The sequence below is a fragment of the Somniosus microcephalus genome, unplaced genomic scaffold (genome assembly GCF_052327205.1).
Source record: "Somniosus microcephalus isolate GS21.2 unplaced genomic scaffold, FLI_Smic_1.0 unresolved_chr5, whole genome shotgun sequence".
NCBI lineage: Eukaryota > Metazoa > Chordata > Chondrichthyes > Squaliformes > Somniosidae > Somniosus > Somniosus microcephalus.
In genome coordinates this window covers 47189199-47261287 of record NW_028225183.1, presented here as the reverse complement: position 1 = coordinate 47261287, position 72089 = coordinate 47189199, and the positions used below count along the sequence as shown (strand labels likewise).

Sequence of the window (72089 nt, the reverse complement as noted above, 5' to 3'; positions counted from 1 at the left end):
CCACTCACATATCAGTAACTGGCAAGTTCAGGACGAACATTCACTCACGTATCAAAATCTTATCGTTAAAGGTCAAAACCCCACTCATAACAGGTACAGATAGGTACAGGGCAAAACTCCACTCATATCAGAAACTGACAGGTACACGAGAAAACCAGTCACATACCTGAAACTGCCAGGTACAGGACAAAGCCCCACTCATATACCAGTTACTGATAGGTACAGGACAAAACTCTACTCACATATCAGAAATAGAGAGGTTCAGGACAAAACTCCACTCACTTAACAGCAACTGACAGGTACAGGTCAAATCCTCACTCACATACCAGAAACTGACAGGTACTGAAAAAAATCCCACTCACATATCAGAAACTGAAAGGTACAGGAGAAAACACCACTCATATAACAGAAACTGACATGTACATGACAAAACCCCATTCACGTACCAGAAACAGACAGGTTCAGGACAAAATACAACTCACATACCAGGAACTGATAGGTACAGGACAAAAAACCACTCAGGTACAAGAAACTGACGTTAACAGGTAAAACACCAATCACATACCAGAAACTGACAGGTACTGGACAAAAGCCCATTCACATACCAGAAACTGACAGTTACAGGACAAAGCTCCACTCATATACCAGGTAGAGGACAAAACCCCACTTAAGTACCAGAAACTGACACAAACTGGATAAAATACCTGCATATACCAGAAGCTGACAGGTACAGGGCAAAACCCCTCTCACATATCAGAAAATGAGGGGTACAGAGCAAAACCCCACTCACATATCAGATACTGAGAGGTACAGAACAAAACCCCACTCACATATCAGATACTGAGAGGTACAGGACAAAACCTCACTCACATATCAGATACTGAGAGGTACAGAGCAAAACCCCACTCACATATCAGATACTGAGAGGTACAGGACAAAACCCCTCTCACATATCAGATACTGAGAGGTACAGGGCAAAACCCCTCTCCCATATCAGATACTGAGAGGTACAGGACAAAACCCCACTCACATATCAGATACTGAGATGGACAGGCCAAAACCCCACTCTCATATCAGATACTGAGAGGTACAGGGCAAAACCCCTCTCACATATCAGATACTGAGATGTACAGGGCAAAACCCCACTCACATATCAGATACTGAGAGGTACAGGACAAAACCCCACTCTCATATCAGATACTGAGAGGTACAGGGCAAAACCCCACTCACATATCAGATACTGAGAGGTACAGGGCAAAACCCCTCTCACATATCAGATACTGAGAGGTACAGGGCAAAACCCCACTCACATATCAGATACTGAGAGGTACAGGACAAAACCCCACTCTCATATCAGATACTGAGGGGTACAGGACAAAACCCCAATCACATATCAGATACTGAGAGGTACAGGACAAAGACTCTCTCACATATCAGATACTGAGAGGTACAGGGGAAAACCCCACTCACATATCAGATACTGAGGGGTACAGGACAAAACCCCTCTCACATATCAGATACTGAGGGGTACAGGACAAAACCCCACTCACATATCAGATACTGAGATGTACAGGGCAAAACCCCACTCACATATCAGATACTGAGAGGTACAGGACAAAGCCCCTCTCACATATCAGATACTGAGAGGTACAGGACAAAACCCCTCTCACATACCAGATACTGAGAGGTACAGGACAAAACCCCACTCACATATCAGATACTGAGAGGTACAGGGCAAAACCCCACTCTCATATCAGATACTGAGATGTACAGGACAAAACCCCTCTCACATACCAGATAGTGAGAGGTACAGGACATAACCCCTCTCACATATCAGATACTGAGAGGTACAGGACAAAACCCCTCTCACATACCAGATACTGAGAGGCACAGGGCAAAACCCCACTCACATATCAGATACTGAGAGGTACAGGACAAAACCCCACTCACATATCAGATACTGAGAGGTACAGGACAAAACCCCTCTCACATATCAGATACTGAGAGGTACAGGGCAAAACCCCACTCACATATCAGATACTGAGAGGTACAGGACAAAACACCTCTCACATATCAGATACTGAGAGGTACAGGACAAAACCCCTCTCACATATCAGATACTGAGAGGTACAGGACAGAACCCCACTCACATACCAGATACTGAGATGTACAGGACAAAACCCCACTCACATATCAGATACTGAGAGGTACAGGGCAAAACCCCTCTCACATATCAGATACTGAGAGGAACAGGACAAAACAATACTGAAAAATCTGATACTGAGAGGTACAGGACAAAACCCCACTCACATATCAGATACTGAGAGGTACAGGGCAAAACCCCTCTCACATATCAGATACTGAGAGGCACAGGACAAAACCCCTCTCACATATCCGATACTGAGAGGTACAGAGCAAAACCCCACTCACATATCAGATACTGAGAGGTACAGAGCAAAACCCCACTCACATATCAGATACTGAGAGGTACAGGACAAAACCCCTCTCACATATCAGATACTGAGAGGTACAGGACAAAACCCCACTCACATATCAGATACTGAGATGTACAGGACAAAACCCCACTCTCATATCAGATACTGAGAGGTACAGGGCAAAACCCCTCTCACATATCAGATACTGAGAGGTACAGGGCAAAACCCCACTCACATATCAGATACTGAGAGGTACAGGACAAAACCCCACTCACATATCAGATACTGAGGGGTACAGGACAAAACCCCACTCACATATCAGATACTGAGAGGTACAGGACAAAGACTCTCTCACATATCAGATACTGAGAGCTACAGGACAAAACCCCTCTCACATATCAGATACTGAGAGGTACAGAGCAAAACCCCACTCACTTATCAGATACTGAGAGGTACAGGACAAAACCCCTCTCACATATCAGATACTGAGAGGTACAGGACAAAACCCCTCTCACATATCAGATACTGAGGGGTACAGGACAAAACCCCTCTCACATATCAGATACTGAGAGGTACAGGGCAAAACCCCACTCACATATCAGATACTGAGAGGTACAGGACAAAACCCCACTCACATATCAGATACTGAGAGGTACAGGACAAAACCCCTCTCACATATCAGATACTGAGAGGTACAGGGTAAAACCCCACTCACATATCAGATACTGAGAGGTACAGGGCAAAACCCCACTCACATATCAGATACTGAGAGGTACAGGACAAAACCCCTCTCACATATCAGATACTGAGAGGTACAGGACAAAACCCCTATCACATCAGATACTGAGACGTACAGGACAAAACCCCACTCACATATCAGATACTGAGAGGTACAGGACAAAACCCCACTCACATATCAGATACTGAGAGGTACAGGACAAAACCCCTCTCACATATCAGATACTGAGATGTACAGGACAAAACCCCACTCACATATCAGATACTGAGAGGTACAGGGCAAAACCCCACTCACATATCAGATACTGAGAGGTACAGGACAAAACACCTCTCACATATCAGATACTGGGAGGTACAGGACAAAACCCCTCTCACATATCAGATACTGAGAGGTACAGGACAGAACCCCACTCACATACCAGATACTGAGATGTACAGGACAAAACCCCACTCACATATCAGATACTGAGAGGTACAGGACATAAGCCCTCTCACATATCAGATACTGAGAGGTACAGGACAAAACCCCACTCACATATCAGATACTGAGAGGTACAGGACAAAACCCCACTCACATATCAGATACTGAGAGGTACAGGACATAAGCCCTCTCACATATCAGATACTGAGAGGTACAGGACAAATCCCCACTCACATATCAGATACTGAGAGGTACAGAGCAAAATCCCACTCACATATCAGATACTGAGAGGTACAGGGCAAAACCCCTCTCACATATCAGATACTGAGAGGTACAGGACAAAACCCCACTCAAAAATCAGATACTGAGAGGTACAGGGCAAAACCCCTCTCACATATCAGATACTGAGAAGTACAGGACAAAGCCCCTCTCACATATCAGATACTGAGAGGTACAGAGCAAAACCCCACTCACATATCAGATACTGAGAGGTACAGGGCAAAACCCCACTCTCATGCCAGAAACAGTTAGGTACAGGACAAAAAAGCCACTCACATACGAGTTACTGAAAGGTACAAGACAAAACTCCAGTCATATCTCAGAAACTAACAGATACACATGAAAAGCACACTCATACCAGGAACTGCCAGGTACAGGACAAAGCCCAACTCACATAACAGGAACGAATTGACACAGGACAGCACCACACTCAATTATCAGAAACTGACAGGTACAGGACTAAACCACACTCAATTATCAGAAACTGACAGGTACACCAGAAAACCCTACTCACATACCAGAAACTGACAGGTACAAAATAAAGCCCCACTCACATAACAGAAACTGACAGGTACAGGTCAAAACCTCACTTACATACCAGAAACTGACAGGTAAAGTACAAAACTCCACTCACGTACCAGAAACTGACAGGTACAGGACAAAATCCCACTCACACTCCAGGAAATGATAGATACAGGACAAAACCCCACTCAACTACCAGAAAATGAGATGTACAGAGCAAAACCCCACTCAATTAACAGAAACTGACCGGTACCGGACAATACCACACTCACTTACCAGAAACTGACAGGTACAGGAAAAAATACAACTCTTATGCCAGGACAAAACTCCACTCACATATCAGTAATTGAGAGGTACAGGACAAAATCCCACTCACGAAACAGAAACTGACAGTTGCACCATTGGGGCTCTGCTGCACAGGCTGGGAGGAAAAAGAGTGGAAGAGCTATAGTGATAGGGGACTCAATTGTAGGGGAATAAATAGGCGTTTTTGCGGCCGCAATCGAGACTCCAGGATGGTGTGTTGCCTCCCTGGTGCAAGGGTCAAGGACGACTCGGAGCGGCTGCAGAACATTTTGGAGGGGGAGGGTGAACAGCCAGTTGTCGTGGTGCACATAGGCACCAACGATATAGGTAAAAAACGGGATGAGGTCCTAAATGCAGACTATAGGGAGTTAGGAGGTAAATTAAAAAATAGGACCTCAAAGGTAGTAATCTCAGGATTGCTACCAGTGCCACGTGCTAGTCAGAGTAGAAATAGGAGGATAGTTCAAGTGAATACATGGCTAGAGGAATGGTGCCAGGGGGAGGGATTGAAATTCATTGGACATTAGAACCGGTTCTGGGAGAGGTGGGACAAGTGCAAATCGGACGGTTTCCACCTGGGCAGGGCCGGGACTGATGTCCATGGGGGAGTGTTTACTAGTGCTGTTGGGGAGGGTTTAAACTAAAGTGGCAGGGGGTTGGGAACCTGAGCAGGGAGACAGAGGAAAGGGAAACAAGGAAAAAAGCAAAAGACAGGAAGGAGAAAAACAAAATTAGAAGGCAAAGAACTCGACGGTTTAAATCAAACAAGGTCACAGTAAATAAGAATTCATATAGGTCTGAGAGCATTATTAAAACAAGCCTGAAGGCTTTGTGTCTTAATGCAAGGAGCATTCGGAACAAGGTGGATGAATTAGATGTGCAAATAGAGGTAAACGAATAGGATTTGATTGGGATTACAGAAACATGGCTCCAGGGTGGCCAAGGCTGGGAACTCAATATCCAGGGGTATTCAATATTTAGGAAGGATAGGCAAAAAAGAAAGGGTGGTGGGGTAGCATTGCTGGTTAAAGAGGGTATTAACACAATTGAAAGGAAGGATATTAACTCTGATGATGCGGAATCTGTATGGGTAGAACTGAGAAATATCAAGAGGCAGAAAACGTTAGTGGGAGTGGTATATTGACCTCCAAACATTAATACGAAGGTTGGGGATGGCATTAAAAGGGAAATTAGAGAAGCATGCAGTAAGGGCACAGTAGTCATCATGGGTGACTTTAATTTATATATAGATTGGGCTAACCAAATTAGTAAAAATACTGTGGAGGAGAAATTCCTCGAATTTTACGGGATCGTTTTCTGGAACAATATGTCGAGGAACCAACCAGAGATCAGGTCATCTTAGACTGGGTATTATGTAATGAGAGAGGGTTAATTAGCAATCTTGTTGTACGAGGCCCCTTGGGTCAGAGCGATCATAATGTGATAGAATTCTTCATTAGGAAGGAGAGTGAAGTAGTTGACTCGGAGACTAGGGTCCTGAATTTAAATAAAGGAAACTACGATGGCATGAGGTGCGAGTTGGGTAGGATTGATGGGGAATGTCACTCAAAGGGTTGACGGTGGATAGGCAATGGCGAACATTAAAAGACCGCACGGATGAACTACAGAAGTTGTTCATCCCAGTTTGGGATAAGAATAAAACAAAAAGGGTGGCTCAACCGTGGCTAACAAGGAAAATTAGGGATAGCATAAGATCCTAGGAGAGGGCTGGAAAAAGCGGTAACCCTGAGGATTGGGAGCAGTTTAGGATTCAACAAAGGAGGACAAAGGGATTAATTAAGAAGGGGAAAATAGAATATGAAAGTAAGCTTGTAGGGAACATAAAAACTGACTGTAAGAGCTTTTATAGATATTTGAAGTGAAAAAGATGAGTGAAATCAAGTGTAGGTCCCTTGCAATCAGAAGCAGGGGAAGTTATAATGGGGAACAAAGAAATGGCTGACCAATTAAATGCATATTTTGGTTCTGTCTTCACAAAGGAGGACACAAATAACCTCCCAGAGATGTTGGAGAACATAGGGTCTGATGAGAGGGAGGAACTGAAAGAAATCAGTATTTGTAGGGAAATGGTGTTAGTGAAATTGACGGGATTGAAGGCCGATAAATCCCCAGGTCCTGATAATCTACATCCTAGGGTACTTAAGGAGGTGCCCCTAGAAATAGTAGATGCATTGCTGATCATATTCCAAAATTCGCTGGAATCTGGAACAGTACCTATGGATTGGAGGGTAGCTAATGTTACCCCACTATTCAAAAAGGGTGGTAGAGAGATAGCAGGGAATTACAGACCAGGAAGCCTGACATCGGTCGTGGGGAAAATGCTAGAGTCCATTATGAAGGATGTAATAGCTGAGCACTTGGAAAACAGTGACAGGATCGGACAAAGTCAACATGGATTTACAAAAGATAAATCGTGCTTGACTAATCTACTGGAATTTTTTGAGGATGTAACTGGGAAAATAGATAAGGGAGAACCAGTAGATGTGGTGTATTTGGACTTTGAAAAGGCTTTTGATAAGGTCCCGCATAAGAGATTAGCATGCAAAGTTAAGGCACATGGGATTGGGGGCAAGGTATTGACTTGGATAGAGAACTGGTTGGTGGACAGAAAGCAGAGAGTAGGAATTAACATGTCTTTTTCCAGGTGGCAGGCAGTGACTAGTGGTGTACCGCAAGGATCGGCCCTTGGACCCCAGCTATTCACAATATACATTAATGATCTAGAAAAGGGAACTAGATGTAATATCTCCAAATTTGCAGATGACACAAAGCTGGGTGGGCGTGTGTGCTGCGAGGAGGATACCGAGAAATTCCAGGATGATTTGGACAGGTTGGGCGATTGGGCAGAAGCATGGCAGATGCAATATAATGTGGATAAATGCGAGGTTATCCACTTTGGTGTCAAAAACAGAAAGGCAGACTATTATCTGAATGGCAATAGATTGGGAGAAGGGGAAGTGCAACGAGACCTGGGTGTCCTTGTGCACCAGTCGCTGGAGGTAAGCATGCAGGTGCAGCAGGTGGTGAAGAAGGCAAATGGTATGTTGGCCTTCATAGTGAAAGGGTTTGAGTACAGGAGCAAAGATGTCCTACTGCAGATGTACAGGGCCTTGGTGAGGCCACACCTTGAGGACTGTGTGCAGTTTTGTTCGCCTTATCTGAGGAAGGATGTTCTTACCATGGAAGGAGTTCAGTGAAGATTCACAAGGCTGATCCCTGGGATGGCAGGAATGACGTATGAGGAGAGATTGGGTCGATTGGGCTTATACTCGCTGGAGTTTAGAAGAATGAGAGGGGATCTCATCGAAACTTGTAAAATTCTGACATGTCTGGACAAACTAGATGCAGGTAGAATGTTCCTGATGGTCGGAGAGTCCAGAACCAGGGGTCATAGTCTAAGGATAAGGGGTAAGCCATTTAGGACAGAGATGAGGAAGAATTTCTTCACCCAGAGAGTGGTGAACCTGTGGAATTGTCTACCACAGAAGGCGTTTCAGGCCAAGTCTTTAAATATATTCAAGAAGGAGTTACATATATTACTTAGAGCTAAACCTATCAAGGGATATGGGGAGAAGGCAGGTACGGGGTACTGAGTTTGGATGTTCAGCCATGCTCACATGGAATGGCGGAGCAGGCTCGAGGGGCTGAATGGCCTACTCCTGCTCCTATCTTCTATGTTTCTATGAAACACAACTCACATAAAAGAAACTGAAAGGTAGAGCCAAAATCCCACTTACAAAGCAGAAACTGACAGGTACAAGACTAAAGCCGACATACAGACAAGTAAATGATATGTACAAGACAAAAACCTTTTCATATACCAGATAATAAAAGGTACAGCACAAGCAGAATCACATACCAGTAACAGGCAAGTACAGGACAAAACCCCACTGACATATCAGAAACTTACAGTTACAGGTCAAAACCACATTCACATACCAGAAACTGACAGGTACAGGACAAAACACCACTCACAAATCAGAAAATTACAGTTACACGTCAAAATCGCACTCACATATGCAGGGCGGCATCTTTTACCTGGTTTACGGTAATTTACCTGACCAGCAGCCTTTGCCTGCACTGTGAACCAATTCCAAACAGTGGTTTCGAATCGCTAAACCCACCCTTCCAGTTCTGACTGGAGGAACTTGTAATTAATGATATATAAAAAAGGACAAAATGGTCTCGATGCGAGAAAATCAAACTTTATTAACTAAAGAATACAACACCACACGATCAAAGGATTAAAGAAACTACACCACACGATCAATGTAAATTTGCTTAACAGGGGAAGGCAGACGGCAAAAATGAGGGATAAATGGCTACAATGTAAGTCTTACAATCTTAGCAATTTCCCTTAAATTACCACCCCTCTAACTCCTTACTAGATTGCCTTGTTGAGGAGTCAGAAACGTGCTCACCTGTGGTCCAAAGAGTAAGAGCGAGAAGAGCTGACCTGCAGTCCAAGGAATAAGAGAGAGATATGCTTCTGAGAAGCTATCTTAATACCTGGGAGCTCCTGCTGTTTTGGCGCTGAAAAGGTCTGTGTGCAAATTCGCGCTGAAAAGTTCGAATACACAAGAGAAAGGCCATGATTGGCTGATTCAAACGGGCTATTTCCCAGTCGCCATACTGCTCCCATTGTCTGGAATGGCTGATTCAAATAAAGCTTGGAGTGGTTTGAATGTGTCTTCATTCTGGGGCCGAAATGTTCCCACCCACATCCGGAGTTTTCTGGGCTAAAACAAAGGGATCCTACTGTCCCATTGTCGAGTAATGGGTGATTGAAATCCATTCAGTTTAAACTGTTCTCTTCCTCAGTTTGAGTGTCTTTCTCAACAGTCTGTGCTGAGCCTTCGAACCATCTCCATTCACCCTGATGGGTTTTGAATGGGGTTGGATTACTATGTAAACAGAAACCGATTCTCTTGTGGTCACTCGAAACCGCAGCCTAAGTGAATAATCCTTTATGTCAACAAGGCAGTGGTTTCAGTAAACAAACATCGATTGTCAGCAGGGAAGGGAAACTCCCTTTTTGATTGACAGAATCTGACTGCCACTGCTTGATCCTCCCACTTTTGACAGACCTGCACGAGCTGCTTCCAAGCCTCTTTGTCCTTGGACATGCTTTTCTGACGGCCATTTTTAAACCCCTTTCCAATTTACCAAACTCAAGGGTACAAATTTTAATAAAATGTACTGTCTTAAATTGTGCAAATTTTTCCACAACATTCCTTGTTGTCCACGTGCCGCCCATCTCAAAGCAGCCTTTTGCGGTTCTGGGCACCTTTTAAAACATTGTCCAACCCAGAGGCAATTTAAAAGCACGCACAGTCTCCATCCACGATGTGGATTAATATCTCCAGTATCTTCGGGGCTGAGGGATTTTGCAAATCCTTATGCACATCAAAAATTGACAAGTACAGCACAAAACCCCACTCACATACCAGAAATTGACAACTGCAGCACAAAACCCCACTCACATACCAGAAGCTGACAAGTAGAGGACTAAACCACACTCTCATTACAGAAATTGAGAGTTAAAGGACAAAACCCCACTTACATATCAGAAATGGACTGGTACAGGAAAAAAACCCACACACATCTCAGAAGCTGGCAGGAACAGGAAAAAACCACATTCACATAACAGAAACTGACATGTAAAGGACAAAAGCCCAATCACATACCAGAAACTGACAGTTACAGGGTAAAGGCCCATTCACATACAAGAAACTGACAGGTACAGGACAAAGCTCCACTCATATACCAGGTACTGATAGGTTCAGGACAAAACCACACTCAGGTACCAGAAACTGACAGTAACTGGATACAATACCTCACACATATCAGAATCTGAAAGGTACAGGGCAAAACCACTCTCACATATCAGATATTGACAAGTACAGGACAAAGACCCACTCACATACCAGAAACTGAGAGTTAAAGGACAAAACCTCACTCTCACACCAGAAAATGACAGGTACAGGGCAAAGCCCCACTCTCATACCAGAAACTGTTACATACAGGACAAAAAACCAACTCACATACCAATTACTCAAAGGTAGAAGACAAAACTCCACTCTTATATCTGAAACTGACAGGTACACGCGAAAACCACACTCACATACCAGAAACAGCCAGGTACAGGACAATGCCCAACTCACATACCAGGAACTGATAGATACAGGACAAAGCCCCACTCAACTACCTGAAACTGAGAGGTAGAGGACTAAACCACACTCAATTATCAGAAACTGACAGGTACCAGACAACACCACATTCACATAGCAGAACCTGACAGGTACAGGACAAAACATCACTCACATAACAGAAACTGACAGGTAAAGGACAAAAGCCCACTTACGTACTGGAAACTGACAGGTATGGGACAAAACCCCATTCACGTTCCAGAAACAGACAGGTTCAGGACAAAACACAACTCACATAACAGAAAATGAAAGGTACAGGCAAAATCCCACTTACAAAGCAGAAACTAACAGGTACAGGGCAAAATCCCAGTCACGTACCAGAAGCTGACAGGTACAGGACAATACCCCACTCACATACCAGAAGCTTGACAGATACAGGAGAAAACGCCACACACATAACAGAAACTGATACGTATAGGACATAGCCCCACTAACTGATAGGTATAGGACAAAGCCCCAATCACGTACCAGAAACTGATGGGTACAGACAGACCCCTGCTGACCCATGAGAAACTGACAGGTACAGGACAAAATCACAATCACATACCAGAAACTTACAAGTACAGGACAAACCCACCACTCACACACCAGAAACTGGCAGGAACAGTAAAAAAACACACTTATATACCAGAAAATTACAGGTACAGGAAAAATCACAAATAACATAAGGGAAACTGTCAGGAATAGGTAAAAACCTCACTCACATTCCAGAAGCTGACAGGTACAAAACAAAACTCCACTCACATAACAGAAACTGACAGGAACAGGACAAAATCCCACACATTACAAGTCAAAAGCCCACTTACAGACAAGTAAATGACATGTACACGACAAAAACCTTTTCACATACCAGATACTGAAAGGTAGAGCACAAACACAATCACATATCAGTAACAGGCAAGTACAGGACAAAACCCCACTCACACATCAAAAACTTGCAGTTACAGGTCAAAACCGCACTCACATACCAGGAACTGATAGGTAAAGGACAAATTCACACTCACATACAAGAAACTGACATTAACAGGTAAAACTCCAATCACATAGCAGAAATTGAGAGGTACAGGACAAAACCCCATGCACGTACCAGAAACAGACAGGATCAGGACAATACACAACCCACATACCAGAAACTAACAGGTACAGGCAAAATTCCACTTACATACCAGAAACTGACAGAAACAAGTCAAAATTCCAGTCATATTCCAGAAACTGGCAGGAACAGGGCTATACCCCACTTACAGACAAGAAAATTACAGGTACAGGACAATATCCTATTCACATTCCAGAAATTGACATGTTCAGCACAAACCAACTCACAGATCAGTAACTGGCAAGTACAGGACAAAACCCCACTCACATATCAAAATCTTACAGTTACAGGTCAAAATCCCACTCATATACCAGGTACTGATCGGTACAGGAAAACAACCCACACTAATCTATCGGAAACTGACTGGTACTGAATAAAACCAGATAGCATACAAGAGATCGATGGGTACAGAATAGAACCAACATTCACAGACCAGAGACTGACTGGTAGAGTAAAACCTAAAATTCACGTATCAGAAGCTGCCAGTTACAGTGTATCACCCACACTCTCTCATCAGAGACTGACAGGTACAGAGTAAAACCTACATTCACCATCCAGAGACTGACAGGTGCAGGTTGAATTATAAACTGACACAGAGTATCGGAGTGTGACAGACTCAGAATGAATCCCACATACACGTGCAATACCAGAAAATGATAGACACAATTAATCCCACACAGACATGGATTATTAAAGACTGACTGGTTAGGAATGAATCTCACTCTCACACAAAGTCCAGAGACTGACAGAGAATTTACCTCACTGTCATATAAAGGACTAGACATTGAGAAAAACAGAATCAATCACACAATGACAGGAGTTTCAGAGACAGATATACAGAATGAGAGGTACAGAATTAATTTAACTCTCACACACTGTATCTGGGACTGAAATATACAGATTGAATCCCACAATTAGATACTCCACCAGAGAGTGACAGATACTGAATTAATCTAACTCTCGCATGCAGAATCATAAACTGACAAAGAGATAATTAATTTCACACTAACTCAGGGAATCAGAGACAGACAGATACAGAATGAATCCCGCACTTTCATGCAACACCTGAGACTGACAGATACTGATATACTGAATTAATCTAACTCTCACATACAGATTCAAAACGGTAACACTAACTTATTAAATGATCGAGACAAAAGGATACTCACACTGACAGAAAGTAGAACAGACTGACTGATAATCAATGAATCTCACTCTCTCACATAGTATCAGGGACAGACAGATAAAAAAATCTACCTCATTTTCACTTACAGTACCAGACACTGACAATACATAATCAATCACACACCAGCACAAATTTTCAGAGACGGACATACAGATTGATTCTCAGTCACACACATTACCCAGACTGACAGATACAGATTTAATCTGAATCTCAAATGTTATCCAGAGATTGACATTTCCTAAATCAATCTCTATCTCACATACAGTATCAGACTCACAGGTGCATAATACATCCCAATCAAAGATACCGTACCAGAAACAGCCTGTCTTTGGTATTGTATGTGATTGTTATATGCAATCTTTATCTCTTAGACTTTGATACACTTTGTCAGTGTTTGTTAAATTCTGGATTTGTCAGTTTCTGGTTCAGTATGTGACAATGAGGTGCATTCAGTATCTGTCAGTCTCACGTAATGAGTGAGAATGAGAATAATTTGTTACTTCAATCTCTGATACTGTGTATCGGTGTGTGATTGATTCTGTATTGTCAATGTCTGGTGCTGTATGTGGCAATTAGGTAGATTTTGTATCAGAGACAGGCAGTTGTAGAATGATTCCCAAATTCATATGCCGTGCCAGAACTGAATGATATTGAATATATCTCAGTCTCATATACAGTATCAGAGACTGACAGATACAGAATTAATCTGACACTAACAGAGTATCAGAGTCAAACAGATACAGTACCAGAAAATTATAGAGAAAAATGATCCCCACTCTGACACAGAGTATTAAATACTGACTGATACAGAATGAATCTCACTCTCAAACATATTACCATGGACTGAGAGATACAGAATATATCTCACTGTCACATAGAGTATCAGACACTGACTAACACAGAATCAATCCCACACTGACACAGATTATCAGAGACTGACAGCTATAGAATTTCATGCTCACATATGGTATCGGAGACTGACAGATACATTGCATGAATCACACACTCACATACTGTACCAGATAGTGACAGAGACAGAATAAATCCCCAACTGACAGATATAGAATAAATCTCAATCTCACATACAGCATATCAGATTGGCAGAGAGAGAGGATGAATCTCACACTGACAGCGTATCAGATGGCGACAGACCCAGAATTAATACACACTCGCTCACAGCATAAGAAAATGATAGCGACAAAATTAACCCCACATTAAAGACTGATTGGTACAGAATGAATCTCCCTCTCATATACAGCACCAGAGATTGTCAGATATATAACTACTCTAACTTGCAATTACAGAACAGAGGCTGACAGACAGAGATTGAATCTTACAGTAACACAGAGCATCAGAGGGCCGGCAGATACAGAATGACTACACGACCACATGCAGTATAATTGATTTACAGATAGATTCAGTCCCACACACAGATACAGTAGCAGATACCAGCAGAAATGGAATTAATCTCAGTGCCAGAGTCTGATAGATGCAGTAAGAATCGCACTTTCATAAACCGAGTAAGTAGCAGATTCATGCGGATTTCTTCGCTGATAGACAGTACCAGAGACAGACAGGTTCAGCTCTAATCCAACACTAATATGCAGTCCCAAAGACTGACAGATACAGAATGAATCTCACACTCACACTCAGTACCAGATACTGACATCTTAGACTTAGACTTGCACACCATCCCAGTGAATGACAGATATAGAATGAATCTCAGACTTGCACATCCCAGTGACAGACTGACACAGAATTAATGTCACACACTCGTACACTACCAGAGAATGACTGATTCCAAATGAATTCCAACACTGACACATGGTACCAGATTCTGACCGTAACAGATGGAATCCCGCACTGACACATGGTATCAGTGACGGACAGGAAACAAATGGGTCCCACACTCACATACTGTAACAGAGACTGAGATTGAGAATGATTCCCACATTTACATAAATCACCAGAGAATGAATAATACAGAACTATTCCAATACACACATTCACAGTACTAGAGACTGGCAGATACTGAACTAAAGTGGCGGAGACCACACCGCAAGGCGTGAATATAGTGCACTGGTTGAAGGAAGTACAATTAATTGCTGTCACGTCCGGAAGAAGCGCTTGGGACCACGGATAATGGTCTGGGATTTGGTTAATGGGAAGATGAAGCTTCCTCTGCTCTTGCAATGACCTTTCTGACTGCAGGGGGCGTGCTGGTGATAAAAACTCAATCTGATTGGATAAATAAAGAAGCCAATCAGAGACCTGCAGAACAATGGAAATTGACAGCATTCCTAAGCAGCCAATGACAATCATTGCCTTCACCCATCCTTCATTAGCATAGGGTTGTGGGGGCAGCCTATTTAAGCCGAGCGCGGAGCGGGATTGCGTCATATTTGTATTTGAAATCGACTTTGAGAATGGTTGACGAAAAGAAACCAGTTGCCAAGAAGGGCGCCAAGAAACCTGTCACTAAACCGGCAGCGAAGGGCGGCAAGAAGCGTAGAAAGTCGAGGAGGGAGAGTTACTCCATTTACATCTACAAAGTGATGAAGCAGGTTCACCCTGACACCGGCATCTCCTCCAAGGCCATGGGCGTCATGAACTCGTTTGTGAACGATATTTTCGAGCGTATCGCGGGTGAGGCTTCCCGCCTGGCCCATTACAACAAGCGGCACACCATCAGCTCCCGGGAGATCCAGACCGCCGTGCGCCTGCTGCTGCCCGGGGAGCTGGCCAAGCACGCCGTGTCGGAAGGGACAAAGGCGGTGACCAAATACACCAGCTCCAAGTAAAACTCCACGCTGTCCTGAAAGAAGAAACCCAAAACACAAAGGCTCTTTTAAGAGCCACCCACAATCTCTCTGAAAGATCTACACAAACGCATCTCACTTTGGAATCAATTTACTGTAATGTTTCTCCTTAACAAGTGTGTTTGAGAACGTTTGAAGTTCCAACTTTAGATTTGAGTTTGAATTTTCAGATAAGCAGTTTCACTGCCCAGATCGACCTTAGCGTCGTTGTTGTATTTCCCGTCCAGTAAAATACAAACACAGTCCCTGATCGCTTTCCCTTTGATCTCAGACCCGTTCACTTGCAGCGCCTTCCGACGAATTAAAAGCTTGTTTTCGAGATGAGACTCGGATTTCATTCCCCTCAATCTCTGCAAAAACATTTTCATTTTTTTCAATGCCAGTTGGGAGTCAATCCTTTAATTAACCCGAGAATTACTGTAATCTAACAACCCAGAATGGGGTTTCTTAGAGACCAGAACGCGGTCAGTTTGAACACTCTGTCCCTCTTCTCTTCACAGCAGGACTCCCAGATCTGGTTTCACTCCCGCAGCAGCGCCTGTGCAAAGGATCGATCGATAATCTGTGAATCCTCACTTTTACACAGATTGAGCTGGAATGTGTCCCGTTACAGAATCAATGGGGATTTAATCCCGCCATACAGTTTGAAATTGAACCCGAAATTAATCCCAATTGTAACAGCCTAGAATTTGCAAGGGAGAGATGGAATAAGACAAAAGGAATAAAAAACTGTCCGGAAATCTTTGGCGAATAGTTCATTTATTAACTTAATTCGCTGGTTTAGGAAAATATTGGCGGGCTTTTTGAAATTAAAAATCGTTGGCGGTCTGACTGTTGAGGACAGTTATTTCCGCACCCTTGCCATTGGCGGGAAAAACAGACTATGATTGGTCACCGGAAAGCACCAATGAAATTCCCCACAGAGCGACCAATCACAAGTTCGCTCTTTTCATTCCTTCAGAAGGTATAAGTAGGGCAGATGTGGGCTGAGTTTATCATTATTTCTTCCAACGAGTGAATTGTGGAAATGTCTGGAAGAGGAAAAACCGGCGGTAAAGCTCGGGCCAAGGCCAAATCCCGTTCATCCCGGGCCGGACTGCAGTTCCCTGTGGGCCGTGTTCACAGGCTCCTGCGAAAAGGCAACTACGCTGAGCGTGTGGGTGCCGGAGCCCCGGTCTACATGGCTGCTGTGCTCGAGTATCTGACCGCTGAAATTCTGGAGCTGGCCGGGAACGCGGCCCGCGACAACAAGAAGACCCGCATCATCCCCAGACATCTGCAGCTGGCCGTCCGCAACGACGAGGAGCTCAACAAGCTGCTGGGAAAGGTGACCATCGCTCAGGGCGGGGTGCTGCCTAATATCCAGGCGGTGCTGCTGCCCAAGAAAACCAGCACTGCCAGCTCCAAGAGCAAGTAAACTGGACAAGATTCAATCTAATAACCCAAAGGCTCTTTTCAGAGCCACCCACTTTATCTGTGAAAGGGTTGTTTACTGTTCAGCCATTCTCGGTTATGAACAGGACATGTAGAACTGTAAATCCACAAACATTACAGTGGGTTTGTTGTTACCGAATATTCAGATCAGCGATTCAATACAGAGGGGGGGCTGACTTCAGAGAAAAACAAAACACACGGAAACTTAACGTGAGACCGGCCCGATTTAAACACATTGGGAGAGCCGAATATGAACGCATGTTAAGAAACGATTATTAAGCCAGTGAGCGGTTGATGGGCGAACCGTTCCTTATTGGGCCAATAATTCCATATACATCCTGAGCACATTGATCCATACTAACTTTTCCCCTTTTAATTTGCAGACATAGAAACAGAAGATAGGAGCAGGAGTAGGCCATTCGGCCCTTCGAGCCTGCTCCGCCATTCAACGAGATCATCAACGAGAGCATCGAACCAGAATTACAGCTCTGGTTAATATAAAATATTCCAAATAGTAACTACCTCCCCGCAGTAAGAGTTGATTTTAAAAGTGAGCTTCAGACTTCAGGCACCTCGTTCTCTCGATGATCAATCCCGGTATGTGGAGTTGGATCAGTGCTCCCACTTATAGTTTCCTACTGGGCGGGTGCAGTCAGTTTACTGGGCAGATCGCTAACATTTAAACCTAGACCATATCCAGACATTCACTGCCCCCCCTTTATAAATCCCAATTACATTAAGACTGCAAGAGCAGCACGGTGTGCGCACAGTCCAATTTGCCTTGGGGCGATCGTAGCTCGATTCATTGTTGATTTGGTGGCTCTTAAAAGAGCCGTTGTTGTATTTGGTGCTAAAGTCTAGAGCCGGGCAGGGTGAGTTTAGGCGCGCTCCCCGCGGATGCGGCGGGCCAGCTGGATGTCTTTGGGCATGATGGTGACTCGCTTGGCGTGGATGGCGCACAGGTTGGTGTCCTCAAAGAGCCCCACCAGGTAAGCCTCGCTGGCCTCCTGCAGGGCCATGACGGCCGAGCTCTGGAAGCGCAGGTCGGTCTTGAAGTCCTGAGCGATCTCCCGCACCAGGCGCTGGAAGGGCAGTTTGCGGATCAGCAGTTCGGTGGATTTCTGGTAGCGGCGGATCTCCCTCAGAGCCACAGTGCCGGGTCTGTAGCGATGGGGTTTCTTCACTCCGCCCGTGGCTGGAGCGCTCTTCCGGGCCGCTTTGGTCGCCAACTGTTTGCGAGGAGCTTTCCCTCCGGTTGATTTGCGCGCTGTCTGCTTGGTCCTGGCCATTTTCTGAACCGATCTCAGCACAATCTGGAACACACGGACTGTTAATGCGGAGTCTGCTGTGTGTCCGCCTTGTTATACTCAGTGAGGGACCGCCCCGAGCATTAATTGGCTGGAGACCGGCGCCCACCCACTTCAAACCCAACTCTGACCAATCAATGAAACGCTGGAAACTCAGGCCCCGATTGGCTGAACTGTGATTAATCGCCCATTTCAAAAAGTCCGCCAAATTTAGTGCAGGAAATAACCGTTTTGAGACAAATCGATTTTATTCTGCACATATTGAGACGATCATTACCAGAATCATTGAAGGTTTTAAATGTTCCTTCCTGGGCTTGGTGCTTTAGGGCCCTTCCCATTGCCCGCACTCTGGGCTGTTGATGCTGACAGGAGCGGGGAAAGGGCCCCGCGCCAATCTCCCGCTCTTCCACTCGATTCCTCTCCCTCTCCTCTCCAGCCCATTCAGAATTTCCCTCCGCCCGTCCCATTGTGACGTTAGCCGCCGCTTTCAGGGGAGAGGATCAGAATTCAGTCGCTTCTCTCTGTCCCCGTGGAGCCTGTGAGAAGGCCTTGGCCAATAATCTGTCATTGGGTAACTGTGCAGTCAGCGATCTGATACTCGGCACATTTTAGATTGCTGAATGGAGACTTATTGGCGCCGGTTACAGATAAGAGGCTGACAAATTAAACCTGTTCGTAGAACAGCGCCAGGAATTACTGACGGTGAACGCAGAATAACCGAACAAAATGACGGAGATTTTAAAATCATTCCATTGAAACTAGACTTTAGATTAATTCGCTTCTTTCCAGCACTGGAATTGGCGGGCTTTTTCAAAATCAAAAAAAAGTTCAAACATGTCGACAGGCCGACAATGTCAACCAATGATGTGCTTACTTTCTAATCTGTGGCTCTGTGATTGGTTACGAAATGGGATTGTGGAGCGGACCCCCAATCAGAAGTAAGGTCGGGTTAGAGCGGTCTCAAACTGCGGTAATTTCAGGTCCCCGAATGACTGAACTGAAATTTCACAATTTCACAAACCCTGTCAGTATCAGGGCCGGACACCACCGTCTGGCTGCAAATTCACAAGTTGGACTCTTTTCAGTAACCCACTCAACGGCTCATGTCCGACCAGCCAACTAATTATTAAATTATAATCATTACAGTAAAACTGCACAATGGAGAAATGTGTAGACGCGATGTGGCTTTACACGGAGAGGGAATGTTCCGTCTGAGGAAATAACTCCATAAACCTGGTGCAACCGAAAGCGAAATTCAAAGATTACAGAACACATCACATATCTGTTAATAATCTTTCTGACCACAATCTATTTTTGAGAACAATCTACCCCAGCTCCCGTTCCCAGGTCACTGCTGTCTGTGAGGCTGTGGGTGGCTCTTAAAAGAGCCTTTGTGTTGAGTTTGGTTGAAAGGGTCGAGTTGTTCAGCCGCCGAATCCATAGAGAGTGCGGCCCTGCCGTTTCAGAGCGTACACCACATCCATGGCAGTGACCGTCTTGCGCTTGGCGTGCTCAGTGTAGGTGACCGCATCCCTGATCACATTCTCCAGGAAAACTTTCAGCACCCCACGGGTCTCCTCGTAGATCAGACCCGAGATTCGCTTGACACCGCCACGGCGAGCCAGGCGGCGGATGGCTGGTTTGGTGATGCCCTGGATGTTGTCACGGAGTACTTTACGGTGGCGCTTGGCTCCGCCTTTGCCGAGTCCTTTGCCTCCTTTGCCTCGTCCAGTCATGATGATTCTTCAGTCAAACTTCTGCTGAATGAGAAACAAACTGTTTGTGGCTGCTCTTATATACAGCCGACTCCGACCTGACTGAGAAAGCGCAGAGTAAGAGAGGCGGGGAGGGGAGGAGACAGAGTGAGAGATTAAACAGAGAGAGCGGGAGGGGAGGAGACATCCTGCTGTCAGCTCCCGGCCCCCCCAGCCTCTCTGTGTTTCTCTCTCCTCATTAACTCTCCGATTCCAATTAAACTCGGGCACTCCACATTCCCAGACTGGCCTCTTTCTGTCTCGAAGAACGGGATGTCTGCTGCCGAGAAAGTTTCATCAGAAGTAAAGGCAGCAATTTCGATTTACAGCCGTTTCATTGCTGCACTGATCGCGCTCTCTCACCCCATCGCCGACATGTTCTCTGTTTTTCGGCTGAAATTTGAAATCAAATAAAGCTTCACGTTTAATTCCCACTGCAAGGCTGAGCAGGGGGGCAGGGCGATCCTATGACAGGGAAATCTTTGAATTTTACACAAGATTGCCTCTGAAATCCGGCGATGAGGGCGGACACACAAACACAGTGACATTAGTCTAACCCGCCCGTCCCTTTAACACACTCTCGCTGACACAATGTTCACTCTGCTCATTCACAGCACAATCTGTTCCCAGATTTACAGTTCACAGGACAGGTTTTCCTCTCCGCTCGGCCTGTGCTGTCGATTCTCGGGGTTCGTTGGAGTTTCCCAGCTCAGTCAGTGTTAAACACTCTGAGGCCGGCGCTCCTCACAGTGTCTGTTCCCCAGATTCAGGGGCAGGAGCCAATCACAGCTGTGGCTGTGTTCACTACTATCTGGTTTGAAGGTACTATATTGTTTGCAGGCAGAAATATGTTTGATTTATATGAAAATAGAAATGATGATCTCACTGCCCCTCTAGCCTCTCTCTCTCCTCCTCCGAAACTGAGGAACTGAACAGAGCAACTCGTGTCTGATGCATTCCATTCTCAACACCCGGAGACAGCAATGAGAGAGAGAGAGAGATGGTGTCAGTCTTAATGTTCGTACTCTGATACAGGCGGCCCAGGCACTCTCTGTTAGAAAGGTTTAGGGGCAGGAACGTGTCACAGTTTGTCTGTGTGTATCCTAGCCTGCTTTTAGAATATAGTATTATTCACAGAAATAGTGAGACATTCTGTTTACCACACATGGCTTAAACTCGGATTCAATAGACCGAAAACTGAGAGGTTCAGCATCGATCCAGATATAACTGGCAGGGCTGGGGGATTTGCTGACTGGGGATTGATCTTGTGCACAAGTCACAGAGACAGACACATGGGGTGACAGACTCACCGGCCCGGGATCTTGTCTGGGTGTCCTTGTGCACCAGTCGCTGAAGGTAAGCATGCAGGTGCAGCAGGCGGTTAAGAAGGCAAATGGTATGTTGGCCTTCATAGCGAGTGGGTTTGAGTACAGGAACAAGGATATCTTGCTGCAGTTGTACAGGGCCTTGGTGAGACCACATCTTGAGTATTGTGTGCAGTTTTGGTCGCCTTATCTGAGGGAGGATGTACTTGCCATGGAAGGAGTTCAGCGAAGATTCACCAGACTGTTACCTGGGATGGCAGGAATGACGTAGGAGGAGAGATTGGATCAATTGGGCTTGTACTCGTTGGAGTTTAGAAGAATGAGAGGGGAGCTCATTGAAACTTATATAATTCTGACAGGACTGGACAGACTAGATGCAGGAAGGAAGTTCCCGATGGTCGGGCAGTCCAGAATCAGGTGTCAGAGTCTAAGGATAAGGGGTAGGCATTTTAGGACAGAAATGAGGAGAAATTTCTTCACCCAGAGAGTGGTGAACCTGTGGAATTCTCTACCACAGAAGGCAGTAGAGGCCAATACATTAAATATATGCAAGAAGGAGTTGTATATATGATATACCTATCAATTCCTCCAATAAAAGGCGAAGAGTTACGAAGGTGACTAAAGGTTTTTATTGACTAAATAACAGAGCCCACTCTCGTGGGTGATCCGATCCAAGCAGGAGGAACACCAGCCAGTCGCTCACCTTTATACCTGGCCTGGTGGGTGGAGCCAAGGCGGAGTCGGCAGTGGTCATCCCAGGTATAGCAGTGTGGCAAGAGGCGACCTCGTACCGTGATGCAATAGTGGTCAGTGATACAGTTATAACGAACAGTGGTGAACAGTGCTAACTACTAACAGTGATACGATAGTGAACGTGATTTACCACATTCACCCCTTGTTTAGAATTAAGTCCGGCGGGGTGAAGTGTACTACCAATTCTGGTAGGTCAGTCTGTCCGGAGGCTTCGTAAGCCTCTCCGATCGCCGCAGCGGTGGTGTTGCCTTATCCGGTGCTGGTGCCTTATCCGGTGTTGATGCTGGTGTTTGCGTGGTCGGCGAGGGCTCGTGGGGTTCCGGCATGTCGTCTACCTGGGCTGAGGTTGGGGGGGGGGTGGTGGCAGTGTTTCCGGATAGGCTGAGGGTGCGAGGTCTCGTAGGGAGACAGTGTCCTCCCGCCCGTCTGGGTACGCCACGTAGGCGTACTGGGGGTTGGCGTGCAGGAGGTTCACCCTCTCGACCAGGGGGTCCGTTTTATGGGCCCTCACGTGTTTCCGCAGCCAGACCGGCCCCGGGGCGGTCAGCCAGGTTGGTAGAGTGGTTCCCGTAGTCGACTTCCTGGGGAAAACGAACATTCGTTCATGGGGGGTGGTGTTAGTGGCCGTGCAAAGTAATGACCGGATGGAGTGCAGCACTGTCGGGAGGACTTCTTGCCAGCGGGAGGTTGGGAGGCCCTTAGACTTTAAGGCTAAGAGGACGGCCTTCCATACCGTCGCGTTCTCTCTTTCCACCTGACCGTTACCTCTGGGGTTGTAGCTGGTGGTCCTGCTTGCTGCAATACCTCTCTCTAGGAGGAATTGCCGGAGTTCCTCGCTCATGAAGGAGGAGCCCCGGTCGCTGTGTATATAGTTCGGGAACCCGAACAAGGCGAAGAGGGCATTCAGGCACTTAATGACCGTGCTACTGGTCATGTCGGGGCAGGGGAAGGCAAAGGGGAAACGGGAGTACTCATCAACGATGTTGAGGAAGTACACATTACGGTCAGGGGACGGGAGGGGCCCCTTAAAGTCGATGCTCAGGCGCTCGAAGGGGCGGGTGGCCTTGATCAGGCTTGCTCGGTCCGGCCTATAGAAGTGCGGTTTGCACTCCGCACAGGTCTGGCAGTTCCTGGTCATGGTCCTGACCTCCTCGATGGAGTAGGTCAGGTTGCGGGCCTTAATGAAATAGTAGAGTCTGGTGACTCCGGGGTGGCAGAGCTGGTCGTGGAGGGTCTGAAGCCTATCGATATGCGCGCTGGCGCATGTCATTCGTGAAAGGGCATCAGGGGATTCGTTCAGCTTGCCTGGCCGGTACAAGATCTCATAATCGTAGGTGGAGAGCTCGATTCTCCATCTCAAAATCTTGTCATTCTTGATTTTGCCCTTCAGCTTGTTATTAAACATGAAAGCCACCGAACGCTGGTCGGTGAGGAGGGTAAATCGTTTGCCTGCCAGGTAGTGCCTCCAGCGCCGTACTGCCTCCACGATCGCCTGGGCCTCTTTCTCGACCGACGAATGTCGGATCTCGGGGCCCTGTAGGGTCCTTGAGAAGAAGGCCACTGGCCTCCCCTCCTGGTTTAGGGTGGCGGCTAAGGCAAAGTCGGATGCGTCGCTCTCCACCTGGAAGGGGATGGACTCGTCCACTGCGTGAATCGTGGCCTTGGCTATGTCTCCCTTAATGAGGGAGAAGGCCGCGCATGCCTCCTCCGTGAGGGGGAAGGAAGTGGCTTTCAGGAGGGGTCTGGCTTTGTCCGCGTAATTGGGTACCCATTGGGCATAGTAGGCGAAAAGCCCCAGGGTTCTCCTAAGTGCTTTAGGGCAGTGGGGGAGGGGTAGCTCCATGAGGGGGCGCATTCTTTCTGGGTCGGGGCCGATGATTCCGTTCTCCACTACGCAGCCGAGGATGGCAAGGCGCGTGGTGTTAAACACGCATTTCTCCTTATTGTAGGTGAGGTTCAGCCGTTGGGCCGTACGGAGGAATTTCTCCAGATTCGCGTCATGTTCCTGCCGGTCGCGGCCGCAGATAGTGACGTTATCTAGGTAGGGGAATGTAGCCTGCAGTTCGTTCTGGTCAACCATCTGGTCCATCTCCCTTTGGAAGACCGAGACCCCATTAGTGACACCGAAGGGGACCCTAAGGAAGTGGTATAGGCGCCCATTCGCCTCGAAGGCGGTATACTGGCGGTCCTCAGGGTGGATAGGGAGTTGGTGGTAGGCCGACTTCAGGTCGATGGTCGAGAATACTTTATACTGTGCAATCTGATTGACCATGTCAGATTTGCGGGGGAGGGGGTATGCGTCCTGCTGGGTATATCTGTTTATGGTCTGGCTGTAGTCGATGACCAGGCGGTTTTTATCGCCGGTCTTTACTACGACCTGGGCACGCCAGGGGCTGCTGCTCCCCTCGATAATGCCCTCTTTCAGGAGGCGCCGCACCTCAGAGCTAATGAAGGCTCTGTCCCCGGCGCTATACCGCCTGCTCTTGGTAGCGACGGGTTTGCAGTCAGGGGTAAGGTTTGCAAACAGAGAGGGTGGCGGGACCTTGAGGGTGGAGAGGCTGCAGGTGTTACGCGGTGGGCGGTTTAACGTTTGCTGGTTGTTGACTGTGAGTGGGGGGAGGGGTCCACCGTATGCTAGGGTTACGCTTTGGAGGTGGGATTGGAATCCAGCCCTAGTAGGACGGCAGCGCAGAGATGGGGGAGGACGAGGAGTTTAAAGTTTTTATACTCCGTGCCCTTAACCGACAGGGTCACGACACAATAGCCGCTGATGTCCGTGGCGTGGGACCTCGATGCCATCGAGATTCGGCTGCGCGTTGGTAGGACAGAGAGGGAGTAGTGGCTCACCGTGTCTGGGTGGATGAAGCTCTCCGTGCTTCCGCTGTCAAACAGGCAGGTCGTGGCGTGGCCGTTCACTTTGATGTCCATCATTGACTTGGACAGATGGTGCGGGCGGGCTTGGTCCAGGGTGACGGAAGCTAGTGTGTAGCTGAACGAGTCGTTGTCATCTGCGGGCGAGGCGGTCGGGCGTGGTGAGTAAAATGGCGTCTCCCACGAGGTAGGGCAAAATGACGGAGAAGATGGCTGCCCCCGTAGCTCACATGAGGCACTATTGGGGTCGGTTGCCTTAATCAAAGATGGCCACCCCCATGACTCATGTGTGGGGATGCTGGCCTCAGTTGCCCTAAACAAAGATGGCCGCCCCCATAGTTCGCATGCGGCACTGCTGGCCTCTGAGGATCCACTCCTGCGGGCCTTGGAGAAGTGGCCTTTCTTCAGGCAGGTTTTGCATATGGAGTTCTTGGCTGGGCAGCGCGACCTCGGGTGCTTCTCCTGGCCACAAAAAAAACAGCCGGCGGCCCGATCGCGGATGCCCGATGTCGGGGCCGGTGCCGGGGGTGGCGGGGCCGGTCAGGTCCGGGACGCCGACGCAGAGGTAGGTCCCGGGGGCGGCGCTGGGAAGGGTGCTGTGGTAGGGGTCGGGCCCGAGTCCCAGGGTCGCGAGCAGTACCTGGTGAATGCTTCCTGATCTTGGTGGGCCACTTCCAGGGAGATAGCGAGGGCTTCAGCTTTTTCCATGCTGAGGTCTTTAGCTTCCAGCAGTCTTTGCCGTGAGTACTCGGACCGTAGGCCTTTCAGGAATGCGTCGCGGATATTATCTTCAGTATTTTCGGCTGCCGACACCGATTTAAAGTCAGAGTTCCTGGCGAGTGCATATAGCGCCTGTGAGAATTCGGCTACTGATTCTCCTGGCTGTTGCGGCCGTGATCTTAGGAGGTGCCTAGCGTACATGTAGTTTACCGGGGTCCAGTACTTCTGTTTCAGCAGGTTGATGGCGGTCTCGTAGGTAGTCATGTCCTCGATGAGAGTGTATACTCTCGGGCTCAGTTGTGCCTGCAGGACACTTAGTTTGGATGCCTGAGGGACGCTGGATTCTCTCAGGTATGATTCGAAGCAGACCAGCCAGTGTTTAAAGTCTGCGGCTGAGTTTGCTGCTCGTGGGTTCAGGTCCAGGTACGGCAGTCTGAGGGCTCGCAGCCAAGCTGGCTGGTGTGGCTGTGCTCCTGGGAGCTGCGCTGGTGGCTCCTCCGCCGGTTGTGACTCGTTGTCGGACATCATTAAATTTAGTCAATAAAATTGATATACCTATCAATTCCTCCAATAAAAGGCGAAGAGTTACGAAGGTGACTAAAGGTTTTTATTGACTAAATAACAGAGCCCACTCTTGTGGGTGATCCGATCCAAGCAGGAGGAATACCAGCCAGTCGCCCACCTTTATACCTGGCCTGGTGGGTGGAGCCAAGGCGGAGTCGGCAGTGGTCATCCCAGGTATAGCAGTGTGGCAAGAGGCAACCTCGTACCGTGATACAATAGTGGTCAGTGATACAGTTATAACGAACAGTGGTGAACAGTGCTAACTACTAACAGTGATACGATAGTGAACGTGGTTTACCACAATATATTTCTTAAGGATCAAGGGGTATGGGGAGAAAGCAGGGACTGGGTACTGAACTTCGATGATCAGCCATAATCGCATTGAAGGGCGGAGCAGGCTTGAGGGACCGAATGGCCTACTCTTGCTCCTACCTTCTATGTTTCTATGTCTGGCATCTGTTGCCTACACACCAAACAGAGACAGGCAGAGACTGATTAAACTCCCCACTTGTAGTGTATGTGCTTTAAGTCAGAACTACTTTTTACACCTCCTGTATAATGTAGTACCGGCAGTAATCACACTGGTATATAAGCTGTGCGCATGCCTCTGTACCCCAGTCTAGAAATGACCCTCCTCCAGTAAAGTCCTATTTTTTTTTTATGTACAGCATCTGTGTAATTATTTATCCACTGAACCACGGATGTAACAGTGGTGACGAGTGTTCATGCGAATCTACCTGCAACATAAAAAAAAATAGTTGAGTCCAGGAACATGGGCGTCGACCGCAAGCAACCACCCAGCAGTCAGGCAGAGATCCAACTTCGCTGGGGAGGCTGTGGTTCCCCAGCCACAACGAGCAGTAAGAGACCAACGACAGGTGCAGAGCAGACCCTTCCCGAGCAGCGGCGGCTGGAGCCGACCGATGGCAGAGAGAGAGAGCCGGGCAGCGTCGACGGGGTACGAAAGAGGGTGAAGAGAGCAGGGCGCAGCCGGGGATTGATCGAGGAAAAATACTGCAAACCGGAGAGAGAGAGAGAGGGTAAGAAACAGCCGGGTTCTAGACTGAGCAGCGTCGACAAATATCAAGAGAAGAATGCGCAGAGCAGAGCCAGGGATCACGGGCTGATCAGGGTCTGCGGGGCGAAGCAAGGGGAGACACGGAGAAGCATGGAGAGCGCGGGATGTGCCATTGAGCTGTAGAGAAGCAGGGAGAGCGCAGGAGGAGCCACTGAGAAGAAGGAAGAGCGCGGGAGACGCCATTTTGTGAAGCCGCAGCGGAGAAGACGGGCGAGCGCGGGAATGAAGGAAAGCACGGGAGACGCCATTTTTGCCAGCGGAGAAGAAGGGGAAGCACGGGAGGCACCATTGGGGATAGTTAACGCACAGCCAAGGATGCCGAAGAGTGGCAGTATCTCTACATTCGATAATGAAGTCGAAGATTGGGAGACATATGTGGAACGTATTGAGGTGTACTGCAGGGCGAATGAAGTGCCAGGTGCTAATAAAGCATTGTTCTGTTAAATTCCATGCGTACAAAAACTTATGGGTTACTGCGAAATCTAATAACCCCAGAAAAGCCGGTAAACAAGAATTTTGAAAGCATAGTAGAAATCCTACAGGACCACTTAAACCCCACACCGCTGCTGATAGCAGAACAATTTAAGTTGCATAAAAGGAACCAACACAAAGGCGAAAGCAATGCTGAGTACCTAACGGAACTGCGCAAGCTATTGAAATACTGCCAGTTTGGAGCGGGACTAGCAGACACGTTAAGGGACAAGTTTTTGTGTGGGCTACAAAGTGAAGGAACCCAGAAATGGCTTCTATCAGAAAAGGACCTTACGCTGGACAAAGCTTTCAATATGGCAGTATCACACGAAGCAGCCACAAGGGGCACTGCAGAGGTACAACGGAGACCGCAAGAATATGGCACCAATTAAATGACCTATGGAACAGGGAAGTGCTATCGCTGTGGCAGAACAACACATGACCAGAAAGATTGTTGGTTCAAGGACCAAGTGTGCAGACAGTGTGGGAAAGCAGGACACATAGCAAGAGTCTGCAGGTCTGGGAAGAAACCCAACAGTAAGAAATCTCCACAGGAGAAGTACAAAAAGTTACACCAGGTGATGGACAGTGGTTCAGATGAACAGAAAAGTGACACAGACTCCGGAAGCAAGGAGCTGGTTTGTCTGAAACTACATAATGTAACTGAAATGGAGGATCACCAGACTATCTGGGTTACACTCAAGATAGATGGAGTCCAAGTGGAAATGGAATTGGACACAGGGTCAGCTCTAACAGTCATAAATCAAAGAGACTACAAGCAGCTATTTTCACACATACCCTTGAAAGCTACAGAGATTGTCTTGAAGACATATACGGGGCAAAAAGTCTACCCCAAAGGAAAAATAAGGGTGAAAGTGACATATAAATGTCAGGAAATATTTGAAATGGTTATATATGTATTGCCAAATGGAGGACCACCACTGCTAGGACGTGAATGGATCCGGAAGCTACATTTAGATTGGCATTCCATACATGCACTGAAGGTGGAGGCCAAAAAGGATGACGATGTCACATCTGGACAACTGTCAAAAATGCTAACCGACGCAAAAGAAGTTTTCCAGGAGCGACTAGGAACACTAAAAGGAATAACAGCAACAATTAAAAAAGAGGATAATGCAAGTCCAAAGTTTCTGAAGGCCAGACCAGTGCCTTATGCGATCAGACCAGCGGTTGAAGCAGAGCTGGAAGTGTTGAAACGTTCAGCAGTACTGTCCAAAGTGGACTGGAGCGAGTGGGCTACACCCATCGTTCCTGTAATGAAGAGGTCGTTGAGTAATGTGCCTGGGGGACCAAAGAATGTCCGCATCTGTGGGGATTTTAAGGTGACAGTGAACCCAGTCCTTCACACGGTGCAATATCTGCTTCCACGAATTGAGGATATTTTCGCCTCGCTATCTGGTGGTAAACGCTTCACCAAAATTGATCTAGCCCAGGTGTACTTGCAAATGGAGGTAGAAGAAGCTGCGAAACATTACCTTATGATCAACACCCATAAAGGTCTCTATCAATACAACCGGCTGGTGTTTGGAGTAGCCTCGGCTCCGGCTATCTGGCAAAGGGCGAAGGATCAGGTCCTGCAAGGGATTCCAGGGACCCAGTGTTATTTGGACGACATCTTGGTCACGGGCGAAAATGACGGTGATCACCTTGCTAACTTGGAGAAGGTGCTCGCCAGATTAAAGGAATATGGGCTACGAGCTAATCGCCACAAGTGCGAGTTTTTCCAGAAACAGATCTCGTATTGTGCCCACGTCATCGATGAAGAGGGGTTACATAAGTCCCCTGACCAGATTGAGGCAGTAGTCAAGGCTCCAGCACTGGAAAATGTGTCACAACTGAAGTCGTTCCTCGGGCTGGTAAACTATTACCACAAGTTCTTACCAAATTTGTCTGCAGTATTACACCCACTGAACATCCTACTGCAAACAGGGGTACCATGGAAGTGGAATGACGAACGTAGACGAGCTTTCTAGAAGTGTAAAGGATTGATCACATCAAAAGAGGTGCTGGCCCATTTCAACCCAGCACTACCAATTCGTTCAGCATGTGATGCATCCCCCTACGGCATTGGAGCGGTGCTGTCGCACAAATTCCCAGATGGGTTGGAAAGGCCAGTAGCATTTGCGTCTCGGTCACTAACCTCAGCCGAGCGCAACTACGCCCAGATTGACAGGGAGGCCCTCAGCCTAATATGGGGAGTAAAAAAATTCAACCATTATCTGCATCGGCAGAAGTTCACCTAGCTGACTGACCACCAAACACTTGTCTCCATCTTTAATCCTAAGAAGGGCGTGCCAGTAATGACTTCACAGCGGTTACAAAGATGGTCCCTGTTTCTAGGGGCGAATCAATATGAAATAGAATATAAAGGCACGAAACAGCATGGGAACGCTGATGGGCTATCGCGCCTGCCACTGCCTATGGTGGAGGAAGCACCAGCAGTGGACCCGATCGAGATATTTTATTCGTCGATAATTGAATGATTGCCAGCAAGAAATGCGGATATAGAGAAGGTGACCAGCAATGATCCGACGCTGTCACGGGTATATGAATTGACGGTGAGGGGATGGCCAACACTTGGTGACTCACTATTGCCAGCATTCTCATCCAGAAGAGAACAGCTGTCAGTATGCCAGGGGACAGTGATTTTTGGATCCAGAGAGGTGATTCCACCCAAGTTAAGGGAGAGGGTGCTAAAGGAGCTACATGAAGGTCATCTGGGGGGAGTGAAAATGAAAAGCCTTGCTAGGGCTTATGTGCAGTGGCCAGGAATCGATCAGCAAATCGAAGACCTAACTAAGAGCTGCTTAGGATGCCAAAAGGTCCAAAATGCACCACCACATGCCCCTCTACACCCATGGGAGTGGCCCTCCTCTCCATGGCAACGGGTGCACATTGATTTCGCTGGTCCATTCATGGACTCAATGTTCTTAATAGCAGTGGATGCTCATTCAAAGTGGCCTGAGGTGATAAAGATGTCTTCAACCACTACAGAGAAAACGATTGCAGTCCTACGGACCATATTTGCCAGAAACGGTTTGCCAGAGCAGATCTGCTCTCATAATGGACCACAGTTTGTGTCCGACGAGTTCCAAAAATTCATGAAAAGGAATGGGGTAAGGCATTACACATCCGCCCCGTATCATCCAGTCACCAATGGATTGGCTGAGAGGTTCGTACAAACCTTTAAGAAGGTGATAAAGGCCATGTGCGATGAGGAAATTCCACTACAGCATAAGATGGACAATTTCTTATCAGCCTACCGAAACGCGATGCATGCAGTTGCCAACCAGACCCCAGCCATGATGTTCTTTAATCGAAGGTTGTGATCTCGTCTGGACTTGCTCAGACCAAATGTGCGAAGAAATGTTGACGACAAACAAATCCAGCACATCAACGAGAAGCCGACAATAAGCTTCAATCTAGGGCAGCCAGTCTTGGCCCATGACTATCGAACAGAGAAGTGGCAACCCGGAATGATATGTACAAGGTAGCGGCCATTAATGTACACAGTGGATGTCGGGGAGAACATTGTGAGAAGTCACGTCGATCAGATCTTAGCGTCCCAGGAAGGCGTCAACCCCATGTCTCGAGTACCTGGGGATGAACCCGACATACTTCAGACCCAGTAGCAGTGGAACCCGATGAACTACCCGTTGAAAGGGGTCAGAATCACCTCTGCACCAAGAACAAGAACCTCCGGAAAGGCACTATCCTGAAAGGGTCAGGAAGCCGCACCAAAGACTGAATCTATAAATGGACTTTTGTTATTGAATGTACATGTAAAAATGTAATTGTTATTTGAATATTAAGGGGGTATTATTAATATAAAAAGGGAGGAATTGTCGTGTATGTGCTTTAAGTCAGAACTACTATTACAGCTCCTGTATACTGTAGTACCGGCAGTAACCACACTGGTATATAAGCTGTGCGCATGCCTCTGTACCCCAGTCTAGAGATGACCCTCCTCCAGTAAAGACCTGTGATTTGTTTATGTACAGCATCCGTGTAATTATTTATCCACTGAACCACGGATCGAACACCACTCACCAGCAGTTCAGTGTCTGAGATTGACAGAGCCTGTTCCTCTCCATTGTTCCATACAGTATTGGGGGAACAAATCGCGCTAAGGGACAGGATTCGCGTCGCTCTCACACTCACCCGCTGCAACTGACGTGTCCAGAGTCACTTCCTACTCTCCTAATATCTCCTTATCCGTCTCGGTGTCAATGTTTCTTTGATAACGCTCCTGTGAAGCTGATTGGGACGATATATTGCGTTAAAGGCGCTATATAGATTTAAGTTGTTGTTGTTGTTGCTTTATTTAATTTCAGGTTCAGGAAGACAGGTCTGAGCATGCGTGATAAACACTTGCCTGCTCCTCCCCCTCTCCACACAGTGTTTAAAGTGACAGGAAGTGTCCTGCGAGCTCCCCTCCCCCAGCTCTGCCAGCAGGGGGCGTTTCCTCTGTGCTCGGCTGATGATCGCTGAACACATCAGGGAGCGGAGATATCACGGGCCCGAGTAAGGGAGCAAACAGCAGCCTCCTCACAGCAGCACATCGCATTGGGACTGTGTCCACAGATGGGCTTTGAGTCGGGGTAAGTTTAGCGGCAACCGGGGGCTCTTTGTAAGAGACAGATTGGAGCGGGAACCAGTTCCGGAACATGGAGAGAGTAGGGGGAAGGGTGAGGCCCTTCTCGGGCTCTGTGTACAGTGTAAGGTAACAGAGAAAGTACATCACCTCGCTCTTTCAAATCATTGCTGCTTTCTTCCCCCAAATCAGGAGTGAACGTTCCTGAATCATTTGCAATCTCACCGTGTCTGTTGTTCTAGGACAGGGAACAGTGGAAACACAGCCTGACTGTGAGGATGTGAGGAGTTTCACAAAGTGCATCTATTGCAGGCACCAGGTGAGAAGTGTGAAAGAATACATTTCAATGATCGGTTATTTTGTTTCGGTGCGTTGTGTTCTCCAGAAAGGTGTTGCTGGTGATCGAAAGATACATTGTCGCTCCGGCAAATACATATGGATACACTCTGTCAAATTCATATGGATACGGGTCCTGTGGCAGTCTTTTATCTACACAGGCCCTCAACTCGGTTTCAATAGACTGAAAACAATTATTTGTACAGACCAGGTACCTCTGGCTATCTTGCAGGAAGTGATCCAGAATTTTATATATAGTCCCTTGGGACTGGGAGATATAAACCTGGACTGTGCCAATCGGATGGTCCCATTCATGGTCCAGAGCTGGGTTTGGGTTGTGTCTGGATGCTGATAATTATTATAGAACCGTCCTACACACCTGGCGTGGAGAATCTGCGTGCCGCTGTACTGCAGTGAGGTCAGACAATGTTTGTATCGCGATTTCCCCTCTGAAGATACATTACTTCATTATAAACAAACACATTAATATAACTTTATTTTTATATTCTAGCGACACCAATCCATATATTATAACTTATATTGTTCTTGTATTAATCTCATAGCAAACTACTACAATGAGCCAAAATAAGTGTGATCTTTGCTCCATCTGGAACACAAGGGACAGTCAGAAAGCTCCTTCTCACACACAGAACGCAGACACAGAACTGCCCTCAATCCTATTATCACAGGCAGCAGAAGCAATCAGTCCCACAGTGATCCGAATTCCCACAGATACATTATGAATCTCACAGTCACTTGCAGCAGTAGAATAAGATGTTGTTTCAAAGTCCAAACATATCGCTCTGACAGGCAGATATATTTTCACTCCTTTACTCACACACACGAACAGATAGACACTGATACGGTGTCAATCCACACTGCTGGCTGTACACAGACTATCAAACCCAACAGCCAACATACAAGACCAGACAATCAGAGGTAATGGACTGAACCAAACCTCCTCCTGAGACAGTCACAGATAAAGTCAAACTAGCATTGGCCTACATAAGGTGGAGAAGGAATGGAGTCCAAAACTCACACAGAGCAAGAATAGTCCAGTACACGAGACTGCCAATTACATAACGAATCTCCCACTTACTCACATTACCAGTGTAACAGATACATAATCAACCCCACACTCGCAAACAGTAGCAGAAACTTACCAGATACAGAAATAATCTCACATTCACAAACAGTACCAGAGACCGAGAGACACAGAGATTAATAGATTGAGAAGAATCACATTCACTTACCGTACCTGAGACTGACATGATAGGTACAGGGTAAAATCAACACTGACACATCTGTAACTGAGATGTGAGTATGGACTTTACTCTGTATTTGTAGAGACTGACAGATATGGAAAAGCCCACACTCACATCACAGAGACTGACAGGTAAAGCCTAATACCCAACCAGCATACCAGAAACTGACAGTTACAGAAGCAAACCCATACTCACATACCAGAAACAGTCAGACAACGAGCAAAGCCCTAATAACAGCCCAGAGATTGACAGAAACATTTTATAACCCACACTTGCATCCCAGAGCAGACATGCATAAAGTAAAACACACACTCACATACCAGAAACTGGTAGGTACTGATTAAAATCCTCACTCACATAACAGAAACTGGTAGGTACAGACTGCAACCAACCTGCACATACAAGAAACAAACAGATACAGAATTAATTCCAAAGTCACATACCAGACACTGTCAGTTAAAAAGAAAGAAACAAACTCTCATTCCATTGACTGACAGATACAGATTGAAACTCGCATGCACATAATAGAAGCTGACAGGTACTTAATGAAGCAGACAGATAAAGACTCAAGTACCAGAAACTTACAGGTTCAGAGTAACCCCTCTCTTCCATAGCAGACATTGAGAGGTAGAAGGGAAAACAAATACTCTATTATCAGGAATTGACTGGTACAGAGTGATATACCTATCAATTCGTCCAATAAAAAGCGACGAGTTAGGAACGTAACTAAAGGTTTTTATTGACTAAATAACAGAGCCCACCCTCGTGGGTGATCGGGTCCAACAAGGAGGAATACCAGCCAGTCGACTACCTTTGTACCTGGGCAGGTAGGTGGAGCCATGGGCGGAGTCGGAGGTGGTCAGCCCAGGTATAACAGCGTGACAAGAGGCGACCTCGTATCGTGATACAACAGTGATAACGGTGATAACAATACAACAGTGATAACTATAGTGTAACGATAAAAGTGGTTTACCACATTCACCCCTTGTTTAGATTTGAGTCCGGCGGGGTGAAGTGTACTACCAGTTCTGGTATGTCAGTCTGTCCAGAGGCCTCGTAAGCCTCTCCGATCGTCGCAGCGGCGGTGCTGCATTATCCGGTGTTAGTGCTGGTGTCTGCGTGGTCGGCGAAGGCTCGTGGGGTTCCGGCATGCCGTCTACCTGGGCTGGAATTGGGGGGGTGGTGGGGGGGGGTAAAGGTGGTGTCTCCGGAGTGCCCGAGGGTGCGAGGTCTCGTAAGGAGACAGTGTCCTCCCGCCCGTCTGGGTAAGCCACGTAGGCGTACTGGGGGTTGGCGTGCAGGAGGTTCACCCTCTCGACCAGGGGGTCTGTTTTATGGGCCCTCACGTGCTTTCACAGCAAGACGGGCCCTGGAGAGGTCAGCCAGGTTGGTAGAGTGGTTCCCGTAGTCGACTTCCTGGGGAAAACAAACATTCGTTCATGGGGGGTGGCGTTAACGGCAGTGCAAAGTAGTGACCGGATGGAGTGCAGCGCTGTCGGGAGGACTTCCTGCCAGCGGGAGGTTGGGAGGCCCTTAGACTTTAAGGCTAAGAGGACGGCCTTCCATACCGTCGCGTTCTCTCTTTCCACCTGGCCGTTCCCTCGGGGGTTGTAGCTGGTGGTCCTACTTGCTGCAATACCTCTCGCTAGTAGGAACTGACGGAGTTCCTCGCTCATGAAAGAGGAGCCCCGGTCACTATGTATATAGTTTGGGAACCCGAACAAGGCGAAGAGGTCGTTCAGGCAGTTAATGACCGTGGTACTGGTCATGTCTGGGCAGGGGAAGGCAAAGGGGAAACGGGAGTACTCATCAACAATGTTGAGGAAGTACACATTACGGTCAGAGGACGGGAGGGGCCCCTTAAAGTCGATGCTCAGGCGCTCGAAGGGGCGGGTGGCCTTGATCAGGCTTGCTCTGTCCGGCCTAAAGAAGTGCGGTTTGCACTCGGCACAGGTCTGGCAGTTCCTGGTTATGGTCCTGACCTCCTCGATGGAGTAGGGCAGGTTGCGGGCCTTAATGAAGTGGTAAAGTCTGGTGACCCCGGGGTGGCAGAGGTCGTTGTGGAGGGTCTGAAGTCTATCACTTTGCGCGCTGGCGCATGTAATTCGTGACAGAGCATCGGGGGGTTCGTTCAGCTTACCTGGCCGGTACAAGATATCATAATCGTAGGTGGAGAGCTCGATTCTCCACCTCAAGATCTTGTCATTCTTGATTTTGCCCCTCAGCTTGTTATTAAACATAAAAGCGACCGAACGTTGGTCGGTAAGGAGGGTAAATCGTTTGCCTGCCAGGTAGTGCCTCCAGCGTCGTACCGCCTCCACAATCGCCTGGGCCTCCTTCTCGACCGACGAGTGTCGGATCTCACGGCCCTGTAGGGTCCTTGAGAAGAAGGCCACCGGTCTCCCCTCCTGGTTAAGGGTGGCGGCTAGGGCGAAGTTGGATGCATCGCTCTCGACTTGGAAGGGGATGGACTCATCCACTGCGTGCATAGTGGCCTTGGCAATGTCTCCCTTAATGAGGGAGAAGGCTGCGCATGCTTCCTCCGTAAGGGGGAAGGATGTGGACTTCATGAGGGGTCTGGCTTTGTCCGCATAATTGGGCACCCATTGGGCATAGTAGGCGAAGAGCCCCAGGGTTCTCTTAAGTGCCTTAGGGCAGTGGGGGAGGGGTAGCTCCATGAGGGGGCGCATTCTTTCGGGGTCGGGGCCGATGAGTCCGTTCTCTACTACACAGCCAAGGATGGCAAGGCGCGAGGTATTAAACACACATTTCTCCTTATTGTAGGTGAGGTTCAGCCGTTGGGCTGTACGGAGGAATTTCTCCAGATTCACGTCGTGGTCCTGCCGGTCGCGGCCGCAGATGGTGACGTTATCTCGGTAGGGGAATGTGGCCTGCAGTCCGTTCTGGTCAACCATCCGGTCCATCTCCCTTTGGAAAACCGAGACCCCGTTGGTGACACCGAAGGGGACCCTAAGGAAGTGGTATAGGCGCCCATTCGCCTCGAAGGCAGTGTACTGGCGGTCCTCGGGGTGGATAGGGAGTTGGTGGTAGGCCGACTTAAGGTCGATGGTCGAGAATACGCGGTATTGTGCAATCTGATTGACCATGTCAGATATGCGGGGAAGGGGGTATGCGTCCAGCTGGGTGTATCTGTTTATGGTCTGGCTGTAGTCGATGACCAGGCGATTTTTATCGCCGGTCTTAACGACCACGACCTGGGCACGCCAGGGGCTGTTGCTCCCCTCGATGATGCCCTCCTTCAGGAGACGCTGCACCTCAGAGCTAATGAAAGCTCTGTCCCCAGCGCTGTACCGCCTGCTCTTGGTAGCGACGGGTTTGCAGTCGGGGGTGAGGTTAGCGAACAGGGAAGGTGGCGGCACCTTGAGGGTGGATAGGCTGCAGGTGTTACGCGGTGGGCGGTTTAACCTTCGCTGGTTGTCGACTGTGAGTGGGGGGAGGGGTCCACCGTATGCTAGGGTTACACTTTGGAGGTGGGATTGGAAGTCCAGCCCTAGTAGGACGGCAGCGCAGAGCTGGGGGAGGACGAGGAGTTTAAAGTTTTTATACTCTGTACCCTTAACCGACAAGGTCACAGCACAGTAGCCGCTAATGTCCGTGGCATGGGACCTCGATGCCATCGAGATTCGGTTGCGCGTTGGCAGGACAGGGAGGGAGTAGTGGCTCACCGTGTCTGGGTGGATGAAGCTCTCCATGCTTCCGCTGTCGAACAGGCAGGTCGTGGCGTGGCCATTTACTTTGATGTCCATCATCGACTTGGACAGGTGGTGTGGGCGGGCTTGATCCAGAGTGACGGAGGCTAGTGTGTAGGTAAGCGAGTCGTTGTCGTCTGCGGGCGAGGCGGTCGTCGGGTCCGGGGGCCCGGTGGCAGTCGGGCGTGGTGGGTAAAATGGCGTCTCCCACGAGGTAGGACAAAATGGCGGAGAAGATGGCTGCCCCCATAACTCACATGAGGCACTATTGGGGTCGGTTGCCTTGATCAAAGATGGCCGCCCCCATGACTCACGTGTGGGGATACTGGCCTCAGTTGCCGTGAAAGAAGATGGCCGCCCCCACAGTTCGCATGAGGCACTGCTGGCCTCTGAAGATCCGCTCCTGCAGGCCTTAGAGAAGTGGCCTTTCTTCCTGCAGGTTGAGCAGGTAGAGTTCCTGGCTGGGCAGCGCGACCTCGGGTGCTTCTCCTGGCTGCAAAAGAAGCAGCCGGCGGCCCGATCGCGGGTGCCCGATGTCGGAGCTGGTACCGGGGGTGGCGGGCCCGGTCGGGTCCGGGACGCCGACGCTGAGGTAGGTCCCGGGGGCGGCGCTGCGAAGGGTATTGCGGTAGGGGTCGGGCCCGAGTCCCAGGGTCGCGAGCAGTACCTGGAAAACGCCTCCTGGTCCTGATGGGCCACCTCCAGGGAGAGAGCGAGGGCTTCAGCTTTGTCCAGGTCGAGGTCTTTAGCTTCAAGCAGTCTTTGCCGTGAGTAGTCGGACCGTAGGCCTTTTACAAAGGCATCGCGGATATTATCTTCCGTATTTTCAACAGCCGTCACCGCTTTAAAGTCACAGTTCCTGCCGAGTGCTCTTAGCGCCCGTAAAAATTCAGCTACAGACTCTCCTGGCTGTTGCGGGCGGGATCTTAGGAGGTGCCTGGTGTACATGTAAATTACCGGGCTGCGGTACTGCTGTTTCAGTAGGTTGATAGCGGCCTCGTATGTAGTCGTATCCTGGATGAGTGCGTATACTCTCGGGCTCGCTTGGGCGTTCAGAAGTCTTAGTTTGGATCTCTGCGGGGCGCCGGATTCTTCCAGGTAGGATTCGAAGCAGTCCAGCCAGTGTTTGAAGTTGAGGGCTGAGTTTGCTGCCTGTGGGTTTAGATCCAGGTACGGTGGTTTGAGGGCTTGCAGCCAAGCCGGCTGGTGTGGCTGGTGTAGCCCGGTGTCTGAAAGCTGCTGTGGCTGTGCTTCTGGGAGGGCTCCTGGCTGGTCAGTAGTAGACATCTTTAAAATTTAGTCAATAAAAATGATATACCTATCAATTCGTCCAATAAAAAGCGACGAGTTAGGAACGTAACTAAAGGTTTTTATTGACTAAATAACAGAGCCCACCCTCGTGGGTGATCGGGTCCAACAAGGAGGAATACCAGCCAGTCGACTACCTTTATACCTGGGCAGGTAGGTGGAGCCATGGGCGGAGTCGGAGGTGGTCAGCCCAGGTATAACAGCGCGACAAGAGGCGACCTCGTATCGTGATACAACAGTGATAACGGTGATAACAATACAACAGTGATAACTATAGTGTAACGATAAAAGTGGTTTACCACACAGAGTAAAATCCATACTCGCATCCACAGCTGAAGGATTAAGCCAACACTCACATACCAGATACTAACAGATTCAGAATAAAACCCACTCTTTCATACCAGATCATAGAATCATAGAAATTTACGGCACAGAAGGAGGCCTTTCGGCCTTAAAATAGCTATCCCGCCAAATCCCACTTTCTAGCTCTAGCTCATTATTCTTGCAGGTTACAGAACTTCAAGTACATACCCAAGTACTTTTTAAAATGATGAGGTTCCCTTCCTCCACCAACCTTTCAGGCAGTGTGTTCCAGACCCCGACCAACCACAGGGTGAAAACAATTCTCCACAAGTCCCCTCAGGCTCCTCTGTTCCATAGAATACAACCCCAGACTATCCAATCTATCCTCATATATAAAATTCTCCAGTCCTGGCAACATGCTCGTTAATCTCCTCTGTACCCTCTCTAGTGCAATCACATCCTTCCTGTAACCTGGTGACCAGAACTGTGCACAGTACTCTAACTGTGGCCGAATTAGTATTTTATGCACTTCCAGCAGAACCTTCCTGCTCTTATATTCTAAGCCTCAACTAATAAAGGGAACTTTTCTTTTTGCCATCTTAACCACCTTATCTACCTGTCCTGTTACCTTCAGGGATCTGTGGACATGCACTCAAAGGTCCCTCAGTCCCTCTGCACTTCCGAGCATCCTACCATTTATTGTACATTCCCTCGCATTGTTAGCCCTCCCCAAATGCATTATCTCACATTTCTCAGAATTGAATTCAAATTGCCACATTTCTGCCCAGCTGAAAGTCTACTGATATCTTCTTGCAATCTACAGCTATCTTCCTCACTGTCAACCATACGGCCATTTTTGTATCATCTGTAAACTTCTTAATCAGGTCCCCTACATTTAACTGTAAATTATTGATTAATAACAAATAATAACATGAGCTGAAGACATCCCACACATACATATCAGAAATTGACAGGTACACAATAAAACACACACATCCATAACAGAAACTGAAAGATACATAGTTAAGTCCATACTCACTTAGCGGTAATTGAGAGGTACAATGTAATATCCTTTCTTCCATACCAGAAACTGACAGGTACAATGGAAAACCCAATCTCTGAGCAGAAACTGACAGGTATAGAGTAAGACCCACTCTCATATATCAGAACAAGACAGGTATAGAATATAACCAGACTTCCATAACAGAAACTGACAGATACAGTGCAAGGCGTATACTCACATACCAGAGACCGATGGATACAGAGTAAAACTCACATATCAGAGCCTGATAGATACTGGGTGAATATCACACATCAGAGACTGATAGATACAGACTCAAAACCCGCATTCATAATCGAGAAACTGACAGATTATGAGTAAACCTTCTCTTCCATAGCTGACATTGACAGGAAGATAGGAAACCCCACTCTGATAAATCAGAAACTGACTGATATGGAATAAATTCACAAATTTGATGGTTTTGAGTAAAAGCCAAGTTCACATACAAGAGACCGAGAGATGCAGAGGAAAACCCACACTCACACACCATAGAGTGAAATAAAGATAGTTAAACTCAAACTCTAATTTCAGAATTTGAGAGTTACAGTGTGATAACCACACTATGATGTCACAAACTTACAGGCAGAGTGAAACAGACACTCACACATTAGACACTGAAAGGTACAAAGCAACATCCACATTCACATACAAGATATTGATGGGTGCAGAGTAAAAGCCACTCTCACATATCAGAAACTGACACAAAGAGTAAAACCCAAACTCACATACCAGAGGCAGACAGATGCAAAATTAAACTTACATTCACATGCCAGAGAGTGAATGATAAAGAGTAAACCCCACACTCTCATATCAGAAATCAAGAGGTACAGAATAAAGCCTGGACTCACATACTAGACACTGACAGGTACAGAGAAACACCCACACTCACATATCAGTACCTGAGCGTTACAGCAGAAAAGCCACACTCACGTAACAGAAACTGACAAGTAGAGTAAAACCCACAGTATTATATCAGACACTGGCTGACTTAGATTAAATGAACTGTCACATAACAGAGAATCAGAAATCGAGGGTGTAACCCACGCACACATACCAGAGCTTGAGAAGTACAGAGTAAAGCCTCTCTTCCATGCAAGAAAATAACAGGTACAAAATAAAAAACACACTTCCATACCAGAGGTGGACATGTAGACTGAAACAGACACTCTCACATCAAGACACTGACAGATACGAAGAAAAATGTTCACTCACTTACCAGAAAACAACAGGTACAGATTAAATCACACACTCACATTCCAGATACAGACAGGTACAGAGTTAAACCCACACTCACATAGCAGTAAATGACAGTGGCAGAGTAAAGCCACAAACAAATGTGCTGTACCTTTCTCTGATTCATTAAAAGGACAATATCCCGAATGGATAATTCGACGAAATTAATGGTGTGGTTTCCTCTTAAAAGAGCCGTTGCTTTGCTTAATGCTTTCTCAGGGCGTTGTGAAATTTATTTGCAATGGCCACCGGCATTGTCCCTTCTGACACGCCGTGCTGGCCAGCTCCCCGGGCAGCACCAGACTCACAGCGGTCTAGATGTGTGGACACAATCCGCACACTCCAAACTATTAGAGTTTGGTGCCATCTCCTAGCCGCCAGCTAGGAGTGCAACAAGATAACCATTCATCAGTAACTATTTTGAATTGGAGAGAAATAACCTGAACACCTTGTTTATGTTCAGATTGAAATGATTGCAAAGTCTTTTATTCGTCCTGACTAAAGCTCCAAAGATCCATTGCGTGCAATCTGTAAATACAGAGGATTACATTTTAAAATTAGAGCGATGGTTGGAGAGTGGTGATTGTAGCTGCTCTTTCGAGCGAGTTGATTGGGGTTCTAATTCGCGGCATCGCAACCAGGCTCCTGTTGATACATAAGAACATAAGAAATAGGAGCAGGAGTAGGCCAATCGGCCCCTCGAGCCTGCTCCGCCATTCAATAAGATCGTGGCTGATCTGATCCTAACTGCCAATCCACTATCACAGAACCATCTCCTGAATCTAACAGAATTAGACACACGAAATAAGAGCAGGATCAGGCTACACGGCCCCTGGGCCTGCTCCGCTACCCACAGGGCCATGACCGATCTGAACCTAGACTCATGTCCAAATTCCTGTTTGCTCCCCGTAACCCTTAATTCCCTTTACTTCTAGGAAACTGTCTATTTCTGTTTTAAATTTATGTAATGATGTAGCTTCTACAGCTTTTTGGGGCAGCATATTTCATGGACCTACCACCCTCTGAGTGAAGTAGTTCCTCCTCATCTCAGTTTTGAAAGAGCAGCCCCTTATTCTAAGACTATGCCCCCTAGTTCTAGTTTCACCCATCATCGGGAACATCTTCCCCGCATCCACCCGATCTAACCCCTTCCCAATCTTATATGTTTCAATAAGATCGCCTCTTATTCTTCTGAACTCCAATGTGTAGAGTCCCAATCTACTCAACCTCTCCTCATATGTCCATCCCCTCATCCCCGGGATTAACCGAGTGAACCTTCTTTGTACTGACTCGAGAGCAAGTATGTCCTTTCTTAAGTATGGACACCAAAACTGTACGCAGTATTCCAGGTGCGGTCTCACCAATACCTTGTACAACTGAAGCAATACCTCCCTATTTTTATATTCTATCCCCCTAGCAATGAAAGCCAACATTCCATTGACCTTCTTAATCACTTGCTGCACCTGCAGACTAACCTTTTGCGTTTCGTGCACCAGGACCCCCAGATCCCTTTGTACTTCAGTACTTTCCAGTTTCTAGCCATTAAGATAATAACTTGCTCTGCGATTTTTCCTGCCAAAGTGCATAACCTCACACTTTCCAGTATTGTATTCCATCTGCCAAATCTCTGCCCACTTACTTAGCCTGTCGATGTCCCCTTGCAGGTTTTTTATGTCCTCCTCACCCACTACTTTCCCTCCCATCTTAGTATCACCTGCAAACTTTGATATGTTTGATACAGTTTAGGTCTCCCTATCGCAGTTTAATGCCTTTCAGCAATGTGGATTATTATTTTTTAACCAATAAAAGATTTTAAAATAATAAATGGGGTGAGGGCTCAATCCTAGCGATATTACAATTCACAGTGGACATTTTTAATTGGAGGGAAAGTGCCTCAGCGTAGTGCTGATGTTCTGATTTAAATGATTGCTGTGTCTCTCACTTGGCACACTTAGGGGCCAAAGAAGTCTGTAAATATATTAATTAAGATGTGAGCGATGGTGGTATAGTGGTGAACATAGATGCCTTCTAAGCAGTTGACCTGGGTTCGATTCCCTGCCATCGCAGCCGAGATACTTTTAATACCCCTCGCAGGTCAGAACTGACTTATGGAACGTTGCAGTAGGATTTTAAGAGAAAAAGAAATATCCATTGCAACTGACAAAATACTTTGATCTTCCATGGAATTCCATGCGTCTCCCATAGAAATAAAAAGGAATTTTAAAACAACATTAAAAATGGGGATGAAAAAAGAGAGAAGATTTCAGGTCACAAACAGTGCTAAAGATACTGCAGGGGAAGGTCATGTATCAGAGATTGACAGATACAGAACAAAACAAACACTTGCACGACAGAAACTGGCAGATACAGAGTAAAGCCCATACGCAATTACGAGTAATTGACAGGTACAGGGTGAAAAGCTCTCTTCCATACCAGAAACTGACAGGTACAATGAAAAGCCACCCACAATTTAGCAGAAACTGGCAGGTAAAGAGTAAGACTCACACTCACATTTCAGAGATTGTTTCCCCTCACAGGAGAATCTCGAACTTTGGGGCAAAGGCTCCGGAAAAATGGCTGGCCTTTTAAGACTCAGATAAGGAGGAATTTCTTCACTCAGCGGGTTGCGAATATTTGGAATTCGCTGCCCCAAAGAGCTGTGGATGCCCAGTCGTTGATTATGTTTAAGGCTGATATAGATTCTTGTACTGCGGAGGAATTAAGAGAGATCGGGAAAGGACAGGAAATCCGAGTTGAGTTCGAAGGTCAGCCATGATCTTATTGAATATCAGAGCAGGCTCGGGGGGCATAATGGCCAGCCCCTGCTCGAAATTCAAATGAACTTAGAAAGTAAAACGAATACTCACGTATCATAAATATGTCTGGTACAGATAAAACTATACTAATATACCAGAAAATGACGGGTATAGAGTAGAACCCACATTCACAAACCAAAGACTGAGAGACACAGAGTAAACATACACTCAGACACCAGGGATTGACAGTTAGAGAGAACCCCAGATGTAATTAGCAGAAATTGATTCAGTTGATATGCTAAGTGCCCAAAAATCTTGAATATACCCACCGACTGAGCATCCGCAGACCTCTGGGTTAGATATGAGAAGATTTATAACCCTCCGAGGGAATAAATTTCTGCTCATCCCAGACCTATAAAATTGAACCAACACTACCATACACTTATACTCCAACCACTTGCAATAAGGGCAAATATAAAATTTAATTCCCAATTGATTGCTGTTTACTTTCTGTGATTCATGTAGAAGGACACACAAATCCCTCTGAATACGAACTTTTACTCGGCTTTCACCTTCAAAAAAAATTACATATTTTCAATCCTATAAAGTAAAACACACACACGCACACACACATGCATGTTAATCTGAATGTCAGATTAATACAGAATAAAACCCACACTCAGCTACCAGAGACAGAACAACACACAATGAAACCCGCACTCACACACCAGAGACTGTCAGGGACAGAGAGAAAGCCACACACACATCGAATAAATTGAAAGGTACAGAATAAAGCCCACAGTTACATACCAGAGACATACAGATAGAGAGTAAATATCACACTCACCTCCCAGAGATTGACTGATACAGTGTGAAATCCACACTTAAATCCCAGATACAGAGTAAAACCCACACTCAATTCCCAGAGATTATTTATTGTGGGGGCTGCATGACCCATTCAGATTAACATGTATGTGCAGTTGTTGCCATTAGAACATCGTAGGATCTGCTGTACAGGACCTACTGCTTAAAGGGAACACTTGCTATAGAATAAAACCAACACTCACATATCAGAGACTAACAGATGCAGAGTAAAACCACACTCACTTACCAGAGACTAACAGATGCAGAGTAAAACACACACTCACATACCAGAGACTAACAGATACAGAGTAAAATCCACACTCACTTACCAGAGACTAACAGATACAGAGTTAAACCTACAATCACATACCCGAGACTAACAAATACAGAGTAAAACCCACACTCACATACCGGAGACTAACAGATACAGTGTAAAACCCAGACTAACATACGAGAGACAGACTGATGCAGAACAAAATCAACACTCCCATAAAAGAGAGAGAGAGGTGCAGAATAAAACACACATTCACATACCAGAGACTGAGAGATGTCGATTCAAACCCACACTCACTCCCCAGAAAATTACAGATGCAGAGTCAAACCCACACTCAGAACCCAGAAACTGACAAATGCAGAGTTAAACCCACACTCATACCACAAACTGACAGATAGAAACTAAACTCCACACTCCCAACCCAGAAATTGATAGGTACCAAATAAGCACACACCCATATAAGATAAACTGACAGTTATAGCATAAAACCCACACACACGTTCCAGAGATTGCCAGATGTATAAGAAAACCCCATTCAAATACAACAAACTGACAGGTACAGAACAATGTTCCCTCTATTATTTTGGGTGTGCAGCCCCTTTAACTGGGTGTGCGGCCCATTCAAGTTTTGGCACATGCATGGTTTCTTCCACTGAAGAGCCGGTGAGCAGCCTGCGTGGGTTCCCCAGACATCCAGATTAGCCAGAACATTTGTATAGAGACTAACATAATCATAGCAAAACCCACACTCACATCCCAGAAACAGACAGATGCTGAATAAAATACACACTCACTTACAATAATCTAACAGATACAGCGTAAAACCCACACTCACATTCCAGAAACAGACAGATGCTGAATAAAATACACACTCACTTACAATAATCTAACAGATACAGCGTAAAACCCACACTCACATCCCAGAAACAGACAGATGCTGAATAAAATACACACTCACATACATTAATCTAACAGATACAGCGTAAAACCCACACTCACATTCAAGAAACAGACAGATACTGAGTAAAATACACACTCACATACAATTAATCTAACAGATACAGCATAAAACCCACACTCACATTCCAGAGACTGACAAAAACAAGTGGAACCCACACTCACATCCCAGAAACAGACAGATACTGAGTAAAATACACACTCACATACAATTAATCTAACAGATACAGCATAAAACCCACACTCACATTCCAGTGGCTGACAAAAACAAGTGGAACCCACACTCACATCCCAGAAACAGACAGATACTGAGGAAAATACACAATCACATTACAGAAACTGACAGATTCTGAGTGAAACATGCACTTACATCCCAGAGACAGACAGATACAGAGTAAAACCCACACTCACATCCCAGAGACGGACAGATAGAGAAGAAAACATACACTCACAAACCTGAGACTGACAGATGCAGGGTAAAATCCATACTCACATCCCAGAAACTAGCAGATACTGAATAAAAACCACACTAACATACAGAAAATGTCAGGAACAGAGGGAAACCCACAATTACATATCAGAAACCGGCAAGTACAGAATAAAATCACAATGACATACCAGAAACTGACAGGTACAGAGTAATTCCCACATTCACATGCCAGAAACTGACAGATATAGAGTGAAACAGACACTTAGATCCCAGATGCTGTCAGGGTGTGTAATAAAACCCAAATCAGAAACTGAAGAAAAAAACAATGCTCACATACCAGAGACTGACAGGAGCATGCCATAAGGCCATCGAGTTTGCTGCACCATTCACTAAGATCATTGCTGAACTGCCTAGTTTCCAGGCGGTGCTTCTGCCAAAGAAATTCAGGGCTGGGCCCAGCAAGAGCAAGTAAAGGGGAAAAGATTTAATCTAATAACATAAAGGCTCGTTTCAGAGCCACCCATTGTATCTGTGAAAGGGTTGCTTACTCTCTGCAGAAACTGACCTGTTGATCACAATTATCCCAGCTGTGTTTTAATATTAAATCCCTACAGTTGTTAAGCTGGAAATGTCCTGATTAGAAGTGACCTTCAGGCAATTTCGGTCATAGAACGGTCAATGTCTTTTCAACATTTATAAATCTAGATCGACATACACAGCAGTGAGTTTGCTGTTCAGATTATTGAATATATATATCTATATATATAGGCAATATATTAATGAACGATCCTCGTAAGACAGGCTGTCAGTGACCATTTTATTGAGAGCAGATTAGAAATAAATAAAGAACAGAGTATAAATAAGGGTGGGTTGTAATTCATGACAGCATTCAAGAATGTGAGATTGTGGTGAGCGCTAAATCTGATTGGATGTGTAATGAGGCCAATCGGAGAGTTAAAGAACAAAGGATATTGACCATACTGCCAATAAACCAATCAGAATCGTTGCCTCCACTCATCCCTCATTAGCATAGCTCTGTGGGACGGACCGTGCGGCTGCCTATATCAGGCGAGCTGATAGCAGCGTTTCCTTATATCTTTGCTACTTGAAAGAGAAAATGGTTGACGAGAAGAAATCAGCTGCCAAGAAAGGCGCCAAAAAAATCGTGAAGAAAGCGGCACCGAAGGGCGGCAAGAAGCGCAGAAAGTCGAGGAGGGAGAGTTACTCCATCTACATTTACAAAGTGATGAAGCAGGTTCACCCCGACACCGGCATCTCCTCCAAAGCCATGAGCATCATGAACTCGTTTGTGAACGATATTTTCGAGCGCATCGCGGGTGAGGCTTCCCGCCTGACCCATTACAACAAGCGGCACACCATCAGCTCCCGGGAGATCCAGACCGCCGTGCGCCTGCTGCTGCCCGGGGAGCTGGCCAAGCACGCCGTGTCGGAAGGGACAAAGGCGGTGACCAAATACACCAGCTCCAAGTAAAACTGCACGCTGTCCTGAAAGAACAAGCCCAAAACACAACGGCTCTTTTAAGAGCCACCCACAACCTCTCTGAAAGACCTACACATCGCATCTCCCTTTAGAATCAATTTACTGTAATTATTTCCTGAACAAGTGTGTTTGAGAACGTTTGAAGTTCCAGCTGTCAATTTAGTTTTGAATTTTCAGATAAGCAGTTTCACTGACCGGATCGACCCTAGTGTCGCCGTTGTATTTCCCGCCCAGTAAACTACAAACACAGTCCCTGATCGCTTTCCCTTTGATCTCAGACCCGTTCACTTGCAGCTCCTTCCGACGAATTAAAAGCTTGTTTTTGAGATGAGACTCGGATTTCATTCACCTCAATCTCTGTAAAAATATTTTCATTTTTTTAAATGCCAATTGGCAGTCAATCGTTTTATTAACCCGAGACTTCCTGCAGTGTAATAACCCAGAATGGGGTTTCTTAGAGACCAGAATGTGGGCAGTTTGAACACTCTGTCCCTCTTCTCTTCTCACAGCAGGACTCCCAGATCTGGTTTCACTCCCGCAGCAGCGCCTGTGCAAAGGATCGATCGATAATCTGTGAATCCTCACTTTTACACAGATTGAGCTGGAATGTGTCCCGTTACAGAATCAATGCAAATTGAGGCCCGCCCGATACATTTGAAATTGAACCCGAAATTAATCCTAATTGTAACAGCCTAGAATTTGCAAGGGAGAGATGGAATAAGACAAAAGGAATAAAAAACTGTCCGGAAATCTTTGGCTAAAAGTGAATTTATTCAATTAATTCGCAGATTTTGGAAAATATTGGCGGGCTTTTTGAAATTAAAAAATGGTTGGCGGTCTGACTGTTGAGGCAGTTATTTCCACACACTTTTCATTGGCGGGAAAAACAGACTGTGATTGGTCACCGGAAAACACCAATGAAATTCACCACAGAGCGACCAATCACAAGTAGGCTGTCTTCATTCCTCCAGAAGGTATAAGAGGGGCAGATGTGGGCGGAGACTTTCATTCTTTCTCTGAACGAGTGAATTGTGGAAATGTATGGAAGAGGAAAAACCGGCGGTAAAGCTCGGGCCAAGGCTAAGTCTCGCTCATCCAGGGCCGGATTGCAGTTCCCTGTGGGCCGGGTTCACAGGCTCCTGCGAAAAGGCAACTACGCTGAGCGTGTGGGTGCCGGAGCCCCGGTCTAAATGGCTGCTGTGCTCGAGTATCTGACCGCTGAAATCCTGGAGCTGGCCGGCAACGCGGCCCGCGACAACAAGAAGACCCGCATCATCCCCAGACACCTGCAGCTGGCCATCCGCAACGACGAGGAGCTCAACAAGCTGCTGGGAAAGGTGACCATCGCTCAGGGCGGGGTGCTGCCTAATATCCAGGCGGTACTGTTGCCCAAGAAAACCAGCACTGCCAACTCCAAAAGCAAGTAAACTGGACAAGATTCAATCTAATAACCCAAAGGCTCTTTTCAGAGCCATCGACTTCATCTGTGAAAGGGTTGCTTACTATTTAACCATTTTCAGTAAACTGTCGAACATGTAGAAATCTAGATCCGCAAACACTTGCTGTTAGCCAATATTCAGATCAGTGATTCAATATGGAGAAGGTCTGGCTTCAGCGAAAAACAATACACACGGAACCGTAACGTGAGACCGTCACTCAGTGAACACGTTGTTGGGAGAGCCGAATATGAACCGATGTTTAGAACCGAGTATAAAGTGAGAGCGGGGTTGTTGGGCTTACCGTTCCTTATTGGGACAATAATCCCATAGGGATAAATATATATATACATCCGGAACCATACAAACATTTCCCCTTTTAATTGGCAGACAGGATCAAACAAGATTTACAGCTCTGGTTAATTTTTAAATATTCCAAATAGTAATTGAAGTTCCCACCTGTCCGCTGGTTTTAAAGGTTAGATTCAGACTTGAGGCACCTCGTTCTCTCTCGGATCTATCTGGTATGTCGAGTTGGATCAATTTACTATCAGAACCCCCGCTTATATTTTCCGACTCACACTGGGCGAGTTCATTAGTCTACCGGGCAGCTCACTCACATTTCAACCTAGAACATAAACGCACCGTCAGATATACAATGCCGAAGTTTATACATGCCGAGTTAAGGTAACAGTACAAGACCTGCACGGTGTGTGCACAGTCCAGTTTCTCTTGCGCTGATCGCAACTCTTTTCTTTGTTGATTTGGTGGCTCTTAAAAGAGCCGTTGTTGTATTTGGTGCTAAAGTCTAGAGCCGGGCAGGGTGAGTTTAGGCGCGCTCCCCGCGGATGCGGCGGGCCAGCTGGATGTCTTTGGGCATGATGGTGACTCGCTTGGCGTGGATGGCGCACAGGTTGGTGTCCTCAAAGAGCCCCACCAGGTAAGCCTCGCTGGCCTCCTGCAGGGCCATGACGGCCGAGCTCTGGAAGCGCAGGTCGGTCTTGAAGTCCTGAGCGATCTCCCGCACCAGGCGCTGGAAGGGCAGTTTGCGGATCAGCAGTTCGGTGGATTTCTGGTAGCGGCGGATCTCCCTCAGAGCCACAGTGCCGGGTCTGTAGCGATGGGGTTTCTTCACTCCGCCCGTGGCTGGAGCGCTCTTCCGGGCCGCTTTGGTCGCCAGCTGTTTGCGAGGAGCTTTCCCTCCGGTCGATTTGCGCGCTGTCTGCTTGGTCCTGGCCATTTTCTGAACCGATCTCAACACAATCTGCAACACACGGAGTGTTAATGTGGAGTCTGCTGTGTGTCCGCCTTGTTATACTCAGTGAGGGACCGCCCCGAGCACTGATTGGCTGGAGACCGGCGCCCACCCACTTTAAACCCAACTCTGACCAATCAATGAAACGCTGGAAACTCAGGCCCCGATTGGCTGAGCTGCGATTAATCGCCCATTTCAAAAAGTCCGCCAAATTTAGTGCAGGAAATAAGCGTTTTGAGACAAATCGATTTTATTCTGCACATATTGAGACGATCATTACCAGAATCATTGAAGGTTTTAAATGTTCCTTCCTGGGCTTGGTGCTTTAGGGCCCTTCCCATTGCCCGCACTCTGGGCTGTTGATGCTGACAGGAGCGGGGAAAGGGCCCCGCGCCAATCTCCCGCTCTTCCACTCGATTCCTCTCCCTCTCCTCTCCAGCCCATTCAGAATTTCCCCCCGCCCGTCCCATTGTGACGTTAGCCGCCGCTTTCAGGGGAGAGGATCAGAATTCAGTCGCTTCTCTCTGTCCCTGTGGAGCCTGTGAGAAGGCCTTGGCCAATAATCTGTCATTGGGTAACTGTGCAGTCAGCGATCTGATACTCGGCACATTTTAGATTGCTGAATGGAGACTTATTGGCGCCGGTTACAGATAAGAGGCTGACAAATTAAACCTGTTCGTAGAACAGCGCCAGGAATTACTGACGGTGAACGCAGAATAACAGAACAAAAGGACCGAGATTTTAAAATCATTCCATTGAAACTAGACTTTAGATTAATTCGCTTCCACCCGGCACTGGAATTGGCGGGCTTTTTCTAAAACAAAAAATTCAAACATTTCGCCTGGTCGACAATTTCAACCAATGATGTGCATACTTTCTAATGTGTGATTGTAGTTCTGTGATTGGTGAAGAAATGGGACTGTGAAGGAGACCACCAATCAGAAGTAAGGTCGGGTTCGACTTGACTGAGAAAGGCAGGGAGTGGGGGGGGGGGGGAGGAGACAGAGTGAGAGATTAAACAGAGAGAGCGGGAGGGGAGGAGACAATTTCAAGAGTGACAGACAGAGCAGAGAGCGTCCTCTGATCTTCCAGCTCCACCTCCAGCTTTCTGTAACCGCCAATTTCAAACCGTTTCTCGACAGTAGAACAGAAACACAGCGCTCCGCACAAACCCTTACAGACTCGGACTTCACATTCAAGGGTTTCCTGAAACCAGAATCTTTTACATAAGTTCCGGTTACAATTAACAATCAGTAACATTCGCGCCTATATACAGTCCCTTCAATCACAAGTCGACCCGTCTCCTTCCATGTCAATCTCTGACCTTATTCCATCTCCCCACACAGACGGGTTCAGCAGTTTACAAACTGATTTGGAGAATCTCATGTGTTGGGGTTTGAGTTGTGACGCGGGGTATCCCCAGTGTCACCGTCTCACAGAGACTCTCACCCTGAACCTGTGAACTGAAAATGACCCTGAACTGAGACTGGAGCCGAACACCCCCCCAGTTAGAGTGAGGCCCGGCCCGGACATCCCATTCTGTGTTTTATTAGACACTGGGGGAGAGGTGGGTGCAGCGAATGTCAGCGAGTCACCAGGAAGCCGGGGTTCATTTGAAATGATTTCAATCGGGAGTCTGAGCCCGGCCCCGGGACATGGATCATCAGATTCCGCGATCAGCTCTTTTTGGAATGATGTGGTGGCTCTGAAAAGAGCCTTTGGGTTCAGATGTTTACAAGTTGTCCTTTTTACTTTCTTTTGCTCGCTGCTTTGGGAGACTTTGCTGATTTGGGCTTGGCCTTGGGTTTTTCCACCTTCTTGGCTGCCTTCACCTTTCCGCCTGTTGCCTTCTTGGGGCTCTTGGGCTTCTTCACCGCCGCCTTCTTCCCAGCCGCCGCTTTCACTGTCTTTTGTGACGTTGCTGCCTTCTTGTTGCTCGTTTTTTTGGCTGCTGGTTTCTTGGCTGGAGATTTCTTGGCTGCTGGTTTCTTGGCTGGAGATTTCTTGGCTGCTGGTTTCTTGGCTGGAGATTTCTTAGCTGCCGGTTTCTTTACTGCAGATTTCTTGGTTGCCGGTTTCTTCACCTTCTTTCCCTCTTTCCGCTGGGATTCCTTCTTAGCGAGCCTGAAGGAACCCGAGGCGCCCGTGCCCTTGGTCTGCTCCAGGGAGCCGTTTTCCACTTTCCTCTTGATACTTAACCTGATCTGGGAACTTAACTTCAGCACATCGACGCCGTTGGCAGCCAGAGCCTTCTTTATCGCGGCTAGCGACATCCCCTTGCGACCGCTGCCACTCGCCACAACCTCGAGGATCTGTTCGCCCAACGTGGGACCGGCTGGCTTGGAGCGGGGAGCCGCCTTCTTCTTGCTGGGAGACTTGGTTTGAGCGGCGGCGGCAGGAGGAGCCGTTTCGGCGGCTGCAGTCTCAGTCATGTCGGCGAATCTGTAGAAAATCTCTCTGACAGTCAGAGCTGGGTCAGAAATGAAACGAGAGGCGGCGGCACAGAGCAACTTAAAGGCAGCGAGCGGACGGGGCGGAGACATCCTGCTGTCAGCTCCCGGCCCTCCAGCCTCTCTGTGTTTCTCTCTCCTCATTAACTACCCGATTCCAATTAAACTCGGGCACTCCACATTCCCAGACTGGCCTCTGTTTCTCTCGAAGACCGGGATGTTTGCTGTCGAGAAAGTTTCATCAGAATTAAAGGCAGCAATTTCGATTTAAAGCCGTTTCATTGCTGCACTGATCGCGCTCTCTCACCCGATCGCGCACATGTTCACTGTTTTTTGACTGAAATTTGAAATCAAATAAAGCTTCACGTTTAATTCCCACTCCAGGGCTGAGCAGGGGTGCAGGACGATCCTATGACAGGGAAATCTTTGAATTTTACACAAGAGGGTCTCTGAATTCCGGCGATAAGAGCGGACACACAAACACAGTGACATTAGTCTAACCCACCCGCCCCTTTAACACACTCTCGGTGACACAATGTTCACTCTGCTCATTCACAGCACAATCTGTTCCCAGATTTACAGTTCACAGGACAGGTTTTCCTCTCCGCTTGGCCTGTGCTGCCGATTCTCGGGGTTAGTTGCAGTTTCCCAGCTCAGTCAGTGTTAAACACTCTGAGGCCGGCGCTCTGTTCCCCAGATTCAGGGGCAGCACCAGAGAGAGAGAGAGAAACAAACACAATGTCAGTCTTGCACTTTCAACAGTGCTTCCATATCAGGCTCAACTGTATCCCGCTCTGACAAACAGTACAAGAGAGAGCGGATAGCGAGAGAGTGAGAGAGACAGTGAGAGAGAGAGAGATTGGGCTGAGCGAGAGACAGGCCAGAGCGAGGCAGGGCGGTGAGAAAAACATACAGCCTATCAGTTCCAGGCTGGGCTCTCCAGTCCCGTTTATCCAGAGAGATCCCACTGGGGAGGCAGAGGATGCAGACTCACCTCTCACTGAGAGTTACAAGATTCACAGGAATGGTTCCACGGATGAGGGACCTCAGTTCCGGGGAGAGTCTGGCGAAGCTGGGGTTGTTCTCCTTCGAGCAGAGAATGTTGGGAGATTTGATCGAGGAGTTCAAAATCAAAAAGTGCCTGGACAGAGTAGACAGAGAGAAACTGTTCCCATTGGTGGAAGGGTGGGGAAGCAGAGGACTCAGATTGAAGGTGATTGATAAATGAACCAGAGGTGCGCTGAAGACACAGTTTTTGATGCAGTGAGCGGTTATGATCTGGAATGCACTGCCTGAAAGGATGATGGTGGCAGATTCAATCCTGGCTTTGAAAAGGGAATTGGATAAACACCTGAAGGAAATACATTTGCAGGGCTCCGGGGAAAGGGCGGGGGATTGGGACAAACTGAAGGGCCCTTGCTGGCACGGGCTCGACGGGCCGAATGGACTTCTTCTGTGCTGGAAACATTCTATGATTCTAGGCTTCTATGATATTGTACCAGAGACAGACACATTATTAATCCAACACTGCGGGACAATATCAGAGAGTGAGAGGAACAATGTCCCATATTTAACCCTCTCTTCCCTGTTGTACTCTCTTACAATCTCGCAGCTCAGGGTCGTTCGGTGTTACTCTCAGTAACCGAGTGATTCTCTCCGATTAAATTAATCTGGTGCTGTTCCTGTCAGATATTAACTCCTGCACGGTCTCAGCAAACACTCCGACTCCTTCGTTCCTCAATAGTTTCTGCAGGATTGCTTTGTGAAGACGCGATCATGAAGAACAAACAGCCTGCACGGAATGATCCCAAATTGAGCATCTTAAAGGGGCAAGCCTCCAGCTTTAAACATTCTCTGTCCTTTTTCCCCCAGGCCCAGTTCATTTGCTCAGATTCTGATCAAAGTGAGTTGGGGAAAGTTCCCTTTGATTATTGTGCTCAATTAATGGAGGGAGTTGCGCTTGCGCTGTTTAGCCCCGCCCCCTCAATCAATTTCCTGTGAGCAGGAGAGCGCATGCGGGTCCCCTCCCCCAGCTCTGCCTCTGTTCGCCATTCACTCAGTGAGCGGAAGAAGATGGCCCGGAATGTAGACATCAGGGCCCCGGAGGAAGGCAGCAAACAGCAGCCTCCTTACAGCAGCACATCACTTTGGGAGCGTGTCCGCAGATGGACTCAGAGATCGGCATTGAGTCCGGGGACAGTTCAGGGGGAGTCGGCATCTGTTTGTAAGAGCCGGAGTGGAACAAGAACTGGTCTCAGAGCAAGGAGTGAGTGAGGGAAGGGAGAGGCCGTTCTCGGGCTGTGTGTGGCCAGCGTGTGTCCAGGGTAAGGGGGACAGAATGGGAAGGATCTGCTATTTACAATCATTGTTGCTTTCTCTCGGCAAACCAGTAGTGAATGTTCCCGGTTTAGTTCCAGACTCGCCGTGTTTCTTGTCATTGGACAGTGAGCAGTGGAAGCAGAGCCGGACAGTAAGGATTGATACAAAGAGCATCTATTGCAGGCACCAGGTGAGAAGTGTGAAAGACACGTTTTAAACAGGGGCTGTTTGTTTTTGTTTGAATGGTTAGTCCCATGGGAGAGGGATTTAGCATGGAAACATCGAAACTTAGAAGATAGGAGCTGGAGTAGGCCATTCGGCCCCTCGAGCCTGTTCCGCCATTCAACGAGATCATGGCTGATCATCCAAATTCAGTAACCTGACCCTGCTTTCTCCCCATATCCCTTGACCCCTTTAGCCTTAAGAAACATTTCTTACTCCTTCTTGAATATATTTAATGAATTGGCCTCCACTGCCTTCTGTGGTAAAAATTTCCACAGGTTCACCACTCTCTGGGTGAAGAAATTCCTCCTCATCTCTGTCCTAAATGGCTTACCCCTTATCCTTAGACTGTGAAACCTGATTCTGGACTCCCCGGCCATCGGGAATATCCTTCCTGCATCTAGTGTGTCTAGTCCTGTTAGAATTTTATAAATTTTAATGAGATCCCCTCCCTTCTAAATTCCAGCGAGTATAAGCCCAATCGACCCAATCTCTCCTCATACTTTATTCCTGCCATCCCAGGTATCAGTCTGGTGAATCTTTGCTGCACTCTCTCCATGGCAAGAGCATCCTTCCTCAGATAAGGCGACCAAAACTGCACACAATACTCAAGGTGTGGTCTCACCAAGGCCCTGTACAACTGCAGCAAGACATCCTTGTTCCTGTACTCAAACCCTCTCGCTACGAAGGCCAACGTACCATTTGCCTTCTTAACCACCTGCTGCACCTGCATGCTTACTTTCAGCGACTGATGCACAAGGACACCCAGGTCTTATTGCACTTCCCCTTCTCCCAAACTATTGCCGTTCAGATAATAATCTGCCTTCCTGTATTTGTCACTAAAGTGGATAACCTCGCATTTATCCACAGTATACTGCATCTGCCAAGCTTCTGCCCAATCTGCCCTGTGTAAATATCCCTGCTCCATCGGGTAGTCCCATTCATGGAGCAGTGCAGCGGTTGGTTTGTGGCACTGAATTGCTGTAAAATTGGAAAACACACTTGGTGTAGAGAAGCTGATTGCTGCAGTACTGCAGTGGAGTCAGACACTGACACTGTTTGTATCGCTGGCTTTCCTCATCGAATGTTCATAATGATTGTCAGCAGAGAGATTATAAATTGACCCAGAGAGTGGTGAACCTGTGGAATACTCTACCACAGAAGGCAGTTGAGGCCAATTCATTAAGTATATTCAAGAAGGAGTTAGATATATTTCTTAAGGCTAAAGTGATCAAGGGATATGGGGAGAAGGCAGAGACAGGGTACTGAATTTGGATGATCAGCCATGATCTCATTGAATGGCGGAGCAGGCTCGAGGGGCCGAATGGCCTACTCCTGCTCCTATCTTCTATGTTTCTATCACCTTTTTATTTTTTACCTCATCTGTTCTTGATTTATAAGAAATACTTTTAATCCCTACAGGCAATTATTTGAAGTAACCGGATTAAATGTGAAGCTCCCTCCACCTGAGGCATGAGGAACAGTGCAGCCAGCTCCATCTCACACACAGTAGGTGTGTTATCACTCCCAGAGTGCAGAGACACGGACAGGTTATCAGTTCCACAGTCACAGACAGCAGCAGTGGTCAGTCCACCACTGCTCACAGTTTACAGTGACACATTTTCAATCCAGCAGTCAAACAGATCAGGAGAGACCGAGGTTGTTTCCATTTCACCACAACTCAGTACTGCTGACAGGTAGATACATCAATCCCAGCCCATAATCACACCCACTATCAGGTTGAAAGGCTCTGTGTCAATCTCACAAGAGTGCAGTCTGAGCTACAAAATAAATATCCAATACGACAGACTGGTTGAAAGTTACAGAATCCAATGCAATGAAATAACCCAGAGTGCAGACTGATAAGAACATAAGAAATATACGAAACAGGAGCAGGATTGGGCATTTGGCTCTTCGAGTCTGCTCCGCCATTCAGTGAGATCATGGATGATACTCTGACTCATCTCCATTATTCTGCATTATCCCCATATCCCTTTATACTCCTAATATTCAAAAATCTATCGATTTCTGTCTTGAATACACTCAACAACTGAGCCACCACAGCCTTCTGGGATTCAGAATTCCAAAGATTCATCACCCTCTGAGTGAAGAAGTTTATCCTCATCTCAGTACAAAATGTACGACCTCTTATTCTGGGACTGGGACCTCTCGTTCTAGACTCCCCAGCCAGGGTAAACCTCCTCCTTGCATCTATCCTGTGAAGTCTGGTAAGAATTGTGTATGTTTCAATGAGATCACCTCTCATTCTTCTAAAGTCTGGGGAATTTAGGCCTATTATACTCAATCTGTCCCCCAAACCAGGAACCAGTCTGGTGAATCTCCGTTGCACCCCCTCTATGACATTACATATACACATTACATACCACTCCAAAAATCTCATACATAAACATGTTGAAAGATATAGTATCAATTCCATTAGTACTGACAATGCTACACAGTACATACCACTCCAAAAATCTTAAACAGTAACAGATTAAAAGTATCATATCAATTCGATTATTACAGCCTGAACTACACAATCACAGAGTACCAGAGACTCACTGATACAGAATTTATTCCACACTCGCACACAGTACCAGAGACTCACAGATACAGAATAAATATCACACTCGCACACTACCAGAGACTCACAGACACAGAATTTATACCACACTCACACACAGTACCAGAGACTCACAGATACAGAATAAATACCACACTCACACACAGTACCAGAGACGGAGAGATGTAGAATATATCCCACACTCACACAAGATACCAGAGACTGACAGATACATAATTAATCCCACACCCAAACACATTACCAGAGATTGACAGATGCGAATGGATCTCACACTCACACAGTTCCAGTCACCAGTACCAGACAGAGACACAGTATCAGTCTTACACTTCCTAACAGTGTATCCACAGGACATTAATTAAAATATCCCTCCTTCATGTACAGCATGAGAGAGAGAAAAGCGAGAGAGAGTGAGAGTGTCGGTATTAGACTTCCTGTCAATGTGCCAATCTCACGCTCAATAGCAGCATCCCAACTTCTTAGAAAGTGCAACAGAGAATGAAGAGAGACAGAGCAAATGGTTAGAGGGAGAGACAGAGTGAGGAGGGCAGTGAGAGGGAGAGAGAGTAACAACATGTCACAACCTGAGGACTGTTTAAAATTAAGACTGTTTAAAATTAATATTGAACGTACCAAATGAAGTACAAAGACTGTTTAAAATTAATATTGTTTAAAAGTAATATTGTATGTACCCAACAAATGTCAAATCGATTGACACCTACAGAATGTTGGAAAACTGTACCTTTTTGCTATGTAAGCTTTGGCAATATGGTTCTCTGTAAACTTTCATGCCAATAAAGCATTTTAATTGGAATTGGAATTGGAATTGGTATCAGTTCCAGACTAAACTGTGAAGTTCAGTTTATTTCCAGAAAGCTCCCAGTGGAGAGACAGAAGATGTGGTCTTATACTGATATTGTACCAGAGACAGACACATTATTAATCCCACACTGCGGGACTGTGTCAGAGAGCGAGACAAACAATGGTCAATATTTAACCCTCTATTGCCTGTTTCACTCTCTGCAACTTCGCCGCTCAGGGCCGTTTGGTATTACTCTCAGTGACCGAGTAATCTAGGACTGTTGCTATCAGATATTAACTCATGCCCCATTCCAGGAAACACTCCGGCTCCCTCGTTCCTCCCATGCTTCTGCAGGATTGCTTTGTGAAGACGGCACAAGATCAGCAAACACCCTGCACGGAATGATCCCAAATTGAGCACCTTAAATGGACAAGCCCCCAGCTTTAGACATTCTCTGTCCTCCCCCCACCCCCCCCAGGCCCAATACCTTTGCTCAGATTCTGATAAAAGTGAATTGGGGAAAGTTCCCTTTGATTTTTATGCTGAATTATGCAGGGAGCTGCGCGTGCGCAGCTAAGCCCCGCCCCTTACGTCGATTCCCAGTGAGCAGAAGAGCGCATGCGCATTCCCCTCCCCCAGCCCTGCCTGTGATCGCCGTTCACTCAGTGAGCGCAAGAAGATGGTTTAAAAGAACCGGGACTGGAGACATCAGGGCCCCGGAGTAAGGCAGCAAACAGCAGCCTCCTTACAGCAGCTCATCGCTTTGGGAGCGTGTCCGCAGATGGGCTCAGAGATCGGCATTGAGTCCGGGGACAGTTCAGGGGGAGTCGGCGTCTGTTTGTAAGAGCCGGAGTGGAACAAGAACTGGTCTCAGAGCAAGGAGTGAGTGAGGGAAGGGAGAGGCCGTTCTCGGGCTGTGTGTGGCCAGCGTGTGTCCAGGGTAAGGGAGATAGAATGGGAAGAATCTGCTGTTTACAGTCATTGCTGCTTTCTCTCTCCAAACCAGCAGTGAGCTTTATCCGCTTTAGTTCCAGGCTCACCGTGTTTCTTGCCAGGTAAGAAGATTGAAGGACACGTTTTAAACTGTGGCTGTTTGCTTTTGGTTGAACGGTTAGAAGCAGCAATCTGGCTGGTGTGAGATTCCCTGCTCCATCGGGTAGTCCCATTCATGGAGCAGTGAAGGGGTAAGGGTTGTGAGCAGATGTCTCTAAGTTGCTGTAAAACTGCACAACACACTTGGTGTGCAGAAGCTGATTGCTGCAGTACTGCAGTGGATTCAGACACTGACACTGTTTGTATCGCTGGCTTTCCTTTGAGAATGTTCATAATGAGAATTAGCAGAGAGATTATAAATTGATAATTTTTGTATTTTCTACCTCATCTGTTCTTGATTGATAAAATATACTTTTTTTTCCTACATGCAAGTACTTGAAGGAACCGGAATAAATGTGAAGCTTCCTCCATCTGAGACTTAAGGAACAGTGCAGCCAGCTCCTTCTCACACACAGTAGGTATGTTTTCACTCCCAGAGTGCAGAGACACAGACAGGTTATCAGTTCCACAGTCACAGACAGCAGCAGTAGTCAGTCCCGCACTGATCCCAAGTTTCAGAGACACATTTTCAATCCAACAGTCAAACAGAGCAGGAGAGACAGAGGTTGGTTCCATTTCACCTCAACACAGTCCCTCTGACGGGCAGATGCATCAATCCCAGCCCAAAATCACACCCAGATTGAAATTCACTGAGTTAATCTCACAATAGTGCAGCCTTAGCACCAAATTAAATATCAGATAGAGCAGACGAACGGTATCTGAATGAAAGGTATAGAAAAAAGTTGCATAAATATTCCCCAGACTGCAGACTGAGCAATACATTACCGATGAGTCCAAAAATCACACTTAGAGTCAGACTGAAAGAAACAGAATGAATCCCACACTCACACACACTACCAGAGACAGAGAGATACAGAATGATTCCCACACTCACACACACTACCAGAGACAGAGAGATACAGAATGAATCCCACACTCACACTACTGGAGACTGACAAATACAGAATGATTCCCACACTCACACAAACTCCCAGAGACTGAGAGATACAGAATGAATTCCAGACTCTCACACTACCAGAGAGTGAAAGATACAGAATGAATCACACACTCACACACAGGACCAGAGACTGACAGATACAGAATGATTCCCACACTCACACACAGTACCAGAGACTGAGAGATGCAGAATGAATTCCACACTCACACTACCACAGACGTGAGAGATACAGAATGAATCCCACACTCGCACTACGAGAGACTGAGAGATATAGAATAAATCCCACACTCACGCACAGTACCAGAGACACAGAGATACAGAATGATTCCCAAACTTACACTACCAGAGACTGAGAGATACAGAATGAATCCCACACTCGCACTACCAGAGACTGACAGATACAGAATGAATCCCACACTCACACACAGTAACAGAGACTGACAGATACAGAATGATTCCCACACTCACACACAGTACCAGAGACTATGAGATACTGAATGAATCCCACACTCGCACTACCAGAGACTGACAGATACAGAATGAATCCCACACTCACACACACTACCAGAGACAGAGAGATACAGAATGAATCCCACACTCACACACACTACCAGAGACTGAGAGATACAGAATGAATCCCATACTCACACAACCAGAGACTGAGAGATACAGAATGAATCCCACACTCACACACAGTAGCAGACACTGAGAGATACAGAATGATTCCCACACTCACACACACTACCAGAGACAGAGAGATACAGAATGAATCCCACACTCACACTACTGGAGACTGACAAATACAGAATGATTCCCACACTCACACACACTCCCAGAGACTGAGAGATACAGAATGAATTCCAGACTCTCACACTACCAGAGAGTGAAAGATACAGAATGAATCTCACACTCACACACAGGACCAGAGACTGACAGATACAGAATGATTCCCACACTCACACACAGTACCAGAGACTGAGAGATGCAGAATGAATTCCACACTCACACTACCACAGACGTGAGAGATACAGAATGAATCCCACACTCGCACTACGAGAGACTGAGAGATATAGAATAAATCCCACACTCACGCACAGTACCAGAGACACAGAGATACAGAATGATTCCCAAACTTACACTACCAGAGACTGAGAGATACAGAATGAATCCCACACTCGCACTACCAGAGACTGACAGATACAGAATGAATCCCACACTCACACACAGTAACAGAGACTGACAGATACAGAATGATTCCCACACTCACACACAGTACCAGAGACTATGAGATACTGAATGAATCCCACACTCGCACTACCAGAGACTGACAGATACAGAATGAATCCCACACTCACACACACTACCAGAGACAGAGAGATACAGAATGAATCCCACACTCACACACACTACCAGAGACTGAGAGATACAGAATGAATCCCATACTCACACAACCAGAGACTGAGAGATAAAGAATGAATCCCACACTCACACACACTACCAGAGACTGAGAGATACAGAATGAATCCCACACTCACACAAACTACCAGAGAGTGAGAGATACAGAATGAATCCCACACTCACACTACCAGAGACTGACAGATACAGAATGAATCCCACACTCACACACAGTAGCAGAGACTGAGAGATACAGAATGAATCCCACACTCACACACACTACTGGGGACAGAGAGATACAGAATGAATCCCACACTCACACACACTACCAGAGACTGAGAGATGCAGAATGAATCCCACACACTCACTACCAGAGACTGAGAGATACAAAATGAATCCCAAACTCGCACTGCCAGAGACTGAGAGATACAGAATGAATCCCACACTCACACTACCAGAGACTGAGAGATACAGAATGAATCCCACACTCACACACACTACCAGAGACAGAGAGATACAGAATGAATCCCACACTCACACTACCAGAGACTGAGAGATACAGAATGAATCCCACACTCGCACACACTACCAGAGACTGAGAGATACAGAATGAATCCCACACTCACACTTCCAGAGACTGAGAGATACAGAATGAATCCCACACTCGCACACACTACCAGAGACTGAGAGATACAGAATGAATCCCACACTCACACTACCAGAGACTGAGAGATACAGAATGAATCCCACACTCACACACACTCTACCAGACACAGAGAGATACAGAATGAATCCCACACTCGCACACACTACCAGAGACTGAGAGATACAGAATGAATCCCACACTCACACTACCAGAGACTGAGAGATAAAGAATGAATCCCACACTCACACACACTACCAGAGACTGAGAGATACAGAATGAATCCCACACTCACACAAACTACCAGAGAGTGAGAGATACAGAATGAATCCCACACTCACACGACCAGAGACTGACAGATACAGAATGAATCCCACACTCACACACAGTAGCAGACACTGAGAGATACAGAATGAATCCCACACTCACACACACTACTGGGGACAGAGAGATACAGAATGAATCCCACACTCACACACACTACCAGAGACTGAGAGATGCAGAATGAATCCCACACACTCACTACCAGAGACTGAGAGATACAAAATGAATCCCAAACTCGCACTGCCAGAGACTGAGAGATACAGAATGAATCCCACACTCACACTACCAGAGACTGAGAGATACAGAATGAATCCCACACTCACACACACTACCAGAGACAGAGAGATACAGAATGAATCCCACACTCACACTACCAGAGACTGAGAGATACAGAATGAATCCCACACTCGCACACACTACCAGAGACTGAGAGATACAGAATGAATCCCACACTCACACTTCCAGAGACTGAGAGATACAGAATGAATCCCACACTCGCACACACTACCAGAGACTGAGAGATACAGAATGAATCCCACACTCACACACACTCTACCAGACACAGAGAGATACAGAATGAATCCCACAGTTGCACACACTACCAGAGACTGAGAGATACAGAATGAATCACACACTCACACACAGTACCAGAGACTGACAGATACAGAATGATTCCCACACTCACACACAGTACCAGAGATTGAGAGATACAGAATGAATCCCACACTCACACTACCAGAGACTGAGAGATACAGAATGAATCCCACACTCGCACACACTCCCAGAGACTGAGAAATACAGAATGAATCCCACACTCACACACACTACCAGAGAGTGAAAGATACAGAATGAATCACACACACACACACACACACAGTACCAGAGACTGACAGATACAGAATGAATCCCACACTCACACACACTACTGGAGACTGACAGATACAGAATGAATCCCACACTCACACTACCAGAGACTGAGAGATACAAAATGAATCTCACACTCGCACTACCAGAGTCTGAGAGATACAGAATGAATCCCACACTCACGCACAGGACCAGAGACTGAGAGATACAGAATGAATCCCACACTCGCACTACCAGAGACTGACAGATACAGAATGAATCCCACACTCACACACACTACCAGAGACTGAGAGATACAGAATGAATCCCACACTCACACACACTACCAGAGACAGAGTTACAGAATGAATCCCACACTCGCACACACTACCAGAGACTGAGAGATACAGAATGAACCCCACACTCACACAAACTACCAGAGACTGAGAGATACAGACAGAATGCCACACTCGCACTACTGGAGACTGACAGATACAGAATGAATCCCACACTCACACACACTACCAGAGACTGAGAGATACTGAATGAATCCCACACTCACACTACCAGAGACTGACAGATACAGAATGAATCCCACACTCACACACACTACCAGAGACTGAGAGATACAGAATGAATCCCACACTCACACTACTGGAGACTGACAAATACAGAATTAATCCCACACTCACACACACTACCAGAGACTGAGAGATACAGAATGAATCCCACACTCACACTACTGGAGACTGACAGATACAGAATGAATTCCCACACTCACACCCACTGCCAGAGACTCACAGACACAGACAGAATGCCACACTCGCACGACTGGAGACTGACAGATACAGAATGAATCCCACACTCGCACTACCAGAGACTGACAGATACAGAATGAATCACGCACTCACACACACTATTGGAGACTGACAGATACAGAATGAATCCCACACTCACACACACTACCAGAGACTGAGAGATACAGAATGAATCCCACACTCTCACTACTAGAGACTGAGAGATACAGAATGAATCCCACACTCACACACACTACCAGAGACTGAGAGATACAGAATGAATCCCACACTCACACTTCCAGAGACTCACAGACACAGACAGAATGCCACACTCGCACTACTGGAGACTGACAGATACAGAATGAATCCCACACTCACACACACTACCAGAGACTGAGAGATACAGAATGATTCCCACACTCACACTACTGGAGACTGACAGATGCAGAATGAATTCCACACTCACACTACCAGAGACTGAGATACAGAACGAATCCCACACTCGCACACACTACCAGAGACTGAGAGACACAGAATGAATCCCACACTCACACACTCTACCAGAGACTGAGAGATACAGAATGAATCCCACACTCGCACACACTACCAGAGACTGAGAGATACAGAATGAATCACACACTCACACACAGTACCAGACACTGACAGATACAGAATGATTCCCACACTCACACACAGTACCAGAGACTGAGAGATACAGAATGAATCCCACACTCACACACACTACCAGAGAGTGAAAGATACAGAATGAATCCCACACTCACACACAGTACCAGAGACTGACAGATACAGAATGAATCCCACACTCACACACAGTACCAGAGACTCAGAGATACTGAATGAATCCCACACTCGCACTACCAGAGACAGACAGATACAAAATGAATCTCACCCTCGCACTACCAGAGACTGAGAGATACAGAATGAATCCCACACTCACACACACTACCAGAGACAGAGAGATACAGAATGAATCCTACACTCACACTACTGGAGACTGACAGATACAGAACGAATTCCCACACTCACACACAGTACCAGAGACTGAGAGATACTGAATGAATCCCACACTCGCACTACCAGAGACTCTCAGATACAGACAGAATGCCACACTCGCACTGCTGGAGACTGACAGATACAGAATGAATCCCACACTCACACACAGTACCAGAGACTGAGAGATACTGAATGAATCCCACACTCGCACTACCAGAGACTGACAGATACAGAATGAATCCCGCACTCACACACACTATTGGAGACAGACAGATACAGAATGAATCCCACACTCACACACACTACCAGAGTCTGAGAGATACAGAATGAATCCCACACTCTCACTACCAGAGACTGAGAGATACAAAATGAATCCCACACTCACACTACCAGAGACTGACAGATACAGAATGAATCTCACACTCACACTACCAGAGACTGAGAGATACAGAATGAATCCCACACTCGCACTACCAGAGACTGACAGATACAGAATGAATCCCATACTCACACACACTACCAGAGACTGAGAGATACAGAATGAATTCCACACTCACACACACTACTGGAGACTCACAGATACAGAATGAATCCCACACTCACTCTACTGGAGACTGAGAGATACAGAATGAATCCCACACTCGCACTACCAGAGACTGACCGATACAGAATGAATCCCACACTCTCACACACACTATTGGAGACTGACAGATACAGAATGAATCCCATACTCACACACACTACCAGAGACCGACAGATACAGAATGAATCCCACACTCACACACACTACCAGAGACTGAGAGATACAGAATGAATCCCACACTCACACTACCAGAGACTGAGAGATACAAAATGAATCTCACACTCGCACGACCAGAGACTGAGATACAGAATGAATCCCACAATCACGCACAGTACCAGAGACTGAGAGATACAGAATGATTCCCACACACTCACTACCAGAGACTGAGAGATACAGAATGATTCCCACACACTCACTACCAGAGACTGACAGATACAGAATGAATCCCACACTCACACACACTACCAGAGACTGAGAGATACAGAATGAATCCCACACTCACACACACTACCAGAGACAGAGAGATACAGAATGAATCCCACACTCACACTACTGGAGACTGACAGATACAGAATGAATTCCCACACTCACACACACTACCAGAGACTCACAGATACAGACAGAATGCCACACTCGCACTACTGGAGACTGACAAATACAGAAGGAATTCCACACTCGCACACACTACCAGAGACTCACAGACACATACAGAATGCCACACTCGCACTACTGGAGCCTGACAGATACAGAATGAATCCCACACTCACACACACTACCAGAGACTGAGAGATACTGAGTGAATCCCAAACTCGCACTACCAGAGACTGAGAGATACAGAATGAATCCCACACTCACACACACGACCAGAGACTGAGAGATACAGAATGAATCCCACACTCACACACAGTACCAGATTCAGAGAGATACAAAATGAATTCCACACTCACACACACTACCAGAGAGTGAAAGATACAGAATGAATCGCACACTCACGCAGAGTACCAGAGACTGAGAGATACAGAATGAATCCCACACTCACACACACTACCAGAGACTCACAGACACAGACAGAATAGAAACATAGAAACATAGAGATAGGAACAGGAGTAGGCCATTCGGCCCTTCGAGCCTGCTCCGCCATTCAATGAGATCATGGCTGATCTTCGTCTGAGATCATAGCTGATCTTACCAGTTCAGTACCCCGTCCCCGCCTTTTCTCCGTAACCCTTAATCCCCTTAGCCTTCAGAAATATATCCAATTCTCTCTTGAAAATATTTATTGAATTAGCCTTCACAGCCCTCTGTGGCAGGGAATTCCACAGGCTCACCACTCTTTGAGTGAAGAAATTCTTCCTCATCTCTGTTTTAAATGATTTGCCCGCTATTTTTAGACTGTGGCCCCTGGTTCTCTGCTCCCCTGCCATTGGAAACATTCTCTCTGAATTCAGCCTGTCCAGGCCTGCCATAATTTTATATGTTTCGATGAGATCCCCTCTCAATCTTCTAAACTCCAGTGAGTACAAGCCCAAACTATTCAATCTCTCCTCGTAGGTCATTCCCGCCATTCCAGGTATCAGCCTGGTGAATCGCCGCTGCACTCTTTCCATGGCAAGAACATCCTTCCGCAGATGGGGCGACCAAAACTGTACACAATACTCCAGATGCGGTCTCACCAGCACCTTGTACAGCTGTAGTAAGGTATCCCTATTCCTATACTCGAACCCCCTTGATATGAAGGCCAACATACCATTTGCCTTCTTAATCGCCTGTTGCACCTGCATGCTCTCCTTCAGTGACTGGTGCACAAGAACACCCAGGTCCCTCTGCACTTCCCCATCTCCCAATCTATTGCCATTTAGATAATAATCTACCCTCCTGTTTTTACCCCCAAAGTGGATAACCTCGCATTTATCCACATTATAGTGCATCTGCCACGTATCCGCCCATTCCCCCAACCTGTCCAAATCGCACTGTAGCCTCCTGACATCCTCATCAGAGCCCACCCCTCCTCCTAGTTTAGTGTCGTCAGCGAATTTGGAAATATTGCATCCAATTCCCTGATCCAGATCATTTATATATATTGTGAACAGCTGGGGTCCCAGGACAGATCCTTGCGGCACCCCGCTGGTCACTGCCTGCCACTCCGAAAACGAGCCGTTTATTCCAACTCTCTGTTTTCTATCCGCCAGCCAGTTCTCTATCCACGTTAATACTTTGCCCCCAATCCCATGAGCCTTAATTTTGCATGATAATCTTTTGTGTGGAACCTTATCGAAGGCTTTCTGGAAGTCAAGGTACACCACATCCACTGGCTCTCCCCCATCTATTTTACCAGTTACTTCCTCAAAAAATTCCAGCAGATTAGTCAAACACGATTTACCCTTTGTAAATCCATGTTGACTCTGTCCGATCCTTTCCCCATTTGTCAAGTGCTCCGCTATTTTATCCTTAATAATGGACTCTAGCATTTTGCCCACAACCGATGTAAGGCTTACTGGTCTATAATTCCCTGCTTTCTCTCTACCCCCCTTTTTAAATATTGGGGTAACATTAGCTACCCTCCAATCCACGGGTACTGTTCCCGAGTCAATGGAGTTCCGGAAGATGATCCTTAGAGCATCTGCTATCTCCAGGGCCACCTCCTTAAGTACCCTAGGATGTAGTTTATCAGGCCCCGGGGATTTGTCGGCCTTCAGTCCCCTCAACTTACCCAACACCATATCCCTAGAGATACTAATTTCTGTCAGCTCCTCCCTCTCATTAGTCCCTATGTTTGCCGATATTCCTGGGAGGTTATTTGTGTCCTCCTTTGTGAATACAGAACCAAAGTATGAGTTTAATTGGTCTGCCATTTCCTTATTCTCCATTATATATTCTCCCGAATCGGACTGCAAGGGACCGACTTGGGATTTTACCAGTCTTTTCCTCCTGATATACCGATAAAAGCTTTTGCAGTCTGTCTTTATGTTTGCTGCAAGTTTACTTTCGTATTCTATTTTCCCCTTCCTGATTAATCCCTTTGTCCTCTTTTGCTGTATCCTGTACTGCCCCCAATCTTCCGGTCTGGTGCTTTTTTTTGCCAGTTGATATGCCCTTTTTTTTGATTTTATGCTGTCCCTAATTTCCCTCGTTATCCACGGTTGAGCCACCTTTTTAGGTTTATTTTTATGCCAAACCGGTATAAACATGTTCTGGAATTCTTCCATTCTATCTTTGAATGCTTGCCATTGTCTATCCACTGTCAATCCCCCCAGAAACACCACCCAATCAATCTTACCCAATTCCCATCTCATACCCTCGTAATTCCCTTTATTTAAGTTCTGGACCTTAGTCTCTGATTCAATTTCCTCACTCTCCATCTCGACTGAGAGCTCGATCATATTATGATCGCTCTGACCCAAGGGGCCTCGTACAAGAAGATTGTTGATAAGTCCCTTCTCATTGCACAATACCCAGTCTAAAATGGCCTGATCTCGAGTCGGCTCCTCGACATATTGGTCCAGATAACCGTCCCGAAAACATTCCAGGAATTCCTCCTCCTCAGAATTTTTACTAATTTGGGTAGTCCAATCAATATGTAAATTAAAGTCACCCATGATGACAGCTGTGCTCTTATCGCACGCTTCTCTAATTTCCCTTTTTATGCCTTCCCTCACCTCCATATTACTATTTGGAGGCCTATATATCACACCCACTAACGTTTTCCTCCCCTTGCTATTTCTCATTTCTACCCATACAGATTCCGTTTCATCCGAGTTAATATCCTTCCTTTCCATTGCATTAATCCCCTCCTTTACCAGCAATGCTACCCCACCTCCCCTACCTTTTTGCCGATCCTTCCTAAATATTGTATATCCCTGGATGTTAAGTTCCCAGCCTTGCCCACCCTGCAGCCACGTTTCTGTAATCCCAATCAAATCATACTTGTTTACCTCTATTTCCACAACTAATTCATCCACCTTGTTCCTAATGCTTCTAGCATTAAGATACAAAGCCTTCAGGCTTGCTTTTTTCACACTCTCATTATGAATTAGTTTGGCCCTTTGTGTTTCTCTCCTTTGCTTATTGCTTCTCACCTTTCTACCATCTATTTCTGACTTCATATGACTTCCCTCTTTTCCACTATCTAGGTTCCCATCTCCCTGCCAAATTAGTTTAAATCCTCCCGAACCGCCCTAGAAAATATTACCCCGAGGACATCGGCTCCCTCACAGCTCAGGTGTAGACCGTCCCCTTGGTACAGGTCACTCCTCCCCAAGAACTGGTTCCAATGCCTCAAGAATTTAAATCCCTCTCCCTTGCACCACTGCTCAAGCCACGTATTTAGCTTATCTATCTTACTCTCTCTAAACTTATTAGCTCGTGGCACTGGTAGCACTACTGGAGACTGACAGATACAGAATGAATCCCACACTCACACACACTACCAGAGACTGAGAGATACTGAATGAATCCCA

At 46.8% G+C, this 72089-nt stretch overlaps 1 long non-coding RNA gene and 1 pseudogene across 1 annotated transcript; one reads left to right on the top strand and one right to left on the bottom strand.

The window, feature by feature from the left end:
• Positions 1–39585: 39585 nt before the first annotated feature.
• LOC147088154 (uncharacterized) lies at positions 39586–48123 on the bottom strand. Its single transcript, XR_015075445.1, has 2 exons — positions 47755–48123; positions 39586–42664 (listed from the first exon to the last, which is right to left on the bottom strand). It is a non-coding gene; the product is annotated as an uncharacterized LOC147088154 (long non-coding RNA).
• A 123-nt stretch (positions 48124–48246) lies between these two features.
• On the top strand, positions 48247–48909 carry LOC147088153 (histone H2B pseudogene; annotated as a pseudogene).
• The last annotated feature ends 23180 nt before the right edge of the window (positions 48910–72089 follow it).